General features: G+C 40.4%; 1 protein-coding gene across 3 annotated transcripts; it reads left to right on the plus strand.

Annotated features, from left to right (window-relative positions):
• The first annotated feature begins 22,910 nt into the window (after positions 1 to 22,910).
• LOC132590562 (ubiquitin-protein ligase E3A) lies at positions 22,911 to 60,117 on the plus strand. Of its 3 annotated transcripts, XM_060263499.1 has the most exons (13): positions 22,918 to 22,972; positions 26,922 to 27,085; positions 30,202 to 30,316; positions 35,405 to 35,449; positions 41,579 to 41,889; positions 42,835 to 44,087; positions 52,234 to 52,378; positions 53,891 to 54,096; positions 55,336 to 55,500; positions 56,365 to 56,520; positions 56,618 to 56,691; positions 58,023 to 58,166; positions 58,413 to 60,117. In XM_060263499.1, the coding sequence occupies exons 3-13, from the start codon at positions 30,297 to 30,299 to the stop codon at positions 58,531 to 58,533; spliced, it is 2,640 nt and encodes an 879-aa protein (XP_060119482.1). In that variant the 5' UTR covers positions 22,918 to 22,972; positions 26,922 to 27,085; positions 30,202 to 30,296; the 3' UTR covers positions 58,534 to 60,117. The 3 variants fall into 3 exon arrangements, with proteins under 3 accessions (XP_060119483.1, XP_060119482.1, XP_060119484.1); XM_060263500.1 differs by lacking the exon at positions 26,922 to 27,085 and having other exon boundaries at positions 22,911 to 22,972; XM_060263501.1 differs by lacking the exons at positions 22,918 to 22,972; positions 26,922 to 27,085 and adding an exon at positions 30,733 to 30,850.
• The last annotated feature ends 831 nt before the right edge of the window (positions 60,118 to 60,948 follow it).

Below are 60,948 nucleotides of genomic sequence, written 5' to 3' on the forward strand. Positions count from 1 at the left end.
TTTTCCAACTGTTTTGAAGTCTACCAATGCACTAAGTTATAAAAAGTGTACAGGGCAGTTTCCCCCCCTTTCAAAATATCTATCTAATTTATATGCATATATTACTTAACTGGTACCACAACTGGGTGAAAATATGGGCACTTGGCTTTTTCTGATGACCAGCCTTTGATGACAGAAACACAGGAAAATTTTCAAGATGTTGGAAGACAGTTTGCTCTAGGAAATCTGGAGAGGAAAATACTGAAAATCCTTAAAATATACATTCTATCTCTGTGTGTGATTGAGTCAGCAGAAGTACCTCCTCCTAAAGAAGAATATGTCCCTATGATGTTGAAAAGGTGTAAGTGGCAAGACAGCTTGTGCTGAAGTTTGACTGTCTCCAATACCCATGAGTTCTAGCTTTCCTTGCATGGTTTATCTTTCACGTATGCTTCTGGCTTTGTCGACCTATAGCACAGATTATCACATTATTGACTGCTGAGGTACCAAGCCAGGTGGCCTGACCCCACTCACAGCTGCCTGCTAGGGGTGTGCATTCTATTCAGCCGAACCGAATCGACCGCCAAATCACCCCTGATTCGGCTGTATACGGAATCCCATACAGCCGAATCCAATTGGGGCCAATTATGCGGGAGCCAAGTATGGCTCCCCATATACTTCCATATAGATATTCGGAAGTATATGGAATTCAATGCAAAAGGCGGGAAAGGGGCTTCTGCAGCCTCAGGGGAGCTGCTTGCCTCCTTTCCCGCCTTTGGTAGCCTTTTCCCGCCTCTCCCATAGCCTCCCTGGGATCAGGGAGGGGGGAGGGGGAAAAGGAGCCCCAGCAGCCAATCCAAAGCATGCATTTGCAAAATGCATTGCAAATGCATGCTTTGCAGGGCTGTTGTGTAGCTGATCCCCCAGCAACATTGCACAGCAGCCAAGAAGGTCAGAGCGCCTGCTCCAGCTGCAACGCCACTGAGGATGTTCTCCACAGCTGAGAACGAAACGTCTGGAAGGAAAACTTTCTCCAGTAGAACACGGCACTTGAGCCCGAAAGATTCTACAAACCCTAAGTCTTGGGGGTCTTGTTTTTCTTTTAGTTCGTAAAAGGACTTTTTAAGACTCAGAGTCCCTTTACTTATCCAGATTTGGGTGGTGGGTAGCTTATTTGGGGTTAGGGTTAGGGGGTTCTGCTGGGGGAGGGGGCCTGGGGTGGGGGGGTTTTTGCCAATTTGCCCATATCTTACTTTAGTGAGAGGACTTTTAAAAGTGCAGTGTCCTTTTACTTTTCCTGATTTGGGTGGCTTGGATTTCTTGGAGTTAGGGTGAAGGGGTTTTTTTTGGGGGGGGAGGGGTTGGGAAAGTTCCTGTATTGTTAAAAGTTAAGTTTTTTACTGTTTTAAAAGGATTCTGTGTTTGATTTGTTGCTGCTGTGTTGTGCTGCTGTTGTTCCTTTTCTCTTCTGGTTCTGGCTCTTTGGGGGGGGGGTGCTGTTTGACCTAATTTTCATTGTTTAAAAGGCCACTTTTTTAACAGTTGAGTTTGTGTTGGCCTTCTGTTTGGATCTATTCTCTATTGCTGCAGGTTTTGCATTCTCTTGTCCTGTTGTCCCCCTTTTCCTGGTTCTGGTTTTAGGGGGGGAGGTGTTGTTGACTGATTTGGCCTGAGGTTTCTTATTGGTGAAAAGGCCACTTTTTTAACAGTTGAGTTTCTTGGCCTTCTCCTGTTGTTCCTTTTCCTGGTTCTGGTTTTTTTTTTGGGGGGGGGGGAAGTTGGCACCTGGGTGAGAGACCCAGAACCAGCAGGCTTGTTGTGCTTGGCCAGCTCCCCCCGTGTTGTTTGGGGCAGGGCTGGAGAGCTGGCATCTGTAGATTATGTGTTCTGTGCAGGGAAGCTGGCACCTGGGTGAGAGACCCAGAACCAGCAGGCTTGTTGTGCTTGGCCAGCTCTCCCCGTGTTGTTTGGAGCAGGGCTGGAGAGCAGGCATCTGTAGATTGTATGTTCTGTGGCAGGGAAGCTGGCACCTTGGTGAGAGACTCAGAACCAGCAGGCTTGTTGTGCTCGGCCAGCTCTCCCCGTGTTGTTCGGGGCAGGGCTGGAGAGCTGGCATCTGTATATTGTGCGTTCTGTGGCAGGGACGCTGGCACCTGGGTGAGAGACCCAGAACCAGCAGGCTTGTTGTGCTTGGCCAGCTCTCCCCGTGTTGTTTGGGGCAGGGCTGGAGATCTGGCATCTGTAGATTGTGTGTTCTGTGGCAGGGAAGCTGGCACCTGGGTGAGAGACCCAGAACCAGCAGGCTTGTTGTGCTTGGCCAGCTCTCCCCATGTTGTTTGGGGCAGGGCTGGAGAGCTGGCACCTGTAGATTGTGTGTTCTGTGGCAGGGAAGCTGGCACCTGGGTGAAAGACCCAGAGCCAGCATGCTTGTTGTGCTTGGCCAGCTCTCCCCGCGTTCCCCGCGTTCTCCCCGGAGCGACGTCCCTCTTCACTGTGCAGCGGATTTCACACCAACTGCTCCACAGAGCCGCGAAGAGCCACGGCTTTTGCATCGCAAATGTAAACTGGTTTTTGGCAGTTTACATTTGCGACGCAAAAGCCGCGGCACTTCACAGCTCTTCCTGGTTCTGCGGAGCAGCTGGTGCGAAATCCGCGCAGACGCTGCACGGTGAAGAGGGACGTCGCTCCGGGGTAAGTCCTGTGCGAAAACGCCCATTGTCACTTGGAAAGACCCACACTACCTTTGAGGCTCAGTATTGATAGCACAGCACATCAATACTGAGATTTGTTTGCTATTCAACAAAGGTAAAAAGTCTTTGTTCACTTATTTACATCCTTTTTTCTAATTCCATACTGGAAACCTTACCAAACAGTATTTTTAAAAAATGTTTTATATATTCTGGCTTACATTGAGAACACTTTGCTTAAGCTTCAAATGATGGATTCAAGCTATTTTTCTTCAAACTGGTGTTAAGTGTTAACATTATTGAAAATTATTTAATGTATTTGACCATATGTATAGAGAAAGGAGAAAATAGAGTGATGTCTCATGGAGAGAGGTGGGCGAGCTGGGAAATATGGGATTAAATTTCTGAAACTCTATTTTCAATTACTTCAGAAGGACCAATAATGGCCTGATCCTATGAGTCATTACAGCTGCATACATTTCAAATGTCCTTATTCACCAGGGACAGTCCCTATTTTATGTTTCCTATATGTGATAAATCACTGTCCCTTATTTGTTTCCAATTTTTCCTTTGGGCAATGCCCTTTTAAAATACTGGGTTGGATCCAGCCAGCTTTTTGTTTTTTTTGTTTTTTACTCTTCCTCTCCCAGAATCCCAACATGTCTTTTGTAAATGTATGTCCCATGATATACAGCACACAGACTTTTTGGGTAAACAAAAGGGGCCCCTCTTTCTGCCATTATTAGCAGAAATGCTGGTTGGATCAATCCATTGTTAGTACAAGCTGCCTTAGGAATTGTTATTTTTGGTATTCAGTATTAATCACAAATATTTGAGCTGGAAATGCAGCTTCTAAAATATAACTTTTTGAACATACCTGTATTATATGACAGGACAGTTATGACCCGCTAATATAATCTGAAGCCAATAACACACACCTTCTTGTCTTTTAAATCAAGAGAGGCTAGGCTACTGCAGAGCAAATCATTTTAACATACAACAGACAGAGGAGACTGGGGACAGGAGGGTTCGGGCAGTGATCCTTAGTATGAGAATCTGGATACTACAAGCATATTTCTACCTCTGAAATGTTTGAAGATATGGCACAACAACAAATATGATCATGTTTTAAGGAATTAATGCCAGCATCATACCACACCCAGTAGCCTTGTGCCATCTGTGCTTCACAAGGCACAGCAGAGGCTAAGACTAGAATGGAGGGACAGCTACCACTTTGCTTGTCTCAGCAACATCCTATATAGGCCTTTATGGCAAAATGGATCTCATACAGATGTTTTCCTGCTATTTGGGTGCAAAACTGTCATGATATTTCCCCAAGCTTCCCAATAACATGGTCTCTTCATTGTTAGTGCTTTCTCCAGCCATCTTTGATCCAGTTTGAGAAATGATGTGGAAATGATGAAGAAAGATCACAGGAAAAAAATGATGTTTTGAGGAAGCTGGAAGAAAAAACAATGCAGCTCAGCACCCAAATTTATTCCTTGCATTTGTACCCTAATAGAACCCAAAGCAGTCTTACCTTGTTCTCCTGACCTCCATTTTATCCTCACAGACTAGACTGAAAGGTAGACTAGGCTAAAAGTATATTGGAAAACTTCAGTATAAAAATATCCCAAAATCACACAACTCTCTCTAGCCTTGTAATAAAACACCATTGGATAAAGACTTGAAAACTTCACTATTAAAAAAAAAAATCTATTGGCAGCATATATCTGCAAAATTAGTTGGCTACTTTCTCGTACACTAAGAATTCCTTAAATGTGTGTTTGGGGCAAGATTGCAATTAGTATTGTAAATTATTTTAAAGTAGCCTTTCTGTGATATGTCAGCTACACACTGCGGCAGTTAGCAGCAATACATGCCACCCCGGTGTCCTGTTCCTTTTCTCCATTTATTGGCTGCGATAAATAACAGTTCTGCTAAGGCCTTGTAAAAGTTTAGTTACTGCAAGTCATCCTCCAGGTCACCTGAGGACACAAGCCTATGGATTTTCCTCTGGCTCATTTTCAAAGGTCACTTCACACAGGGCATTCCTTTCGCTATACTTTCTCACTGGCCCTGAAAGCCATATTTAGCCTGACAGAATGTAACAAGGTAATGATTGCCAAGTAATCTAAGGCTGCACACTCTCCTAGGAGCAAGACCCATGGAACTCAATGGGACCAGCTTCCAAATACACATGGTTAGGATCGATCTGCTAGCCAGCTAAAGGGAAAACAGATGATAAACTGGGGAGAGATCAATCTCTTCCCTACCTATGCTATAAATTAACATTAAGAATTCCTTGAACGGACAAAGGGGATCAAACTCACAGCAACCCCAGACATGTGGATGATCCAGCAGACCAGGAGTACACATATTCACATCCAAATTCTTCCTTCTAGTAGCTCAGGAGGGTGTTTCCCCATTTTATCTTCGCAATAATCTTATGAGGTAAAGTAAGCTGGGAGACAGTAACTTCCACTCCATGCATTTCATGCAAATGTGCAGCAGTTAGCTGCACTGCCATTTCCAGTGGACTAATCAAGTTAGTGAAAGGTCTCTGAACCTACACAGATTTCATAGACCAGGATTTTCCCATTTTCTCCTCTCACTGCAGTCCTCTGAGCACCCCAAAATACTGTCCTTTGGAATGAGCAGACCTCAGGAAGAGCACAGGGGACAAAGTGGGAGGGGAAATCAGCAGAAGATGCCATTTTCTTTTCCACAAGTGGAAATCCCACTTCTTTAGAGGAACTAGAGGAACAAGGGAGGGACGGTGGCTCAGTGGTAGAGCATCTGCTTGGGAAGCAGAAGGTCCTAGGTTCAATCCCTGGCATCTCCAAAAAAGGGTCCAGGCAAATAGGTGTGAAAAATCTCAGCTTGAGACCCTGGAGAGCCGCTGCCAGTCTGTGAAGACAACTGTGAGAAAATGGCCCCTCTTTCCCCAATATCATGGTCACAAACATGGTTGCCAGGGCGCCTGGAGAAGTGAGCTTGCACCCGTCTGGCCAGAGAGTGCGAGTAAAAGCCATCCAGGAACGATATGGGACTCATGTGTACCAACAGCATAAGTGTATAAGTGTTCTAAACAGGAACAGAGTGCTTGCCAACATGCACGGACGTTTCCCCGCTACTACGTGGAGTCCGCCATGGTGGGGAAGAAACTACGCCGCCACGGAGCTGTCCAGGCGACCGGTGTTGAAGCGTTAAGCATAGAAGCCACTGTGTTTCGCTAACACCACTTGTAGCCATCTTCCTGCCTGGTTGGGCTTCATTCCTTCTTAGTGGGAACCTCACGTATACACCTTGAGTCATTCCTAGCCCGCAAGCAACCCATCCGTTTTATGAATGGATTAATAGCTCGACTGTTGATCCTAATTGCCCAGTAATATCCTGACTGTAACTCTGGCATAGGAGACGATGAGAAAAGAGGAAGGATCTCTCCTGTCACATCCAAGCCTTTTGTCTACACCGGGGATACCTAGGTCCATATCTGATTCCCTATTGTCACATCCCCAGATAATCCCATCTCATCCCAAGCACCCAGCCATCTCCATATTGATATCACCGGAGCCGCCCCAGGCCGTGTCGCAACTTGGAAGTTTCCAGGATGCCCAGGATGAAGGTGAAGTCCATTGGCTAAAGCATACACCCAATCAGGTGTCGCCAAAGACTCACCATTGGTCCAGCCGATGTCCAGCCTTCGTGGTCATCAGCGGAACCTCCCATCTCCCCTCCCAGTCACCTCCCATCCCCTCGGGACTGAGGTGACTCTATATAACCTGTGGACTAGCTACCCACAGTGTGCTCTCTATTCAGCAACCCCCATATCCCGCTGTATAGATACATCCCCAATTCCTGATCAGTTTCGGGTCCTCCCCCATTCCCTCATTCGTCGCCATCGGAGTCTTCCTTGGAGTCTGCGAGAGGTAGTATCACCCTGTATGTTTATCCTTATATGTACCCCTATCGATCTATCTATATTTCTTTAGACCTGTGTGAATGTGTGATTGTTTTTGTATTTTTATCTTGTATGAAAGAACTATTATTCCAAATAAATTACAATTGATTTTATTAAATTAGAGTCCAGTTAATTGAGCATTCACTCTCTGAATGATTGAGCCTGGTATACATTGGTAAAAAGATTCCTATTAAAGCCGGGTGTCCATTAAACTAATTCCCCAACCTCGTTTTGAGGGCATTTTGGCTTACACAATACTGACTTTGATGGACCAAGGGTCCGATTCGGTATAAGGCAGCTTCATATGTTCATATGTTCAACTGCATGGCTGGATACATGCCAATCATTTGCAGCAAAAAAGGAAAGCAGTCTTGTAAGGATAAAATGAATAATCCAGTTGTAACCTGCTATGGGTTCCCAGTGGTAAGAAAAGTAGGGTATAAATAAAATAAAAGCATTTTTTAAAAGGGGCGTCCCTTATCAAGAGGTTAATGTGAGCAACTTCCTCTGTTATTTCTGTGCTTCAGCATGTTCTCTTACATTAAACAACACAATGCTATTCATTTTAGAAGTTTTGTTTCCTTTTTCAGCTCCTTATAACAGCAGAAACAATAGCAATATCCTCCCATTGTGTATACCAGGAAAATTCCTACATGCTCTTATAAGTAATACATATGGCTGTTGGTGGTCAACTGACCTTGCTTACGGACAACCTATACTCCAAAATAGTTTTTACCAACAACAATGGACTACCTAAGAGGCACCAACCCAGGGTACACCAGCCCTGCAACAGACCTAGATGCCAATGTTGTCCCCATATTGACTCAGACTATTCTATGATCTAATATTTACAGTATGTCACAGAAGTGAGTATACCCCCTCACATTTTGTAAATATTTAAGTATATCTTTTCATGTGACAACACTGAAGAAATGACACTTGGCTACAATGTAAAGTAGTGAGTTTACGGCTTGTATAACAGTGTAAATGTGCTGTCCCCTCAAAATTACATAACACACAGCCATTAATGTCTAAACCACTGGCAACAAAAGTGAGTACACCCCTAAGTGTTAATGTCCAAATGGGGCCCAAAGTGTCAATATTTTCTGTGGCCATCATTATTTTCCAGCACTGCCTTAACCCTCTTGGGCATAGAGTTCACCAGATTGCCACTGGAGTCCTCTTCCACTCCTCCATGATGACATCGCATAGCTGGTGGATGTGAGAGACCTTGGGCACCTCCACCTTCCGTTTCAGGATGCCCCACAGATGCTCAATAGCGTTTAGGTCTGGAGACATGCTTGGCCAGTCCATCAACTTTACCCTCAGCTTCTTTAGCAAGGCAGTGGTCATTTTGGAGGTGTATTTGGGGTTGTTACAATATTGGAATACTGCCCTGCGGCCCAGTCTTTGAAAGGAGGGGATCATGCTCTGCTTCAGTATGTCACAGTACATGTTGGCATTCATGGTTCCCTCTATGAACTGTAGCTCCCCAGTGCCGGCACACTCATGCAGCCCCAGACCATGACATTCCCACCACCACGCTTGGCTGTAGGCAAGACACACTTGTCTTTGTACTCTTCACCTGGTTGCCACCACACACGCTTGACACCATCTGAACCAAATACGTTTATCTTGATCTCATCGGACCACAGGACATGGTTCCAGAAATCCATGTCTTTAGTCTGCTTGTCTGCAGCAAACCGTTTGCAGGCTTTCTTGTGCATCATCTTTAGAAGAGGCTTCCTTCTGGGATGACAGCCCTGCAAACCAATTTGATGCAGCGTGTGGCGTATAGTCTGAGCACTGACAGGCTGATCCCTCACCCCTTTAACCTCTGTAGCAATGCTGGCAGCACTCATGCGTCTATTTCCCAAAGCCAACCTCTGGATATGACACTGAGCACAGGCACTAAACTTCTTTGGTCCACTATGGCGAGGCCTGTTCTGAGTGGAACCTGTCCTGTTAAACTGCTGTATGGTTTTGGCCACCGTGCTGCAGCTCAGTTTCAGGGTCTTGGCAATCTTCTTATAGCCCAGGCTATCTTTATGTAGAGCAACAATTCGTTTTTTCAGATCCTCAGAGAGTTCATTGCCATGAGGTGCCATGTGGAACTTCCAGTGACCAGTACGAGGGAGTGCTCCCCCTTCACACCTGATATTTTGTACCACTAACGAGTCACTTGACACCAGGGAGGGAAAACAGCTACTTGGGCCCCATTTGGACATTATCACTTAGGGGTGTACTCACTTTTGTTGCCAGCAGTTTGGACATTAATGGCTGTGTGTTGCGTAATTTTGAGGGGACAGCACATTTACACTGTTATACAAGCTGTAGACTCACTACTTTACATTGTAACCAAGTGTCATTTCTTCAGTGTTGTCACATGAAAAGATATACTTAAATATTTACAAAATGTGAGGGGGTGTACTCACTTCTATGACATACTGTATTTGTCTTATTTATAGTCCTCTTTTCACATGGAGACACAACAGATTACATAATAGACAACCAACATGCAAAGTAATAAGACTAGAACTGCAGAAGTCTGAAAGCAAAGCATAGGTATTACCATCTTTGACTCATCTGCGTGCTCATTCTCCTGTTAGATTTATACCACAGGCCCTACTGCTCTCTGTACTGAAGAAACAGGTTGGTCCCTATGGACATATACCTAACACTAAAAATGGCAATACTCAGAACCAGCAGAAGGACATTTCAGTCTACTGGAACACACTCATTTCTGACCAAACAATCACAACTCTCCAATAAAAGAATGTCAGAATCCAGGATGAAGCAGCCAGATTTGGATTTATTGGAAAGTTTCATACTGCTTCCCCCCTACCCTGCTGAATTGCCACTTGGGATTTTTATCTTGCTGTAACTGTGACTCTCCAGTCATTTTAGGGGTGAGCTAGGTTATTATAGCCAGTGAGGGGTCTCTGTATTTTTTTTCCTGGTTGGTTTGAATTTTTCATAATTACATTTCACAATGCCTCAACCTTGTTCTTTTTTTTCAAGCCACTTATCCACATAAAACAAATACAAAATTAGTCACTTATTTTGCCTATAGAAGTGGCATCTAGTCCATGATAAAGCCAGAATGAAATCTTGTTATTCTTTAAAGTAAAAGACCCCTGCTTCCTTTTGCTGCAAGAGACTACTCCTCTGGAATTATAACAGATGGTTAGACTTCTCAGAAAGACTGGCTGGGCTCTCCATATTGGCCCCTCTGCAAACAGCTATTTCAGAGTAATGCCTTCTGAGGTGTCCTCCTGAATGTTTTCCTAGAAGATCTTCCTTCTTTCTTCACCTCACCCCTTGCAAAATTCAATGCACTTTACAAAGTATGATGCAATCCCCTATTAAGGACTGAAATAGCATCTGCTGTCACCTTCCCCCCTTCCTCCTGGACATGTACTCTGAACGTATATATATAATACACTAGTCAACATCTACACTCACATATTACCGTAACAGTGAACAGCTAAAAATTCATAGAGATACACTGATGATTCATAGAATCATAGAATTGGAAGGGACCTCAAGGGTCATCTAGTCCAACCCCCTGCACAATGCAGGAAACTCATAAATACCTCCCCCTAAATTCACAGGATCCTCAGTGTTGTGAGATGGCCATCTAGCCTCTGTTTAAAAACCTTTAGCCTTTGTTTAAAAACCTCCAAGGATTGTGGTTAAGTCACCTGAATGTGGCTGCCAGCATTCACTTGGGAAACAGCGAAATGAGGTACATAGCCAGGTTGGAATACTCAATTCACCTAAAACTGCCAGCATTGACTAGTGAATATTAATTCGGGTGGGTGGAAAGTGCCGTCAAGTCACAGCTGACTTATGGCGACCCCGTAGGGTTTTCAAGTCAAAAAACTTTCAGGGGTTGTTTGCCATTGCCTTCCTCTGCTATTTCTTGGAGATCACCCGTCTCGCCCCTGCTTAGGTGCTTCCGAGCTCTAAGAAGATCGGGCTACCCGGGTCAGGGGAACAATTTGGGGGACCTTCACTGTAAAAATACGCATGAGACAGAAGGAGCGTGTCCAGCATCTTCATTGCTCCTTCCAAGCCCCTCACTTCTCTGTGCTACTCTATACTACCCATAAATCGCATTGCTCTCTCCGCGTTTCCCTGCTCGCCGCCTCTCTGCTTATCGCCCCATCAACACACAAGGAGCTGTCCGCGCGCTCCCACCTCCAGACGCCTCAAGCAAGAAGCGGCGAGGCGGAGCCGACACCTCCTCCGCCACAGCTCTTCTGGCAGTGCGCCTCTAACCCCGCCCACTCCCTCCTGGCCACACTCTATGATCCGTTCCTTCGTAGAGCGGCCGAGCACGCCAGGAGAGCGCGCGCTGCTCTCTCCCGCTCGCCTCGTTCGCGCGGTGCATGCCGGGCCATCCCTCCCTCTTCACAGGTCCTCCGAGGCTGCGCCGCGCCGACATCCGTGTCTCAAGTCTTTTTTTCCCCCTTTTACCGCCCCCCCCCCCAAGATGGTGGCGTTGGGCTCTGGGTGATCCAAGAGGAAAAGGCGGAGGCACGGCGCGGCCCTGCTCAGCCATCGCCACCATCTCGACAGCCACGCGCACGCCTAGAGCGCCGACGGCCTTCTACTTCCCAGGCCTGGCCTGGCCTTGGCCTAGCCGAAGGGCCGTCCCTCGCCTCACACAGCCCTCGGCTGCCCGCACCGGCACCACGGCCTAAGCCAGGCGGCGACCGGAAGAGAATCCGCGCGGCCACCGTCCCTTCTCCTCACAGGCCCAGGGTTGCCCCGGCCTCGCTGGGCCCAGGGCGGGAAGCGAGCGTCAGCAGGAGCTCGAGCGCCAGGCAAGTAAGAGGCCGGGCTGGCCTTGCGCACACGCCGCCCTCTCCACTGACGGGGGTAGGGTGGGGTGGGGTGGAGTGGAGCGGGGGGGTGATATGTCCGACCTACACAGCTTTATTTTGACTCTCCACCCCTAGTTCTCCACCCATTTCAATATCTCGCGCTGTTATCGGGGTGGCCGCCTGGTCCTCTGTCGAGGAATCCGGGTTTGGGTGAGGAAAAAGGCTGCTTCTCGCCCCCCACCCCACTGTTTGCAGTTAGTTGTGCTGTGGCAAGCGCTGTAGAAGGGAAACTGCAGCTTCTTCCGAAGACTGGCCTTTATCTCTAACACGATTTTGAATAGCACCTGTCAGGTGAAAAGAAAGAACATTGGAAGTAGTAGTACAGGAGGTTGTGTACTTTTGAGTGTGTGTTTGCCTGAGAATGGAAGGGCTGCCCTCACTGGATGAGGCCAAAGGTCTTCCTCGTCCCTCATTCAACGCTGAAAAAACTATCTTTTTAAATTTAAAGCTGGAGATTAATTTGGCGTGCCTGTTTTTGTTTGTTTTTGCCAATCTCCTTTGTTCCTTTTGCTCAAGGAGATTTCTTACTGGCCTTACTGGTTGGAACAACCGCTGTTGGGTAGGGACCACTTGCCCACAGGCTTGTGCGTGGCATCCATAGAGTTTTGTTTTGTTTTCGTTTGCACAATACTATATTGTGAGAATCATGATTACCAAGAGAAGTCAGACATTTTAAATTTGTGAAGTCTTCTCTATAGAGTGGTTCCCAGCTGTTGTGGGTTTGACTAGGCACAGTGAAACCCATATTTTTAGACCCTAGTTCAGTAAAATAATTTTAGAATGCTTATCTGTTTAGTGACTCCACATAACTTTGTACAGGCCTCTTGTTATCTTAGGGTTACTGCTAAATCCTAAGTATATATTTGGGTAAAGCACTGTTAATATAGTTGTATAAACATATAGTAGTGAACATAGCTTATTCTTCATGGTGTTCTTTTTTTAAAAAACAAAAACCAATTTCAGACATATTGTATGAATTTAAATTTAAAGCCTTGGAAAATATGTGACTAGAATTTGGTGACAAACAGTCTACCTTGTACAAGCACTCTCTTTCCTGGTCATCAGCCAGACCTGGAAAGCCTGCTGCTTGGGCATTAAAGTAATGGTCCTTTGTTGCTCAAAAGCAGTCTTCTTCCTAAGAGCACTCAATGTCCTACTGCCTCTTGAGTATAGAAGAAGAAGAATTGCAGATTTATACCCCCGCCCTTCTCTCTGAATCAGAGACTCAGAGCGGCTTACAATCTCCGATATCTTCTCCCCCCACAACAGACACCCTGTGAGGTGGGTGGGGCTGAGAGGGCTCTCACAGCAGCTGCCCTTTCAAGAACAACCTCTGCCAAAGCTATGGCTAATCCAAGGCCATTCCAGCAGGTGCAAGTGGAGGAGTGGGGAATCAAACCCGGTTCTCCCAGATAAGAGGCCACGCACTTAACTATTACACCAAACTGGCTTTAGAGGTTCCATTATGGCCTTGTGTCAGTTTAGAGGCTTGTCTTTCCCTTTGAATATCTAAGCTATTTATTCTGGCAGTGAATCACATTAACTGTACATTATATTAAAAAATACATTGTTGTATCAGTCTGAACCTATTCCTGTTGAACTTTATTGGGTGACTCCAATTTCTTATATGATGGGAGAGAGAGAGAGAAATCCCTGGAATGTATCCTAGCATTACGCTGAAGTTTGAAGCCTTCCTCATACTTCAGTGGCTCATCTTCCAATGGAAGAGCTATTTTGGCTAGATAAATGCTCCTTAGGTTGGAAGAACTTCCTGCAGATTAAAGCAGGATACAAGCCATTATGTGTAGTTGTTTTGTAGATGTCATTCATAATTCAATATGTTTCTGTCCTCTACTTCCCTCCCTCCTCTCCCCCCAGTCTTTTGTATAAACTAAAAAACTCAGAGTAGTTTAGTTTTTTTCATAGGTAGAGTGCTCCAGACCTTTGAACCCTTTGTTGTACTCTGTACCTTTTCCAGGTTTATGATGTCCCTTTTGAGATTGGGCAATAAAAGTTGTACAGCCACACCATTCATTTTGATATAAGGCATTAAAGAGCTGGCAGCTGTATTCCAAGTTCCTTTCCTAATAACTCCTGGTGCAGAATTCACCTCTCATTTCTGCCGTACATTGAGTTGATTTTGGTGTGTCATGGAGCTAACTACTGCAATTCCAGGATCTCTTTCCTGGTTAAGGACTGCTAACTCTCATATACCTCAGCATATAATATCAGTATTTCTTGTCCAGTGTACAGCACTACATTTGCTAAGTATGAGTTTCACAATACACTTGGTTTTCACCATCCTTAATAACTTGGTGTCATTGATTCCAAATCATTTGTGATCAAGTTAAAAAAATCCTTATAAAGCTCTTGGTTACTTTGATCAACTGCAAAAACTCAGTTTATTCCTATCCTCTGTTTCCTGTTTAACCAGTTACCAGTCCATAGGATCCATAATCCTTTGGTGAAGGACTTCCAAAAGGTGATCTCATAAAGATTGTATACTTGACTTGACTTCCAAAAGCTTTTTGGAAGTCAAGTATATGGTCTTTTCGAGATCACCTTTGCCTACATCTGTGGTAACCTTCAAAGAGCTCCAAAGGGCTTGTCTTCCCTTACAAAACCCTCTCCAAGATTGAACTGTTCTGCATGCTTAATACTCTCTGTAATGTTGTTTCCCACTAGGTTTACTCAGAATGGACATTAAGCTAACTGGGTTTATAATTTGTTGGCTTCACTTCTGGATTCCCTTCTTCTTTTTTAAAGTATTGTGTTAGCTAGTTTCCAAGTCCTCTCTCTTGTCACCTTTAACACCCTTTTCATTTAATTTGTCTGGTGATCCAACTAATTTCATGCTTCTGTGATGTATTTTTAAAAATTGTATTATTTGTCTGAATGTTTTCACAATATGCTTCTCAAATTATTTTGTTACTTGATTTGTTCATTCCATCTCCGTTTCTCCTGAATTCTTCCCATTTGATACTCAGACATGCAGCCAGTCTTGTAATTTATAAGACTGTCCAAATAATATACTTTCTTTTTTAACTACAAAAATTATTTTCTGTTTCAAGTTTTCATTTTTCCTGTATTTTAGATGGAAAAACCTGTTGCATGCTAAATTACCATAGAGTGCAACTATTTGTAGCTCTCTTTTTTTAAAGGTTGGGTGTATTGTAGTTTTTTGTGTTAAAACTTATGGGAATTGTACATCTCTGTGTTCATAGGTGGACTTTCAAAATAAAAATGTTACTACCACAATCCATCTTCTGCTAAACAAGATGGTGAGAATCATCTCTCCCCTCAGTTCCATCCCATTATATCTTCAGAGGTTTTCTGCTACAGGTGGATTGTAGGTAAAGTTTTCAGCAGCCATATTAGCAGAATGTTGATAATATATTGGGCATCAGAGGCATCTGCGTATACTCCGGACTCCAAACAGTACAGAGCAGAGTTGATCATTCCTTGCCTTACCAACCATACCTATTCCCTTCCCTCAGCCATTTCCAAACTAACCATTTCCAAACTAAGTTGGCTTCTGGGTCATTCCAAATGACTCCAGACCACTAAGTATGCACTTGCCACCATGGGATGACTTTGAGAGGCAAGAGGTTGCAGGCTCTCTCATTCTAGTATTGGGTATATTATAGTTTTGGTTGTAGAAAACAAAAAACGTTCATAAGTTCAAGTTTCATAAATATGCCAGATAGTGCATTTTATATTTTAACTAATTATAAATTATGCTTTTTATGTTGCTAAAACTGTAAAATTTAATTCAGGTTTGATCAGAAAGTATTGCATATATTTCAAGTTTTTCCAAAGTTTCCATCCACCCCTCCCCCAGCTTCAAAAATTCTGGAAATTGCACCTCTGTAATCCTGTGTACATTTAAAGACACTCCCAGCCAGTTTAATGGAACCCAAATGTACATCTCAATGTGGATGTGCACCCAAGATACCCACCCAATCTAAGTATTGTGAAGGAGGAATAGAAAACAGTCCATGTTTTTAGTTAACTTTGAGCAAGCAAGGTGTGACAGTCATGCTGTTGTTTGGTTTTATTGCTTAGGAAAGAAGCATTATTAATATATGGTGTCAAGTATTCTTCCATGGTAACTTGACAATTTCTTACTTTTTTGGGAAAAGTTTGAAGATTTCATAGTAGGTTGAAAGCAGGAGTTTGATACTTCTGGGTCCTGCAGTTGGTGATGCAGCTCAAGTGATGTCAGTGTTCAGAGTCCCAGATTCACATCTTCATAAGTAGAGGAATTTTTACCAGGGAAACAGCATGAAATACTTGACACAATCATTCAGTAGAGTAAGTGAGCTCTTTAAAAAATCATTGCTGAGCTCTTTTGATGTAGGCTTTGCTAATGCAGAAGTTATATCATTTTTATGGATTTTACATTTTGAAAGTCTCATGCACACCTGACATATACAGTTCTTTAACAACTCTGTAAGGTAGTATTCTGGCTGCTTCATCACTTTCTTATTTTATTTTTATATCTAAGAATTCAGATCATGACTGTTGAATGTCCATTATGCTATAAACAAATTAATAATCACAGAAAAATCTTCAGTTTTTCCTGACCAGAACTGCATATTCAGAAAAGGAAAGTTGTTTCCAGTATCTTGCAAGTGCCAGATCTGCTTCCATGGTTGCATTTAGGAGAATCACCTGAATTTTTCTTAACACCACTGACATGTAATGAAGGAGTAATACCTCCAGCTTTAGTGGAAGATCTCTTTTATGTCCAATTTGTATTATTTTCACAATTTTACCTCAAAACTCCATTGCGTGTAGACACCACCACCACCACATACAAATGAAATTAGCACTGTGGATTTTTGCAGTACCAATATTGATCTGTACCTGATTTGTAAATCTTAACTAGTGTATGTGGGGTTAGGTGCCACCACTGTATCATTTTCATTATGTTCTCTTTAAATAACGGACACACTGAGAAATTGGAGCCATATGAAAACATATATTCTCTTCTGTAGTGCCTTCCCTAGAATTTTTAGGCAAGCTTTCAGTAGAGAGTCATCCCTTTTTAGAAGGACCTTTATTAGTTTATTTAAAATATCTATTAACTGCCTTTCTACATTATAGAACTCAAAGCCGCTTACCATGTGAATAAAACAATGATCTAAAATACATAGAAGTCAACAATTTAAAATCACAATTAGGATTGTTGATTATTATTTTTTAACAAAGCCTCAATTAGTCAAACACAGTTCTAAATAAAACCATTTGCAATTGCCTCCTAAAGACTTAAAGTGAGGGGACCGAGCACATCTCCTTGGGGAGGTTGTTCCATAATTGTGGGGCTGCCATCAAAAAAGGCCATTTTGTGTACCAACCAGATGAACTTTGGTCAGTGAGACAGTTAGGAGAGCTTTTCCCTGTGATATTAATTCCTGGGAGAAGAAAATCCAGATATCCTGGTCTCAAACTATATAGGGCTTTAAATGACAAAACTAACACCTTTAATTGGGTTTGGCATTTGATCAGAAACAACAATAATCACTGTAGTATCAGGGTTATGTCTGTAGTAATAATCACTGTAGTATCAGGGTTAGTCTTGACTAGCAGTCTAGCCACAGCATTTGCACAAGCTGCAGCTTCTAAGTGCTCTTTAGAGGTAGTCCAAAGTAGAGCACATTGCAGAAGTCCAATCTAGAAGTAAGGCATGAATCACTGTTGCTAGATCCGACTGACCAGGGAACAGGCACAGCTGAAGCTTAGTTGGCATGTTGTGGCGGCAGATTTTATTTTAACTGATAGGGAGCTTGCATTTTTGTCTGGCGTTATTCTTTATTGTCACTTTGTTTTTCAGTTGTGTTTTTCAAACCATTTTGATTGAAGGATGGAATAGAAATGTAAAGAATAAACAAACTGTCTTCAAAGTCCAATTATAAAGAGACTATAGATAAATCCTTTTAATGAAGATTTCTCGTGATTGTTGTATGTGATTCTTCCCTAAAGAATGTTCTTGGATCACCAGTTTTTTGTTTGTTTTCTTCCTTGGTGAGCCAAGTTATCATTGTCATTGCATAGATATTGTATTTGGCAATCTAGTATTCTCTTGAAATTTTCTTTATTCCTCCTTATAAGCCCTTCAGTTTTGTAATGCACTCTGTCTCCCACTGTTTTAAAAATATTTCTTATTCATCAGTTGGGTCTCGGGGGGGGGGGATATATTTTCAATAAAAAATCGTAGGACTGTTCACATCTGGCTAGTAAACAACAGTTCTCCATTGTTGAATACTTCACCAACCTATGTTAAACTTTTCTCCTGTACCAGCAATCACTTCTTTACCTCCCAGTAACTGATCAACATACTGAGTAGCTGTGACTCATTATCTTTGCAAAATGCTGTAAAATGTTTTAAATCTTGGTTGTTGATGGTGCTCCATCCATAATTACTCTTTTGAGAGCCAGTAGCTTCTCTGACTAATCAGCTACTTATTTTATAAGGTATAGGAGCAGTTTGATCAGAACGTTTACACAGTTAAAAATTGGCAAGTAGGGCTGGAAACAGATGAGAGCTGTATACAGGATAGTAAAGATGTTTGGAAGAAGGCTCAGCTGATAATGGAGGATAGCAGTAGGGATCTAAAGGCCTGGAAGAAAATTCAAAGTCTGAGAGCGGGGAACATTCCCCCCCCCTCCTTTCCTCAGGCCCTTTTTTGGGTAGTGCTGAAAAAAACACCTAATTTGAAATATTTTCTCTTTTCAAATGGTTCAGTGCTTTCAAAAACAGAGTGGGCATACTGTAGAGATATACAGCTCTTAAATCTAAGATGTATTTCTGAACCTAGGAAGGGGAGCATGAAAGTTTTCACTGCTTTTCAATTGTTGCGTACTTTTTGTTTTCCTTTTAGCCTGACATGATTGGTGTAGTGATTGATTTTATTTACTTCTCCTTCAAACCACTGTGACACACAGGGCTTTTTTTTTTAGCAGGAACTCCTTTGCATATTAGGCCACACACTCCTGATGTAGCCAATCCTCCAAGAGCTTACAGGACTCTTAGTACAGGGCCTACTGTAAGCTCCAGGAGGATTGGCTACCTCAGGGGGTTGTGACCTAATATACAAAGGAGTTCCTGTTACAAAAAAAGGCCTGGTGACACATATATTTGCAGGTTGGGTAACAAGTGGATTTTTGCTTTGCTGGAGGAGGGGGAAAGATCAGAAGTTCCTGCTACAAAAAAAGCCCTGGTGACACATATATCTGCAGATTGGGTAACAAGTGGATTTTTGCTTTGCTGGAGGAGGGGGAAAGATCAGAAGGAGGTAGGACAAAAACTGCACAAAAGCCTCAGAGAAAGCTCTGAAAGTTCCTTTGAGAACTGAACTTTCTCTAACCAGACAGCAAAAATTGAGGTACATATGCTGAGATAGCATAGGGTGCATTAGCTTGCAGTTTTCTCTCAATTATTGGGTATGTTTGCAGTATTGCTACTAGAAAACGAAGGCATTTTTTACTTTTAAGTAAATAAAGACAAGAAATGCAAAGAAGGGTATTTTGATAGTGGAAATTTTATTTATTTAATGTATTAATTTAAAATACCTATTTCCCGTGTTTCTATAATGCCTGTGGTGGTTTACAAAATAAAAACAAACACATACACAATTAAAAATATAGTTTACATCAAAATAAAGATGCAGTGTTGTCTCTGTCATCTGCTAGAGACATTCATTAGTTATATCTGCTAAAGATGCTTCAAAATAATTCTTCTGTGCACCTTTTACAGAAAGAGAGCTTTTAAATGTGGCAGTTGGTGTCCAAATTAAATTAAACTGGCCTTCCTTGCTGAAGTATTTCTTCTTTCGACAGCCCGCCTAAAGCTTGACAACATCTTTTGATTTATTGGTTCCAACTGGAAACACTATTAATGCCAGTCAATCTTGTCTCCTGCTCTGCTATAAGGTGGCTTTAACAGTTTTACTGTTAAGTTTTACTGCTTTTAATTGTTTGATTTTGTTGTCATCTTCCCTGAGCCCGTTCACGGGGTAGATCAGACTATAATCTGGTAAATAATAAATATCATATTTAACAGACGGTCCCAAAGTGAGTCTGTGGCAACTGAAAATGAGTGTTCATGGGCTGTAGCTGAATGGACCTCCCAAATAGGAGGGCTATCAGAAGTGAGGTACCTGGCAACCTGAAGAAAAAACGATCCAGTAGAATCTGTATAGAGTGAGTGGAAAGTTTGCATATGGGAAGAAGAGAAGAAAACCGCAAGTAGTCAGGTCGATTCCCAGTTTGAAATGAGTGCAAGAAATGACTTAAAGGGGAAAGTGATGCTAAGCAGCAAAAATATGAGGCATTCCAAATTGCCTGAATACATGCCAGGAGGAAGAGCCAGTGAAGAGGAAGTTGCACTAGGCAGGACACGGGATACTCAGAATGCTGGTTGGTACATATCATGTATGCGTGCAGAAAGAGCAGATCTTGAAAAATATTTGCAAGGAACAAGAAATAGAATTTCACAATATCTTTTGAACTGAAATGGATAAATTTAATTGCAAGGATGAGATACCAGGCAGTTAGAATCATTGTGAGAATTGAAAAGTAAGAAATGGCTTTCTTTAGTCAGCTTGTCACTGCAAACCTGACTGATAATACCTAGAGTATTTCCATGCTCTCCAGCCTGCTAGTTCCTGTTTTCCCCATTTCTGGTAGCCACTTGCCTCACTTCTGCTGGTGTGGGCACAGAAAGCAAGGCTTTTTCAGTGGCAGTGCTTCTTTAGCATACCCTTCCTCTGCATTTGAGGTCAACTGGCATCTACTTTACTGTTCTTCAGGAATCATACTACAGTGTTTCTCTTTACTCAGACTTAAAGGAACAGCTCTATCTTTTAAAGCTATTTTATGGTCTTCTTCTTACCTGAGGACTGTTTTATTGGTTTAATTCTAGTCTGCTTAATGTTTTTATGCCTCTGGCAGGCAGTCAGCTTGCTTTTGTGGTTTGTTTTAAAATTGATGATTTTATGATTATGATTTCATCTTGAGCAGGTGTTGATGGCATATATATTTCTAAATAATAATCCAGTTCTTTTGTAAACATTAGCATAGCTTTTACTATTTCAGTTCTCTGTAATTTGCCTGTTGGTGAGTTGCTTTGCTTCAGATTGTTCACATTGATTTTAATCTTTTAATTTTCCAAATACTTTGGATGAATGTTGGTAATGTACAGCTTTTAAAATATTTAAACAAGGAGACTCATAGTGACAGTTAATATTTTATCATGGAATGTTGGTGGGGGGTGGAAATCTAGCTTTTTGAACAGAACATAAATGTTAGATCATGTTCACTGTTGGTTTAGTATATTTGGTCAATTCATATGATCTACCAAACTTGGATATGGGAATATGCTTTACGCTTGTACACATTCTTCCCTCATGTGTTCCAGTTCCCTTATTCATTTTAGCATTTCTTTTAACCATGGTTTACTATGGTGTCTGAATTAGGCAAGTTTGGAGGTGTTGATAATTTGCTTGATATTGTCATTATGCCAGACCATGGTTACAGAGTGCTTAGAAATGGAGGAGGAAGTCCACTTGTGAAAGAGGAGGAGGGAGCCCATGGAACATGACAAATGAACTGGGTCAGTGATATGATGCCATATAATGTACTTTTGATGCTTAAAGAGGTTAATCTTAATTTATTGGCTATGTATATCTGTCTATTATTAGGTAGATCAAATGATCACTGGTTCCCTTTCCACTACTATACAGGAAAGCTAGGATCACCCAAGTTCTGACATTTTCCTTTTCTGCTGGTGGCACAGGGTGCCATATTATTTTAGATGGGTGTGAGATGTGTGTTTTCTAACTCCTCCATCATTTTCTCCCGTTCACTATCCAGTCTAGACCAGGAGGTTCTAGCATATGTGTGGAAGAAGTAGCTAGACATGAAGTTGTGAGACTGCTTGAACACAAGTCTGAGGTCTTAAAAGAGAGTGTTCTATTTACTAGAACACAGCTTTAGACTATAGAGCAGATGTGTTGAACTCATTTGTTACAAGACCCAGTAACAAATGAGTTCAACACATACATCTGATGTAAATGTCACTTTGTTGGGCCAGGCCACCCATACTATAAAATGTAATACGAGGTACCAGACATATAAACTTTGTAAAGGTAGTTTCAGATGTTGAATGGCAATGGCAGATGAACGATAATAGCAGGCTTGATTAGATTAGGTGTGATATGCAGAGGGGTAGTAGTTGTGGAGATACCAGTGTTGGTAATGAGACACAAAACCTAGGTCTCAGTCCCATCCAGGAGGACTCAGTCCAGGAAGATACAAAGAATAAATGGACTTGCATTAGAAAACGCAACATTAAGTCACTGACCTAAGAGTAGCAGTGCTCTTACAAAGGAATTTCAAAGGGAGATTAGAAAAAGATACTGCTGAATTGCAATTTATAATGAAACTCAAGACAGTGTTTTCTCCTGGACTGAACTGAGAACTAGCTATGTGTACTATTATCATTTGGCATCTGAAATCACTCCACTCTCCAAGATATAAGGACTAATCCAAGTGTTCTAATTTCTAATCAGGGTTTTTCTGAAAGAAAATAAGAGAAATCACTTTCAAAAAATTTTCAGAATAAGCCAAAATAATTTTCTCGGTGTACACCGTACATGTTAGAAAAATCCATCCTTCCACCCACACACCCTGCTTCCTCCCTCTAAAAAGAAGTGTGTTTGCACACAAAAGCTTATACCTAGAATAAAATGCCGTTGGTCCAATATTGTTCTCCCCCTCCTTTCCCCCTTCATCCCCAAAAGAAGAGAAACAGCCCTGGAGAATTAAGCAGAATGTGTGGTGTGTGTGTTGGAGAGAGGCAGGGGCAGGCTTGTCTTTGTATTTCTCCCACATGAGGCAGCCATGGAGCTCTGTGTGTGTGTGTGTGTGTGTGAGAGAGAGAGAGAGAGAGAGAGAGAGAGAGAGAGAGGGTGGAGAGAGACACAAACCGAAGAGCCATTAAGATAGCTGGGGGGAAAGCAAAGTACTGGGGACTGGATTTGAGCCTTGTGGCAGCCAGATGCATCCCACAGACTGCATGTTTGACACTCCTGCTCTAAAGCATAAGGACATAGGGAAAAGTATATAACAGCACAATGAGGCTGGACTGAACTTTACAATTATTGGGTTATCATAGTATCAACGGTTGTGATGAACACAAGACTGCTGAAACATTAAAAATACAGGCTAGTCACAGCATAGATAGCTTTCAAACATAGTATTTTAGAATTGCAGTGCATGTGGTTGTATTGATAAAGTAAGTTTGTAGAGTAGGTTTACCTTAAATGGCATTATCTTGTCTGACATTTTAAGCCACTATTTTAATATATACATATGTTGCATCCTAGGTCTGTAACCTGTTGAAGAGCTCTTGCAAGACCAGTCTGCTGAAGTGCTGCTAAAACATGGTATGTGAAAAGTCCTGTCTTAGATGTTTTGTTTCTTGTTGTCTTAAACTTGATGGAGACTCCTGAAACAAATTACATTTACATGACTATACGGTGTTTCTGTATATTCATGCAGTGGGTTATTGTATAATGTATATTTATTAATTCTAATTGCTAGAAATCAACAGTCTGACTAAATGAGTAATGTATTCTGTAAGTTGTTTGTGCATAGACTACAAATTGAGTCAGCCTTTCTGTTCTCTTAATTGCCACATGCCTTTGCAGTATGGATAAACTGTGTACCTTCCCTAAGTCTAGCATTTTATTTTTCTGTGATAGCCTATCTGAGTATTCTTTTCTTATGCAACATTTTTATCTGTTGATTAAGTATCATGTGAAAATATCTGATCCCAAACAAATGTCTTAATTCATAATATTTTGTTGTTTGTTTATAGTAACTTCAACTTCAGTCGGGCATAAGTGGAAAAAAGACACAAATTGCACCACATTTTATACTGCCGTTCAGCGTTATATTACACTTCACAACAGAATGAGTTCTGAAATTCAGACTCACTGATTGTTATAGTAAGATTTTTTAAAAAAAACTCATAGTAGTACAGCAGCATTTAATATGACACTTCCAGCTCTTCTAAATTGCTACTGGGTTACTCTGTAGTATTGGAATGCTTCAGACATGACATAAACTGGTTTAGCATTATGTAAATGAGCCTGGTGAATCCTTGACTTTGTGTATTCCTTTTCCTTTGTACACAGTTTGATTATTAAAACCTCTGACTTTCTCTGTATGATTTTTTTTTGGTTTGTTGATGCATCTGAGCCAAAAGGCATGACTATCCCAAATTCTGGTGCAGTCTTTGTTTGGGATGTTATCCGTTGGGAAAAGAATTGGCCATAGTTTGTGGTTTGAGTGGAGCAAGAGCTAGTGATGTGAATTTTCCAGAAATGTTTGAATCGAAAATATTTCCAATGCCCTAAATAGTGTGATCTGATTTTTAATGGGTTTTTTTTGTATTTAGCAAACAAAAATGTAAAAGTACGCCACTATAACTTTATGTTCAAATAGCAACAAATACTTGAAAAGGAGCACAGCAAAAATTTTCTAGAAAGACAGAGGTTCAGAATCCTTTCTCCCAGATTAGAGAAAAGATATGCTGAGACCCTTCCCCTGCACTGAAAAGTTTCCTAGGATTCAAAATTCCACCTCTCGGCTGGGAGGTGTCATTCTGTGCCTACTCCTGGGAAGGGTAACTTTACAGCAGTGGTGCCTTGGCTCAGTTGCATGGATAGAATTCAAAGAGGAATCACTTCTCCATGGATCCAAGGGATTGCGATCACTCTAGCAACTGCAGAGTTCTGGCCAAGTGCAGTGGGAGATCCAGTCATCTCACAGAAGAAGCCTTCTTTTCAATGAGAAGTACAGATTATTCCTTTCCACAGAGCCAAGAGGGCAGATTGTGAGTACCAAGGCTCTGGGCTGCAGGGTATAAGAAGAAGAATACTGCAGATTTATACCCTGCCTTTCTCTCTGAATCAGAGACTCAGAGCAGCTTACAATCTCCTATATCTTCTCCCCCCACAACAGACACCCTGTGAGGTGGGTGGGACTGAGAGGGCTCTCACAGCAGCTGCCCTCGATAGCTATGGCTGACCCAAGGCCATTTCAGCAGGTGCAAGTGGAGGAGTGGGGAATCAAACCCGGTTCTCCCAGATAAGAGTCCGCGCACTTAACCACTACACCAAACTGGGTCTCCACCCCCCTTGTGGGCTGTGTGAGGCCTGTGGGCTGTATTCCCAAGCCCTGTGGTGTCATACAAAAGGACTTGGTTCAACATCATGATGGGAAGTATGAGTCTTGTTGGGAAAAACAAGTTAACTTTAAAAAAAATACCTCAGGAAGTCATAATAATACATCTGTCTCTCATGCAGTTCGTACTTTGAACCAAGCAATGCTTTGCAGTGAAATGGTAGTTGAGCTTGCAAGTGGGGAGGGGATCACATGAATTAGAGGATCCCCAGGCTTGTTCGTGTAAAAATAAACTGCATGGATATCTAGTTGCTGGATCCTGATAACTTTAGTGTGCAGAGAGAAGCAAAAATGAAATGCAGTTTCTACAGGGGACTGTGAAGTAGCTTTGTACAGCTGCTCTGAACCAGAGGCCTATGTGCTGTGCTCTGTATATTAAACTTCTACAGCTACTGATGGTTCTTTCCAACCATTGAATTGAATGGGCAGCCTTTGCCAGATGAACACATTCAAATGTTGCTTACCAGGCCTATAGCAAATGACTGGATAGTGGGCATGTGTTTAAAATAACTTTGGGGTCTGAAGAATGGTGGTAGAATTATACTTATAATGAAAGTTGAAGGTAGTAAGAACTTACCCATAAACTTTTGTAACAGCTGTGCTGCTTTCATGCATACAGTCTTTAGTCTCTAGAAGACTAATAAGGTTTTATCCTCAAGTGGAAGCTGATGACTGCTCAGCAGCTCTTGCACTCACAACATCTCTGGGCCAACCCACCTGTTTTATTGTCCAGAAAGTTACTCTTCAGTCTCAGTCAGACAGATGAAGAGATCTAGTTCATGTCCCTTTTGATGAGAAGTCTGAATTCTTTTGTATGTCTAAAAGTTTATGCTGTTCAAATCAGGGATTTTACCCCACTATAAGAGTAATTATATAATTATCCAATGTTATATAATTAGCCAATACCGGCATTAACCGCTCAATGTCTGTAGGTCTAGGTAAAAAACACGAGTTTAGCTCTCTTAAAAAACCTCTTTACTGGCAGGGAAAAGTGAGATAAGATTAAGCTTGGTTTTTAGCTAAGGATCACAGCGTTTAAGAGGTATATGTCTGAAGTTTTAAAGATGTACTGCAATGGTACCCTCTCCATCCTTTGTGTTCAGCACAAAAGTTCTTAAAACTGCCACATAACCAGTTGTGATTCATGAAATTCTATGACACACAAGGCATTTTTCTAGATTGCTCAGTAGTCTGTTTCTTTTCTTGAGTAATCATTTGTTTAGAATCTGTTAAAAACTGCCAGTATACCAGTAATGAAGCCTTCAGGAGTGTGAATGACTACAGAGCACAGAAAATGCTTCTATAATTCTGTCAGCTCTATCAAAACCCTGGACGTTTGACCTTTCAATTTTGAGTGAGCTATCTTCTGGCAATCATGAGGTCAGCAAAAATATAAAATTAAAGGCATGGTCAGGTTTTGCAATAAGCATAAAAGTTTGAGGTTGACTAGAACTTTTGGTTACCAAGCCTCAGATAATGTTGCACTGGGCAGAAGTCATCCTCTCAGATATTTTTGAGTCCCTGCTGTTCTGCAGCTGCTCTTTGGATCTCAGTATTCTAGAAACCCCAGTATCCTTTTCTCAGTTCATGTCAATATTTAAAACAAATTGTACATTAAAATACCTTTGCAGTGAAATAATGTCCAAATGATGTATTTGCCTTAAATTTAACCATTTTTCATAAATTTGTTGTGGTAGAAAAGCTTCTGTTTTCTCATATACACTTGCAGATCTTTGGCTGTTTTCCAGCATAGTAAAAAGGCAATTGTTGCATAGTACTGTTCCCATTGGCAGTTGCTTATATTGTAGTATGTAAAAGCAGTTGAAGCTTTTATTTGAAAATAAAGAGAAAACATAAGTTTACTGCGTGTCATGTGCAGGAACATTATGTGAATTTCTCGTGTTCTCTAGCAGAGACTGCCAGATTTTCTGCCAAATTTCCCCCCACTTTAATAGTTTAGCATTTAAGCTGAAAAGTGTCAGCCATTATCATTTATCTCAGTGTCATCAGGAGTTCTGAAAGTCTGAGATGAGAACATAGAGACTTTTTTTTCTGAATGAGGGTTTAGAATGTTATGCTTTAAATATAGGTAAAAATAAGATCAGGCTGTAGAAGTAGGTGAGACATTAACTGGTTCCGTTTCAGCAATGGAAATCTTCAGCTGGAGAGCAAAAAGTCCATGGGTGGCCTCGGGGTGCTGTGGGTACGAGTGTTGCTGAATAATCGCTGGCTGGCAGCAACATGACAGAGTAGAAGATCAGCTCTACATCTTATACCAGTGAAGCCAGATCACAAGAAACAGTTGACAGGTAAAATTTTGAAATAGAAGTTTCCGGTGTAAATAGGGTAACTGAAGAGAAGAGCTCAAGCTTGTGAACTGCATTATTTTCATACTGTGCATTTCATTAGTTTATTTTGAGGGAAAGCTAGAAAGTGACTCTCGACCCTTGACTTAGCAAACTTCATCAAGAGATCCTGATAAAGTGTAGGGTGGCTGTGGCAAAGGTTTCCACCAACTATATTCTAAAGAAAGCTGCAGCCATTCATAGCTCTGACAAATATAGTACTCTTGTTTACAAGCATTTGAATGTAGCAGTTATTCTTTATTTTTAGGTATACCATTTAAAATGTCTTACAGGCATGACTAAAAAAGTAGTGTAAGGCAGTCCTAAAAACATTTGGTTTTGTGGTGTAATAGGTGTTTCCTGAAATTTAAATGTTACATACAAACAAATCAGAAATTATATGAGGGAATTATTTTTACTAGAATAGTACTTATAAAAATATATAAAAGAACAATATAGTTCTTTAGCTTATTGCTTAAGCTAAGAAGGAAAAGGCAGTTAAAACTGGTGACACAAAAATTTTACATTTCTCCAATAAGTGTGCATGATATTCCATAGACATGATTCTCTGCTCAGTTATTTCAGCAGTATTTGAATTTGTTTGATGGAGGTCACTGGGACACCTTGCTTTCACTATCACTCTTCATAGCACCATTTGCAATACTTGTTCTATATATGATAGGTGATTACAATCTCCAGTCTACTATCTGAGAGAAGATATAGAAGCAAGAATTTTAGCACTGGCTTTTGTTTGACTTGTACAGCCAATCTGATGAATTCATAACCTGGTTTTTTAAAAAAAAAATTGGGATTAATAAATGTATTTGTATATTTTGAAACACACACACCCCATTTATAAATCAATAAAGTCCACATGTGTTCTTTCACATAGTTGCTAGGACTAGTTATATGAAACTGCCAAGCTTGCCTGGCATTGTATTGGCAGTGGTATCTGTTCATCATTGATTTTATGAAAAATGATTCTTTAGAAATGGAAATTGTTCTGCAGGAAAATCCTACCCCATGTCTTTGGACAGAGTCCATATAGTCATTCATGCTGTTCTAATTAGGAAAAGAGGAAGTTGGTGTTCTACCTACCAGCTTGTTCAGAATGCCTACAAAACTGGTCTGGTAAGGGCGTGAAGGCCTCCTCCAGTGATTCGTGGAGGCCTGTCTCACATGTAAGAACTACAGCTTCAGATTAATATGTCACTTGTAATGTACTGCAAATTTCCTTTTGAAATTAAGTATAATAGCATCTGAGGCTGAACTGTATTGTGGAATGTTGAAGAATTTCTAATTGTAGAATTGTTGCTTGCGTTTGCATAACATTCCCTGTTTAAAAAAATGACTTGTACCATTTGACTTGAGGGAGGGACGATGGCTCAGTGGTAGAGCATCTGCTTGGGAAGCAGAAGGTCCCAGGTTCAATCCCCGGCATCTCCAAAAAAGGGTCCAGGCAAATAGGTGCGAAAAACCTCAGCTTGAGACTCTGGAGAGCCGCTGCCAATCTGAGAAGACAATACTGACTTTGATGGACCAAGTGTGTGATTCAGTATAAGGCAGCTTCATATGTTCATCCCCAGCTGATGGCTCAGTGAGTACTGCCACACACCAAACGATAGTCTTCTGCTATCCTGTCTCTGGCTATCAAAAGCTAACAAAAAAAGTTGTGTATGGCTTCTAGAACATGCTCAGACTTTGAGTTGGCAAGTCTCCAGGGCAGTTTTGTTTTGCAAGTAAAGGCAGGTACCAAGAAAACTAGATATATAAATAATGAGTTTCAGTATACACTGTTGAGATCAGTCTTTGGACTCTCTTTAATAAGTAGGAGTAGAGGTTGTTCTGGCTACATAGAGACCAAGACTGTCGATTGCTTTATTCAAATTGGATGAATCATGATGGACAAGAGGGAACATTTGTTAGTATAATGTACTCATTATGACTTGTCCCCATCAGAAGGCAAGTTTCAGCATTTTAACTATAAAGATTTGCCCTTATAATCTAGGTCTGAAAGTCTGAAGACATACCAGATAGTTTAGTAGTGGGATTGATAGAACTGCAATCCAAGTATCCAGGTGCACTAATAAATCAAAAGCTGCAAGATGCAAAGGACAGATGTAGTTGAATCCTCTCAGTAGAGAGAGTTCTAGTACCTGATACCTCCCACAAACCTAAGCATGAGGATAGTCTCAATTCAGCTTGGATACAATAATCTTAAAAGGTAAAGGTAGTCCCCTGTGCAAGCACCAGTCGTTTCCGACTCTGGGGTGACGTTGCTTTCACAAAGTTTTCACAGAAGACTTTTTACGGGGTGTATTGCCATTGCCTTCCCCAGTCATCTACACTTTCCCCCCAGCAAGGAGGGTACTCATTTTACCGACCTCGGAAGGATGGAAGGAGGAGTCAACCTGAGCTGGCTACCTGAAACCAGCTTCCACTGGGATCGAACTCAGGTCGTGAGCAGAGAGTTCAGACTGCAGTACTGCAGCTTTACCACGCTGTGCCACAGAGCTCTTGTTATAATCCCAGATTTCCTCTTTAGGAAAAACTGTCCAGTTTCCAACAGATGCCAAATGTTACTAATATGAACTTAAGTGTAGTCTAAATAATTGTAAAAGACCAAAAAAAATTAATGCAGGATTTTATTAAATGTGGTTGCATAGCTCAATAATCTTACCCAATCTCTAATTGTGGCTAGACACTGGGAAAATTCAGAGACTGAGTGACCAGGGGAAAGATTAAAAAAGGGTATAGAGGCAGAGCTGGATACTGTCATCTTGAAATCCAATGTTTCCATATCTTTTTATGATAGTATCTCTTTATGATACTTCAGATACTCCAAAGTTGAATTTCACTGAAAGTTCCTCTGTCAGGCAGTGTCTTTCACTGTGGTGTTTCTGGATCAGTCTCTTAAATTCAATTAATATAAGCCAGAACGTAAGTAGAATTCTGACATGTTGTTTTATTCTTGGGTTCCACAGTGCATCAGTTAATGTTGTCATTAACATTATTCATTAAACCATTGCTTGAAATATGAACCTAAAGATATCTAACCAAGCCTGCATTTATTTGTTTAGCCCCATTAAGCTTATGCTTGGCTCAGCACAAGAGGACTGGCAAGAACCTATTTTTGATCAACAACACAAAACTGTGATCACCCCAATGTCACCGAATGGCCACAGCTTGTAAAAGGTAAATGTCAAAATATTGTGAGCTTTTATTAAACACTATCTGAAATGCGAAGTGTGCTTTTTATGGTAACATCTTAATATAGGTGCAAGTAATCTTTAGGAGCACACTGTTAAGACAAGTAAGTTGGATGTCATCATCCTTTCTGTATGATTTGAATATATATTTAATATTCTTTAAATGTTATAATCCCAGAATTCCTATTTAGGAAAAATTGTCCAGTTTCCAACAGATGCCAAATGTTACTATTATGAACTTTAATGTAGTCTAAATAACTTTAAAAGACAGAAAAAAAATAATGCAGGATTTTATTAAATGTGGTTGCATAGCTCATTGAAGCATTATTTTATTCTTTTTTAAAGGAAACTTTAGTATTGCTAAGTGCAGCAGACTTGCATACCTTTGCTTTTCTCTCCTAGGGAGTTACAGTGGAGGTAAAAGGAGTGGCTTGCAGAATGGAGAAGTTGCTCCGAGGGTTGTTGGAAGTGAGCCACCATTTGAAATTGCTAGCTCATGCTGCAGTGTTCAGATTAGTGGGTGTGTGTTGTGATCCCATTTTCTGCAGTTTAATTCAGGGCTGAAAACTGTAAGAGCCCTTGTGTTGAGATGATGATAAATATACATAACTTCTGATTGTTAGGGCTTTCTGATATGGAATACTAAACATCTTGTAGTTATGGAATGTCTTTTAGACTGTTTAAGAATGAGGAATGATGAAACATGTAGCATTCAAAAAACTTCTTGTCAGATTGTCAAATATGTTGTACGCTGCAGTTGACTAGAGTAATGTAGAATAAGTTTTGTAAAAGAGTTTCTTGAATAAACTTTCTGCAACAATAATAAAGGAATAAGTTGCTATCAGACATCAGGTCCATTTTATGCACAGTGGTTGAAGGCTACTTTCATTCTACAGTTCAGGGATTAGCAGCTGATATTTGAAGAACCAGCAAATAGATGAAGTGGCAAATTCCTGACTCAGCTGGAAACTTTCCCCCTTCTAATTGCACCCCCTCACACTGCAATATCCCACACCATTCCCAAGGGGCCTCCAATCTTCATCAGTGGGTGTTTAAGGTGGCTGTAGTGGGAAGGTGAAAAATGCTTCCTTTGAACTAATTTTTTATTTTTATTTTTTGCAGTATTACAGGAATTTTATAAGTGCATGCCATTGAAATAAATGACATACAGGTATAAAATGCCATGTAAAGGAGTTGTAAATTATAACTATATCTTAAGTTAGCTACCAGCTGTTACTTAAGGTGATATGACCAGGCAAATTGTATTGGTTAATTTAAAATTGTACCCCTTGTCATGCCCTTGGAGAGGTTTTTTTCTGAGCGCATATTGCCATATATTCAGTAATCTGACATGCAGCTGAATATCTGGCTGAAAATGCTTACATGGGCCCTTGTCAAACTGCATTCAGTTGATGTAGTTTGAGTAATTTACAGTACAGTCCCATGTAGAGTTGCTCTAGTCTAAACTCATTGACCTGGCTTAGACTGGAGTAACTCAGCACCGTTGAAGAAGCAAAATGAGAGGCTCTCTACATAGCTGAAGACTGAGCATGTTAGTTTTAGCAAAAGGGGTAATGAAGTTAATGCCCTATAGTGGATCTGGGGATTGATGCATGAGATTCACTCATGAAGCTCTCAGGTGAACGTGTTAATCTATTCCTGTTCTTGCATTTTTCTCAGTGGCACTTGATTCAGGGTAGCTGCTGCAACTTTATGATTTATTTATTTCATGCATGTAAATATAGCAAGTTAAAACATGTGCAGGAATGCCTAGAACAAACATGAAGGTTGTATGCACCTGTGTTTGGCAAAATGACTTTTGCAGCCTTGCCATTCACTCTCCCAATATTTTATTGCTAACTTTAAAATCAAGGATATTGGGGCTTTTGTAGGCTTAGACTAAATTTTCCTTGCATAGTATTTCTCATTTAGCTTTAACCCCTCAATGCCTTATGGCAGGTAACAAAAGTACCACCACCACAGTCTCTGAAATTAAAATACAATTCAAATTTCCCTATCCTTTTCATTTTTCATCTAAGGAAAGCACAATGGTGTATGTGCCTCCTTAGCTAGTCATTCCCATTTTTATTCTCATACCAGCTCTCCAAGATTAGATTACACTGAAAGAGTTTCTAGTCCATTGTCCCCCAAAAACTTTTATAAGGAGGAATTTGAACCTGGGGTAACCAGATACTTTCACCACTCTGGCTTCTCTGGGTCACAAGGGCTTGCCCAGACAGGTTTAAGCGATACTTCCAGTGAGTGCTTAGGTTTGGACTTCGGGCCTGCAGTGAGAAGTAGCTCAACTTCTGTGAACAAAATTCAGAAATAGTTTTAAGGAAGGCATGCCTGTTAATCAGACTATATATAATGAATCAAACCATTCTCACTGTTATACTTTTATAGCTGAGGTGTATAAGGCTACCTTTTTAGTTAATTACTAGCATTTGAAGAAACTGCTAATTCTTTTTCAGGTAGACCTGATTTTAGTCTTAGAACACATTCTAGCCTTTGTCTTCTAGAGTCTGAAGATCAAGTAACCCTGAAGGTAGCCAGGAACATCCTTTTTAAAGAATAAGAACTGTTTCGAGTTTATTGTTCAGTGACATCATGCCCCATGAGATTTAGAGCCTACTGACATTTCCAGTGTTTCAGAAGCAGAAAGGGTCAATAATCGGGATGTGCTTGCTGGAGGTTGTCTAGTGTTGCAGCAAGTATATCATGACTGTTGAATCTGCGCAGATGAGATCGTAGGAACAGGTGACTGTCTGTGTGAACTGAAGTTTAAATTTTGACAATGGAAGAATATGGCTGTGCAGAAATGAATAGAAATATCAGAACAAACCCAAATATGTCTTTGTCACAAAGCCATCATATATTATCTGTCCTCCATGTTCAATATAAAACTGAGTTCCTGCTCAAACACTTTGGGCAGAACATGACTTCATGCTTAAAATGCAAAGGCAGCCCTTGGTTTGTCACTATAAGGAGCAAGCCTGGAGAATTGTTTCAGTGAAACAATTTACTGAAACTAGACCAATGGTTTGCTCCAAAAGTCAAAATAATTCTTTGACTGCCAAGTGCAAAGAGGGGAAAACTGGAAACAGAATGTCCTCCAGAATCATTCACATAGTAGCATACCATACTTTACTGATATAGATGATCTATGCCAGCATGACTGTAAGATTAGTCTTTATAAACACTGACATTCTGTATTATATGCTTCACCATAGAGTGTAGCAGGTGTAAAATCTGTTTGCATCAGGAAGATTTCAAGTGGTCACTTCTTTCATGTGTAGTTCATGAGGACTCAGAACTTTAAGAATGGCTATGCAACTAGCAGCCTGGTTCACAATTCATATTATAAATATTTTTATGTAGCTTCTGTTAAGCATGGCACCAAGCTGTAAACTGTAGAATCTTCCTTCAGGTAATGCTTCTTGCCCAAAGGGTGGGTAGTTCTGTTCTTTACCTGTCATGCATAACTGGGGCACTGGGCAGTGTTTTCGGTGAAAAACTGAAGTAATCCAAGGGGAGCAACTCTGAACAAAATCTACTGAGAAGCAAGTCTCATTTTAGTCGGTGGGCCTTACTCCTAGCATGAGTAAGTTGCAGCCTGAGTGGGTCAGGTCTACAACACTAGCCTACTTGATTTATTACTGGTCAAACCCCTCTTTGGTGCCATTATAGAAAAAGGTGTGTGAATAAAAAAACCCCACTAAGAGACACCATAAATTTTAGACAACAAGACAGTGTATTGTAAAGGTCAGTGGAGAGCCAGTTTGGTGTAGTGGTTAAGTGTGCGGACTCTTATCTGGGAGAACCAGGTTTGATTCCCCACTCCTCCACTTGTACCTGCTGGAATGGCCTTGGGTCAGCCATAGCTCTGGCAGAGGTTGTCCTTGAAAGGGCAGCTGTTGTGAGAGCCCTCTCCAGCCCCACCCACCTCACAGGGTGTCTGTTGTGGGGGAGGAAGGTAAAGGAGATTGTGAGCCGCTCTGAGACTCTTCGGAGTGGAGGGCGGGATATAAATCCAATATCTTCTTCATCTTCTTCTTCTGACAAAGCTTGCACATAGAACTTCAAATAGAAAAGAGCATGTAGCAAAAAAACATTAACAGAAGACAGTTCAAAAGCAGTCTTTCCAATCACAAAAGAGTGACAATATATATTTAGAACTAAAAGAAGCCCTTCCAAAGATATCAAGATTTTTCATCCGTCTTTCTTCAGTTTGGAGGCTTATTTATCACTGGAACCCAATCTTTACAATACATTCACAGGAGAACCAACCAATCTTTACAATACATTCACAGAACCAACACGGTTCAGAACATGTCTGTAAGATTTCCAGGATCTCCTTTAAAGAAAAAGGAGCAAAGATACCCAGGCAACAGTTTTTGTCATTTCTACCCAAAATCATACCTCTTTTCCTAAACATTTCAACACTGTGTCAGCTTGAAATGCTTTCAGCACATCATAGTTTGTAGTTATTGAACATACACAAGCATCTAGTGTTCATTCCATTGTCACAATTTGTTTGCTGATGTAAACTAAAACACTAGATTTTAGGAATGCTGGAGGCTAGGCTTGTGTAGTCCAGTATCTCCTCTTCTGGCTGCAGTAGTCCCCCCCCCCCCAAGACTACTAATTTTTGTAGAAAATTCTGAGAATTCTGAAATATGACCTAACTTTTCACTAGAAACCATTTTAACCAGATTTACTGGGTTCAAAAAGGCCAAATATGAGTAGCTGTGAGAATTAAGGATCACCCAAGTGCTTTTCAATGAAATCAGTGACAGCAATTTCTAAGTATTAAACCAGATATGGAGATAATTGGTCTTCCAGTGTTTTTACAACCATACAGGGCCTTGGCTTGGATTGAGGTGGGGGGGGGGGATCTAGCCTCATTAGTCTTCTGCCACTTTGTTAATTCATCTTAAAAAGATCTTAATTGTGGCTCTCCTATCTTGTCTGTTTTGGCTCTAGTACTGAGGTGCTAATAATGTGTTAATACACAATTTTGTCACTTAGCTGAATGCCACACTGCCAACCAGTTTTTATTTAAACCTTTCAGATCACCAGGAGAACCTCACTCTGAAACCATTGAAGCTAGCCGAATGTGAGTATAACTAGCAATTCAAAGATTGAGTGTGGCATACTGTATGCTGAAGCCAGATGCAACATCAGCATTGCATTAATGTGATTTTAACAGCCACCTTTAAGTTGTACTTGAGAGAAATCATTTAGCAGCCATTTCCTCAAGGGTAGTAGTTTGCCCCAAAATGTACTTTTAAAAGTCCAATTTGATACAAGATTGTGAGTTTTTTCCCCAACAGATGGTATCAAAGCAGTGTCTTTAAAATTTCTATCCTCATATAAGTATTCTGGTACCATACTAACTGCAGTCCAGGTAAAATTTCTACTGTTTGGAGCTTCCATAGCCCAAAAGGCTAATCTGCTTTAAAACTGCAGCTGGCTCGCTTTGTAGAGCAACTACATAAAGTAAAATTGTTGACTCACCAAGGGTGTGCGTTATTTACAGACATTATAGGTTGTTCTGGTGGATTGCAGCCATAGTCATCTATCACTTCATCATGCACAACTAAAACTAAGCTATGTCCAGTGACTAGCAATATGGAAAATACTGTAACATGTCATCAGTGGAAGAGTTGTAAATAACACATTTGCTTCATTATGCTTGTGGCTTCTATTTTCATTGTTGCAATCTGAAATTTTGTGGCTAAAAGTTAGCTAATTTTTGACGCTCCACATGAATTAAAATAACTCCCATCATACATATTAGGCTTGAATAATTCCTAACTGATTCCTTGCCAGAATTGTAGCTACATTAACTGCAAACATCATTGGATTAAAAATTAACACTACTAAGGACTACTTTTTAAAAGAACTCTTTGGTTGGATCCAGGCTAAATTTGTAATTTCCATCGATTCCCCTTCCTGCTGCAGGAAACCCTCCACTCTCATTGTTCTTCTGGGTCTCCTATCCCAAGAGGACCACTTTGTGGAAAGGGGGGGTAGCAGAAAAGTTGTCTCCATATTTGGAAAACAGACTAGATCCAGTCCCTTCTTGGTAGGATGGCAATGGTTGTCAATGTATGGTGTTTATCTGAAAGCTAGAAGAAAGAAGACAGAGAAGAATGTTAGTCAAAAGTTTTGATATTGTTAATGTTATCTTTTATTTTGGAAATGGGAGTGTAGTTAGTACCAAGATTTTACAGTTGGTGACATGACATGTGACAATAGAATCCCTTACCCTTGTCTAACATCAATTTATTAGTCAGGGACAGACATTTATGTGAGTAATTAGATACAGTTTAACACTTAAAGGTTGTCACCATTTTACAGCATGGTTAACACCAAATAACACTCTCACCATGGAATGTTCACCTTGCATGTGAACTTCTATAATATGTCAGCCATCTGCATGGAATAGTTTTATTGGATAAGAGAAACTTGCATTCGGTGTTGTTATTCCTAGCATAATATTCTGATATGCCCTGAGAAATCCAGTTTCAGTAGCAATAATGATCAACAGAAGGGCTGAAATGCATTTATGCAGAAGTGTATGTGTTGTGTGTGTTTTAAGAGACTGTATGAACACTTTCATAAGAACATAACATAAGAGAAGCCATGTTGGATCAGGCCAATGGCCCATCCAGTCCAACACTCTGTGTCACACAGTGGCCAAAATATATATATATATATATACACACACACTGTGGCTAATAGCCACTGATGGACCTCTGCTCCATCCATATTTTTATCTAACCCCCTCTTGAAGCTGGCTATGCTTGTAGCCGCCGCCACCTCCTGTGGCAGTGAATTCCTCATGTTAATCACCCTTTGGGTGAAGAAGTACTTCTTTTTATCCGTTTTAACCCAACTGCTCAGCAATTTCATCAAATGCCCATGAGTTCTTGTATTGTGAGAAAGGGAGAAAAGTACTTCTTTCTCTGTTTTCTCCATCCCATGCATAATCTTGAAAACATCTATCATGTCACCCCGCAGTTGACGTTTCTCCAAGCTAAAGAGCCCCAAGCGTTTTAACCTTTCTTCATAGGGAAAGTGTTCCAACCCTTTAATCATTCTAGTTGCTCTTTTCTGGACTTTTCCCAATGCTATAATATCCTTTTTGAGGTGCGGTGACCAGAATTGTACACAGTATTCCAAATGAGACAGCACCATCGATTTATACAAGGGCATTATGATACTGGCTGATTTGTTTTCAGTTCCCTTCCTAATAATTCCCAGCATGACGTTGGCCTTTTTTATTGCAATCGCACACTGTCTTGACATTTTCAGTGAGTTATCTACCACAACCCCAAGATCTCTGTCTTGGTCAGTCTCTGCCAGTTCACACCCCATCAACTTGTATTTGTAGCTGGGATTTTTGGCCTCAATGTGCATTACTTTGCACTTGGCCACATTGAACCTCATCTGCCACGTTGACGCCCACTCACCCAGCCTCAACAGATCCCTTTGGAGTGCCTCACAATCCTCTCTGGTTCTCACCACCCTGAACAATTTAGTGTCATCTGCAAACTTAGCCACTTCGCTGCTTACTCCCAACTCCAAATCATTTATGAACAAGTTAAAGAGCATGGGACCCAGTACTGAGCCCTGCGGCACCCCACTGCTTACCATCCTCCACTGCGAAGACTGCCCATTTATACTCACTCGCTGCTTCCTATTAATTAGCCAGTTTTTAATCTTCAAGAGGACCTGTCCTTTTACTCCATGACTCTCGAGCTTACTAAGGAGCCTCTGATGAGGAACTTTTATCAAAAGCTTTCTGGAAGTCAAGGTAAACAACATCTATTGGGTCTTCTTGTCCACATGTTTGTTCACCCCCTCAAAGAAATGTAACTGGTTAGTGAGGCAAGATCTTCCCTTACAGAAACCATGCTGAGTCTTCCTCAATAACTTGTGTTCATCAGTGTGCCTACTCATTCTGTCCTTGATAATGGTTTCTACCAACTTTCCCGGTATTGAAGTCAGACTGACTGGCCTGTAGTTTCCCGGATCTCCTCTGGAACCCTTTTTAAAGATGGGGGTGACATTTGCTACCTTCCAGTTCTCAGGAACGGAGGCAGATTTCAATGAAAGATTACATATTTTTGTCAGGAGATCCACAAGTTCAGCTTTGCGTTCTTTCAGAACTCTTGGATGTATGCCATCCGACCCTGCTGACTTATTAGTTTTTAATTCGTCTATCAGTTGTAGGACTTCCTCTCTTGTCACCTCAATCTGACTCAGGTCTTTCAACACCCCTTCCAAAATTAGTGGTTCTGGAGCAGGCAAACACTTCTCATCTTCCACAGTGAAGACGGAGGCAAAAAATGCATTCAGCTTCTCAGCCATTTCCCTATCCTCCTTCAGTAATACTTTTATCCCTTGGTTATCCAAGGACCCCATTGCCTCCCTGGCTGGTTTCCTGCTTCTAATATACTTGAAGATATTTTTATTGTTGGCCTTTATGTTTTTTGCAATATGCTCCTCATAGTCCCTTTTTGCCTGCCCGATCACAGTCCTGCATTTGATTTGCCACAGCCAGTGTTCCGTTTTATTAATCTCACTTGGACTAGCTTTCCACTGCTTAAAGGAGTCCTTCTTACCTTTTACAGCTTCCACTACTTTGTTTGTTAACCATGCAGGCCTTTTCTTATACCCGTTTGTGCCTTTCCTAACTTGTGGTATATATTTTATCTGAGCTTCTAGGATTGTAGTTTTAAATAGCCTCCAAGCTTCCCCAAGGGTTTTGACTGTTATTTACCTTTCCTTTCAGTTTCCTCCTCACATGCCTCCTCATCTCAGAGAATTTACCCCTTTTAAAGTTAAACATGGTTGTGCCGGTCTTTTGAGGCAACTCTCTATTTATACAAATGGTGAAATCAATAACATTATGGTCACTGCTCCCAAGCGGTACAATCACTTTTACATCTCTCACCAAGTCTTGGGCATTATTTAGGACCAAATCCAGGATCGCCCCACCCCTGGTAGGTTCTGAGACCATTTGCTCCGTAGTCATTGAGAGCATCTAGAAACTCAATCTCTTTCTCTCGACCAGAACACATATTGACCCAATCAATCTGCGGGTAGTTAAAATCACCTATTACAACACAGTTTTTATGTTTAGCCGCTATCTTTAAGCCTTCCATCATATTATAATTGTCCTCTATCTTTTGATTTGGAGGGCGATAACAAACTCCCATAGTTAAATTTCCTTTTGGGCCCTCTATTTCAACTCAAAACATTTCTAGAAGGGAATCTAATTCTCTGACCTCAGTCTTACTGGACTGTATACTCTCTCTGACATACAGAGCCACCCCACCTCCAACCCTTCCCTCCCCACCCTTCCGATATAAATTATATCCAGGAATCACCGTGTCCCACTGATTCTCCTCATTCCACCAAGTTTCTGAAATTCCCACAATGTCTATGTTTTCTCCCAACACTAAACATTCCAACTCACCAATTTTACTTCGAACACTTCTAGCATTTGTATACAAACATGTATAATTTCCCAGGCAAGCTAGGCCTGCAACCTTCCTCCTGCTGCCTCGAGACTTTGGCAGACACTCCATACTTTTTGTCACCATCTCAGTGGACAACTCTGATCCATTACTCGGTAGAATAGTAACAGCTAACCCTTCATCTCATTGAGATGAGTCCTCCCGGACTAGAGACATTTCATCTCCTGTTGGCTTTCCCCCAAGATTTAGTTTAAAAACTGCTCTGCCACTTTTTTGACTTTAAGCGCCAAGACACCCCTGCCCAGGGATTGTTCCTTGGCGCGAAAGGATACCCGTTCACCAACTGAAGAAGAGGTCCCTTCTGAGGGTGCATTCCCTTTATCCTCAGCACGTTGCCCTGTTCTCTCTCGACCCTCATGCTCCCTGGCAGCAACGGGGCTGCCACGTTCAGAGTGGGGCTCGTCTAATACGTCCCCGAGAGTCTGAGTGCCTAACTGACTCTGCTTCTCCAGGTCAGTCACCTCGGCCTCAAGGGTACGAGCTCCTTTCATCGAGCACACACCCAAGTCTTCTGTCCTGTGGGGAGATAGTCATACATGTGACACTCGGTGCAAAACACTGGAAAGCCCCCACTCCCCTGCTGGCATTCTACCTTCATGATACCTTTTTTAAAATATACAGTCCCTTTTAAATCCTGTTTGTTTATGTGGCTCTCCTTCTGGAGAGTCAACTTACCTTATTGGGAGCACAAGGAATCTGGGTTCCTGGTCCTTACAGCCCCCAGGCTAAGAGCCACAGGCCAAGAGCCTGGCAAGGCACAGGTTAATAATGCAAAGAGGGTGGGGAACACAGCCACTCCTAATCAATCAGCAACAATCACATTCAATCAATCACCTTCAGCCCACGCAAACCAAACAGGCAGCAGTTCCCCAGCAACCACAAACTCAGAATTTTCAGCAATCACACAGTCACACAAACTCAGAAATTCTTAGCAACTTCCTCAACTGCTTAGCCAAACCTCACCCTTATATCACTTATTCTCTGCTCTCTCTCAGAGCTTCTCTGCGCTCTCTCAGCAGGAATAAACTGAGGCTGAAAGACAGCAGTTTAAAAAAAAATCAATGTCTTCCTCTGTATCCAAGTTGAACATGATAGCCACTCCAGTGGTGGTCTGTAAAGCTTAATTATTTGACGTCTTTTCTAATGCATAAATTAAAAACTTTGTAAAACACAGCTTAGCTGCTTAAGTTATACAGTATGGCAACACAAAATTGTGTTCCCCATGCAGCTGAAGCAAGTAGATACTGAACCTTTTCATCATATATACCCATGTCAGTGTATTTATAGTTTGTCTCAATAAAATATATGTAGTAGGAACATGGGAGCTTAATGTACCCAGAATTTTACAGTATCTTGTAAGTCAGTCAAATATCTACAGATACTGACCAATTCTCTGTTCCTAGTTAAGCATATCTAATTTTTATTGTTCAGTGTACAGCTAAGGCCTTGGATTTGTAGCTGTTTTTATAGAAAAACTGGCAGTCAGATTTACCTTCCACATACTAAATTGTAAAACAAATCATTTTATTCAGTTGCAGCTTGCATTTCAGGATCTCTTTATGCAAAGAATCTTTTGAATTGAGAAAAATTACTTCAGTGCCTTACTAATCTATGCTTTGCTGGTCATTTGAATGAGCTTGGTATATGAAAGCCATACTAATCCTTGTGCTTACTTGTTTGAATGTTTGGTACAGGAAGCGAGCAGCTGCAAAGCATCTAATAGAACGCTACTACCATCAGTTAACTGAGGGCTGTGGAAATGAAGCCTGCACGAATGAATTTTGTGCTTCCTGTCCAACTTTTCTCCGTATGGATAACAATGCAGCAGCCATTAAAGCCCTCGAGCTTTATAAGATTAATGCAAAACTCTGTGATCCTCATCCCTCCAAGAAAGGGACAAGCTCGGCTTACCTAGAAAACAATTCCAAGGGTGCCCATAACAACTCCTGCACTGACAGAAAAATGAACAAGAAGGAAATGCAAGGCCCAAGAGATGACTTTAAAGGTAAGGTGTTTGGGGGTTTCAAAAAAATACTTTAGAACCTTCAATCTGTATTTATGTTATAACAGAAGAACTGTTGCAGTAGTTATTCTGCCCTTTTGCACACCTATTATGGTGGAGATAGACATCAGATATATCTTGATTCTTTTTCACAGCACAACAAAACTAATCTTGCTGCCATTATGGTGGCTTATATGTGATAGTAAAAAAAATGTCAAGGCCTTATCTAGCATGTTAAAATCAGGTACTGTCACCTTGATAACTGGGCACCAGAATTTGGCAAAATGGCCAGCTGGGTTCCTAGCTAGCTTCTGGCATATTTAGGATTAAAGAGTTCTTTCTCTTGAAGCATATTGTTGTGGTAAATCTCTGAAATGTTGATTGCATTCTTGTAATGACAATGCACTTCTCCTGCAGCAAGGAAAAAAATTGCCTGCCTTGACAAAGCAGAGTCCTCTGTCACAAATATGTGTGAGTGTGCTCTTATTTTCTGACAGGAGAGTCAGATGATTCTTGCTGTAGCCTCTGTACTTCTCTGTGCTCTCAAGATGGAGAAATGTAGCTCAATGCAGTGGCTGCAGTGAAAGAGTTGTGGATATTGGAGGGCCAAGATTTTATCAGGTGCCCAGTCAGGAACAAGTGTAGTCCATTGCAGCTGCTACTTGTGCCATCTGTTTTCCCTCCTATTAATTACATCTGCAGTTTCTTTGGATCCTTGGCAGAGAGACTGTCACAACCCAGATTGGCAGGAGCAGTAACATATCACTATGATTGTCTAGTTGAGGAATAGCGGCTTTATGCTATTGTACAAGTACATTTTGGTATCTGATAATGAAATGCAAAAGTTGTATGACTGTTGAGGTTAGGAAAGGATAATTCCCTTAGTGTCTTCTAAGTGGATGTATCTGAGTTCAAAAAGCTTTTCTGGTTTTGTTTTTAACTTTCTAGATGTGACTTTCTTAACAGAAGAAAAGGTATATGAAATTCTTGAGCTATGTGGAGAAAAAGAGGACTATTCCCCTTTAATTCGTGTCATTGGGAGAGTGTTTTCTAGTGCTGAGGCACTGGTACAGAGTTTTCGAAAAGCCAAGCAGCATACTAAGGAAGAACTGAAGTCTCTTCAAGGAAAGGATGAAGATAAAGATGAAGATGAGAAGGAAAAAGCTGCTTGTTCTTCTGCCATGGAGGAAGATTTGGTTGCACCATCATCATCGTCATCAAGAGTAGGTGATAACGCACAGGGGGATAACAATCTACAAAAACTAGGCCCAGATGAAGTGTCTGTAGACATTGATGCAGTCAGACGGGTCTACAATAGATTACTTTCTAATGAAAAAATAGAAACTGCCTTTTTAAATGCACTTGTGTACTTATCACCCAATGTGGAATGTGACTTGACTTACCATAATGTGTACTCTCGAGATCCTAACTATCTCAACTTGTTTATTATTGTTATGGAAAATGGTAATCTTCATAGTCCTGAGTACCTGGAAATGGCACTGCCATTGTTTTGCAAAGCAATGAGTAAGTTACCCCTCGCAGCTCAAGCAAAACTGATCAGATTGTGGGCAAAGTATAGCGCAGACCAGATTCGACGAATGATGGAAACATTTCAGCAGCTTATAACCTACAAAGTCATAAGCAACGAATTCAACAGTCGTAACTTAGTGAATGATGATGATGCCATTGTTGCTGCTTCAAAGTGCTTAAAAATGGTTTACTATGCAAATGTAGTAGGAGGGGATGTGGATACAGATCATAATGAAGAGGAGGATGAAGAACCTATCCCAGAATCCAGCGAGCTAACCCTTCAAGAACTGCTGGGTGAGGAGAGACGAAATAAAAAAGGGCCTCGAGTAGACCCACTGGAAACTGAACTTGGAGTAAAAACGATAGATTGCCGAAAACCACTTATCCCCTTTGAAGAATTTATTAATGAACCACTGAATGATGTTCTAGAAATGGACAAAGATTACACTTTCTTTAAGGTAGAAACGGAAAACAAATTCTCCTTTATGACATGTCCCTTTATATTGAATGCTGTTACCAAGAACCTGGGGTTGTATTATGACAACAGGATCCGCATGTACAGTGAACGACGCATTACTGTACTCTACAGTTTAGTTCAAGGACAGCAGTTAAATCCATATTTGCGGCTAAAAGTGAGACGTGATCATATCATAGATGATGCACTTGTCCGGGTAAGTAGCTCAACCATGTCAAAACAAAATAGCTAGAAGCCAATGTGTTACTTTATTATCACTAGTAACTTCTGGATTTATTCAGGATGAAATGTTGTCATGAACAGTTATTGTAAATAGTAATAGAGGGTTCTTGCTGCTGTGGAAGACTCTTACTATAACATGTATAGTATCAGTCCCACAAATTGACATGCATTTGTATAATGATTCTTTGAAAATACCATCCTCACTTATGCTAAAATCAGAGGAATTCATTAAGATTCTTAACCTCTGCAAAAATAGTCCATAATTTGTTTAATCTGGAACACATCTTGACTTTGGTCCTGTATTAGCCTTTCAAAAAGCTGTTTGAGGTTTTCGAAATTCACTCAGGGAAGAAGAATCTTCGGAAAGAAGTATCACAGAGAAAACAGTTGTCTGTTCTGTATGCACCCACTTAGCCTTGCAGCTGTGAAATGAAAGTTGTGAACAATACTGAACTTGTGATGTCTGCCTTACTAATGCTTGGTGACTTGTTTTTAAGAAACTTTCCAGCAGTGTCATGTTATGTCCATATGTTATGTCCTGTTATGGACAGTGATCCTTTTCTTTAGCATATTTGAGTAATAGTGTCATGGTGTTTTCTTCCTTCCATGAAATATGTGGTGTTCCTTCCTATAGGATCTAATGTTTATGGAAAGGAAATATAAAGTAAGTCTTAGTCCTTATGGTTCAGAGTTCTAGTTTGCAAGTGACAAACAACCTGTAGTTTGTGAAAGCATCTGATTCAGATGTTGCAAAAACTGTGGCTTTTGAAGATTTACTGATTTTTAATCTCATGAGGGATGGTGGAAAGAGTACATGAGCCTGAGATCGCTAATCTCTTCTTCCCACAAACAGACTAAAGAGTGGGAAGGTCACACTGCAGAAATGCTCCAGTGGATCCAAGCCATTTCTTCTCATTTTTTCAAACCTACAAATTAATATTCTCCTGCATTCTGCAGAGTCCCCTAAGCACATAAGCTTGGCTGCTATAATATTTTCCCCCTCGTGCTTCTTTCTGACTGCTTTTAGAGATTGTCCTCTGCTGTTGCACCCATTTCTTTAGTCACTAGCTCTTCTGTTTGCACAAGGCCCATGTTTTTGAAGGAGCCCTTATGCAAACCAGAAGTTCTGGCAGCCAAAAAGTGAGTGCTGCAGCACAGGACAGCCTCCACAGCAGCTACAAAATACAAGAGGAATAGTGTTCTAGAATCTGAGCCATAGTAATTCCTGCTTTTTCTATGGGCAGCCCTGTTTTACTGCCCTCTGATAAGTGCAGGATCATCAAATGGGTTAAGAGTGACAAGCTTGGGGTGTGTGAGGAATTGAGAGCACATTTCACGTCTCCTGGAGCACATTCTGTTTTTCCTCTAGTTGCGATGTCCATTCTCTGTCCCTCACCCTCAATTATGTAGAAACCCTTCGTTTGGCTGCAGGTGACCCCATTGTGCTGCATTTGTGATCATACTGGAGGAGAGCAAGCTTACTGAAGAAACAATGCTTACAGTTTGCATTAATATTGTATAGTACAACAAGAGTACAAAATATAAATCTTTAACTTTTCCAGTTAAGCAGTTGCTTTATTTCTCTGGTGCTAGGAGAGCACTCTTTATTTTACCCCTCATATAAATAGTCTGATCCTTATTTCTGTTTAAGCAGCCCTGTGGCGCAGAGTGGTAAAGCAGCAGTGCTGTGATCTGAACTCTCTGCTCACAACCTGAGTTCGATTCCGGCGGAAGCTGGATTCAGGTAGCTGGCCCAAGATTGACTCAGCCTTCCATCCTTCTGAGGTTGGTAAAATGAGTACCCAGCTTGCTGGGGGGAAAGTGTAAAAGACTGGGGAAGGCAATGGCAAACCACCCCGTAAAAAAGTCTGCCGTGAAAACGTTGTGAAAGCAACGTCACCCCAGAGTCGGAAACGACTGGTGCTTGCACAGGGGACCTTTCCTTTTCCTATTTCTGTTCAAAAATTTGGTTTTGTATATAGTTAAGGAAGTTGTACAACCCATTTGCTTTACAATTTCATCAGAACAAAATCTTTCTCTGAATCTAACAGTAGGATTAGATTGGTAACATATATTGGATGTGTCTGTTCACTTAAAGAATATAGATTATATAGTCTCCAGGAATATTTTGCCTAACTAGTTGGTTAGCATATAACTGTGCTCCACGAAATACCCTTTTATGCTCCTTGCTTCAGTAATAACTACTGCTTTTTAAGGGAAATTCAATCACATATTCATATATAATTGATCATATCATATTCTTGGTCTTTGATTTTAATGACTTTGTTCCACATGGCTGAAATTTATGAAGTGCCTTACCACAGTGTGAAAATAAAACTTTGACCCAGTTCTAATGTTGCCTATAAAGTTTTATGTTCTTTGGGAACTACAAAGTTTTCTTTTTTTTAAGTATGTGTTATGAATTTAGAACAAATGTGTTGACCCCAAAGCAGCATTAATCGTGACCCATGTAACCATTCCAGTGCCTTTTTCCTCTAAGACATCCAGAAACTGGCAGTTGCAACAAGCCATCCTGTTTGACTTCTGCAAGAGCAAAACGAATGTACTCTTGATTATACTAGTAGTGTTATGTCCAGATCTTAATCTAGATATCTGTTTGTCGAGTGTGAGCGGATCTGTGGATATCTAAATCTGCAGATTGGGCCCACACTAAGAGAAAACAGATTTTTCTGCAAACGTGGGGGAACCTCCCAAGTTTGCAGAAAAGTCTGCAAATTGTAAAAAAAAAAAAAATGCATGGGAGTTTAAATCCCCCCCAAACATGAGTGTTTCTTGCACCCACATGCAGAGTCAACACAAGTATCCTTCTGTGACAGTGAAGGAAGCTGAGGGGCTATGGGGCAACAAGCACTGGAGTGATGTTGTGGGGGGGAGGCAGACTGGCAGCCATGGACGAAGGAGTGCTTGCTGGAGAGGAGCCACAGTGGCAGTAGCTCAGCAGCCTTTGTATGGAAGGCAGGCTTGCTGGCAAGGAGTCCAGCAGCTGCAGTTCAGCTGTCCTTGGGAGGGAGGCGGGCTTGCTGGAGAGCAGGTTGGCAGTGTTAGCTCAGTAATCTTTAGGGGAGGCAGGCTCACTGGTGAAGAGACTGGCAGCCATGGCGGCAGTAGCTCAGCGATTTTGGGGAGAGAAGAGGGCACACCAGTGAAGAGGCCAGCAGCTGCAGTGGGGCCAGTGGCAGGCCACCTGGCTTCATTGGATCTTCAGGTGGGGGGAGGCTTACTTGCTGGTGAAGGGGGCAGCTTGACTTTGGCAATGCAGCCTGGGAGTTGGGAACTGGGCACAGTGAGAAAGTGGGGGGAAGGGAATCCCTCCCCACAAGTTTCACAGACCCACATTGGTCTATATACTATTAGTTACCTGAGGCCCCCATCTGGATAGCTAGAACTCTCTCAGCCCCACTTACCTCACAAGGAGCCTGTTGTGGGGAGAGGAAAGGAAGGCAATTGCAAGCTCCTTTGAGACTCCTTAGGGCAGAGAAAAGCAGGATATAAAAACCAACTATTCTTCTATAGTGTAGGAGCATGGCTCACTTGCTTTGAATTGTCTGCTGGCTCAATACTGAAGTATTATTGAGGTCTGTTTGAATCCAAGGCCCTGTTTTTATTGTTGTGTAAAAATATACTTAAATATTCTGCTCTAAATTTAAAAAGACAATTGCATATATAACACTTCCGCATTCACCAATGCAAATATTTCAGGGTTCACTGTCAGACAAACAGTGCTGTCTTAAGCATCCTCCTAAGCCTATTAACTTCAGTGATGCTAGAAGGGTGTAATTCTGCTTAATATTGCACACCGCAAGTGATCTAATATTTGGAGTTTCATGATGAGTGATTTGAAAGGTTATTTGTATTATGTGTGTTGGCAATAAAATTTATGACTGCCAGAGTGTCATTATCTCTAGCACAGTTTTGTCAAATGCACAGAAGCTGTTTTACTGGGGTAGTGGGGAATAGTGTTTCAGTCTTGAAATGTGGTCAGAGCGTTGTAGCCAGCCAGGGTTACAGTGATTCCATAGATATTTCTTATCAGGGAAAGTACTTTTCCTCCCTCCTTGCATATCCTATACCAATGATAGCTTCTGACCTGCCACAAGAAGGGTATATTATAGTACGGTTATCTTACCAATCAGCTGATCAGTCAAATTGACCCCCTATCTCACTGTATTAAGTTATTGTCAAATATTTCTTGAAGCCAAAATTTATTTATTAGATATTTTTTATAAGTTGCCACTCAACCAAAGGGTCTCATGGTGATTTTAACTACATTAAAACATTAAAATTGTGCTGAGTATGTGGTTGCTTATTATTTACAATTATTTGTAGGCAAGGTCAGAAGTGAAGGCTGATTGCCGTAGCTTTGCAGCTATTAAAGCATCAAACTTTTAAAAAACAGTTGCTGTTTCTATTTGTTTCTAGTTTAATATTTTCAAAAACTTAAACTAGGCTGAACTGCTATTCCAGATCAAAGCAAAGAGGAGAGCAACTGTCATTCACATTTATAGAAACCTTACCTCAAAGTTATTGTAACTTTTAAAAAGAAATTCATGAATTAATTTGGTTTTAATTAACATGGTCATCAAACCTGCTGTTGTTCATATTTTGATTCTAATAAATTTAATGTTTTAAAAAATACCTTACCAATATTTAACCAATGAAATGACCAACTTTATCTTATGGCTTTTACAACCCTTATCTAACCTAATTGTGGTGTTATAAAGGTATGATGGTTTGCTTACAGACCTGTATCACAAATGTTCCCTTCTCACTCACTGGAACTGATCAAATGCATTGTTGGCAACTGCTACAATTCTAGGTACTGTGATGGATCCAGAAGCATTGTAAAGATGCAGAGCTCAGTAACTGGGAGAGTCTACACTCGTACATGATAGTTGCCCTGTTAATTATCTTCAGATTTTGCCATAGTTTAGCATCAGTCATATTATCCACATCCAATTCCCTACCCTGGTAAAGAGTACATATGCAGGGAGTTTCAAGGAACTAGGCTAAATGAAAACCCAGACATTTGTGAGGTTGATGTCCCCAGTTTGCAGAATATAATGAAAATTATGCCTCTTGAAAGTGAGGAAGACAGGACTGAATTCTGTACGTCTGTAGGTGAGCAGCCATATCACAAGCCTTTAATTCATTGTAAGAACAAGCAGATGCGGACATGTAGCTGTGCATGCTCTCAAGCTCCAACACTCAGCACCTTAGAATCATCAGTATCCAAGTTTATAGCAAAATCTAATAGGATTAATTATCTCTTCGGTATATAAGCAGTGGGAGTCAGCAGACCACACAAGAATGACTTTTATGCCATACCAGCGTTAAAAGCCATCTGGCATCCAGGTAGAGTGCTGCAATTTTACCACTTGGGTGCTATTTGTGGGTGAATCCATCAAAATCCTGGAAGGCACTTGTTCCATGTGTGTGTTACAGCACACATTCCTAATTATAGCCCCTTCTGCCAAAGGGAGACATATCTGAAAGCCTGTACATGCATTATTAAGACAATGGCAGGTCATTCTAATTGTATATAAAGCTGCACAAGTTTGTATATAAAGCTGCACAAGTTTGTATATAAAGCTGCATAAGTTCAGCTCAACCCAGCACACATTGGCAGCTAGTATACCAGCAACATCCCTGGCCTGTCTAGGCATTCAGTAATTGGATTAAGTAGAAACTGAATGCCTTCTATATGCCATGGCTGCTGTATAGATCTGTGCCTATCCCCAAGGTCTCTATTAAGGCTGTTACACATGATTATCCCCTAAAGTGCAAATCAAAGTTCTCTAGCTTAGTTGGGTGTTGGCTTTTGAGTTAAATGGGGTGGGAGAGTGTTCACAGGGCTGAGATACCGGGAGCCATCGCCAGGAGCTGCTATTAAAGGAAGTTTTGCAGAAACTGAAGATGGGTCATCCTAGAAGTATACCTGCAAACTTGGAAAGCAGCTGCTTGAGGAAGAAGCTGCTTAGTCCCCACTTTCTGAGTTGTCTGTCCAGACAAAACAGCTGTATAACCCTCACTGCCTTTTATTTATCCACCTTCTCTCCACCCCCAAACCTGAGCCTGGCTGCCTAGAAGGAGCAGTTTTTCACTCATTCACAAGATCCTTCAAGCCAGTAGGCAGCACTAAGGCACCCTGCACCACCATTATCCATGTCAGTCCCAGCCAGTGTCATCTGCCTCCTCCTCTCCTAGCTACCTCTCGGGATGAGCTTGCCTGTCCTCTAGCTATGAACCTCTTTAAGGGCTCTGCTGTTCTTTCTAACAGCTCTAATGTTTTTATGACACTTACTGTGACTGTTTTTCAATGAACAAAGTTTGAGAAGAGATGTGAAGGCCCAGGAAAAGACTGGAAAAATTCGGGGGGGGAAAGTGTCCATAAGAACATAAGAGAAGCCATGTTGGATCAGGCTAACGGTCCATCAAGTCCAACACTCGGTGTCACACAGTGGCAAAAAATTTTATATACACACATACACTGTGGCTAATAGCCACTGATGGACCTGTGCTCCATATTTTTATCTAAACCCCTCTTGAAGGTGGCTATACTTGTGGCCGCCACCACCTCCTGTGGCAGTGAATTCCACATGTTAATCACCCTTTGGGTGAAGAAGTACTTCCTTTTATCCGTTTTAACCTTTCTGCTCAGCAATTTAATCGAATGCCCACGAGTTCTTGTATTGTGAGAAAGGGAGAAAAGTACTTCTTTCTCTACTTTCTCCATCCCATGCATTATCTTGTAAACCTCTATCATGTCACCCCGCAGTCGACGTTTCTCCAAGCTAAAGAGTCCCAAGCGTTTCAACCTTTCTTCATAGGGAAAGTGCTCCAGCCCTTTAATCATTCTAGTTGCCCTTCTCTGGACTTTCTCCAATGCTATAATATCCTTTTTGAGGTGCGGCGACCAGAACTGCACACAGTACTCCAAATGAGACCGCACCATCGATTTATACAGGGGCATTATGATACTGGCTGATAATCATAGTCATAATCATATATATTATAATCATAATCATATATATTATGATCCTAAAGTAACAGAATGAGTTTTAATCTGTAAAAAAAACATGGGTTTTTTTTTGTTTTTTTCCTGAAACCTTTTTTGTTTTTTCCCGAAAAATTGGAAAAAAGAAAATAAATTGATTATGGAACGTTTTATTTTAACATGATGAATAAAATGTTTTTATGACAAGGTGTTCAAATATTTTCCAAATCATTTCTAAAAAATACGTATGGTATCAGATTATTTCAATTTCTGTGCAGAGGACAAGCACATCCTAGGTCATGCCCATTCATTGAAACTTAGTCCTACACTCCCTTCTATACACTTCCCCCTCTTCAGTTCTTTCTATGGGAATTAGTTTTTTATTTTTATTTAATATTGTGGAGAGGAAATATGAATAATTGTTACTTCTGGATTTCAAAAAAATTGTTTTGTGGAGGGTTTTTTGTCTGTTCCACATAAACTAGTAACTAGATTGTTGCTCCATTTGTTACAATTACAAATAAATATTATTTTAAAAGTAAATTCTGTTTGTAATAATTGTTTGGATACACTATATTTTTAATATGCTAGTTGTTATAATTTCATGCCAAATAAAATTGTCCATAGTCATATTTTATGTTCCTAAAGTAACAGAATGACTTTTAATCTGGAAAAGAAAAAATAATTGTTAATGCAGCATTTTTTTTTTCAATTTTTCCAAAAATTTGCATTTTCTCCAGAAAAACATGGGGGGAAACTGGGGGTTTTTTCCGAGCTTCAGAATTTCCAGAAATTTTACATCTCTTAAGTTTGAGTCCAGTGGCAACCAACGAAGTTTTATTCAAAGTTTAATTCAACATATAAGCTTTCATGCGCAGGCAAGCTTCTTTAGATACAGTCATTCAGATACAATTGTTTTCCAGTGAATTAGTTCATCAGACTTTTTGGCTTTCTCATTGTGCTGTTAAAGTATATCTTGGAAGTTAAAACAGTGGCTGTTTCATCCTTGCTTGTGTATTGTGTTAAAAGATAAATTATCTCTTTGGTATATCCAGTGCATATAGAGTGGATGTACTAAAAGTTTATTTTGTTTCTGATCCAATAGTTAGAAATGATTGCCATGGAAAATCCGGCAGACTTAAAAAAGCAATTATATGTGGAATTTGAAGGAGAACAAGGGGTTGATGAAGGAGGAGTTTCCAAAGAGTTTTTTCAGCTAGTCGTAGAGGAAATCTTCAACCCTGATATTGGTATGTAATTGACTTTTTACAGGATAATGCAGATGGCGGTTGCTCTCCATATTGAATCGGCCATTTTTCTCCCTGGGTTTACTGCAATGCCCTTACCTCCTTACTTTACTTACTACCTTACTTCCAGACCATGTGGCTAATGTTTGATCTACCCATACTCCAAAGTGAAATGGTAGAATGGACTGGGCCACTTTAGAGTGTAGGTGGAGAGATGCTATTTTCACATTGCTTTATGTAAGCATACATACCAACATACCTTAAGGACACCCTTCTCCCATATTAACCTGTCCATTCACTCCGGTGTTCTTCGGAGGCCCTGCTTCGGTTGCCCCTCCATCTGAGGCTAGACAGGTAGCAATCCGAAAAAGGGCTTTCCTGGTCGTGGCATCAAAACTTTGGAACTCCATCCTCAGGGAGAGTCATCTCTCTCCATCTGTCAGTATCTTCTGCTAGCGAGTGGAGGCTTTTTGTTTCATTTTGCATACCTTCAATAACTGTTACTGGCCCTCCTCCCTGATTCTAGTATTGGATGTTTATCTGTTTTTTCTTGAATCGTTTAACAAATTTAAATGTTTTTAATGTTTTTATGTGTGCCATCTTGGGGACCTTGATTGGATGGAAAGGAGAAATAAAAATGTTTTAAATAAATTAACATTACAAAAATAAGTCCAAGAAAAAGTAGATCAGGAAAAAAAGTTCTAGCAATCTACTCTTTTTTTGTGCTAATTTTCTTTTTTTTGAAGAAGAAGAAGAATTTATAATTTTATTGAACAAGAAAAGAAAAATAAACAAGTAGGCAAATGAACATTACAGAGTTACAAGCATACTAACAAAACAGGGGAAGGGGAAAAAAACCCGCAATCTACTCTTTTTTGTGCTAATTTTCTACTTGCTGGGAGTTTTTCTGCATACATAAAACATGTTCTCACTTTCTCCCCCCTCACCAGTTTGAACTCAGAAGAATGCAGTCGATTCAGTCTCCTTTTGTTGCATGTGTAGACCAGCCTTAATATCTATCCAGCAAGGTTCAGAGACTATTCATATCAAAGTTTCTTCTTCCATTATGCCTTTACGGTTGCTTATTTTGCTCTCAAGTCATTGACACAGCCTTGTGACAATTCAGCAAAAATCACATTTGAAGCCTTTCCGTGGCTGCACCCACTGTACGGTGCAGGTGGAGATCATGTATGCACATTTACTACATCACATTCCTTGTGGGTAGAAAACTAGCTCTGGCCTTAGCTGTCTACATGAAATATTACTTTTCCTTGTGCTATACCTATATGCAGTCTCCTTCCTGTGTGCTTACTGAACATCCCCATAAGAATTGTATTAAGTGTTAAGTTTCTGGCTATATTGATAGTCACTAAGAAACATATGAAAGCCTTTTTCTTTTTGAAAGTCTTAATTCTTAACCTTGCAGATGCAGGAGAAATCACTGTTTATATGCTTTCAAAATTAGAAAAATGTCTTGCTGTCTTCTGGTTTTACATACGTTAAAAATTTTTATAGGTATGTTCACTTACGACGAGTCAACAAAATTGTTTTGGTTTAACCCATCCTCTTTTGAAACTGAGGGACAGTTTACATTGATTGGAATTGTCCTGGGTCTGGCGATTTACAATAACTGTATTCTGGACGTTCATTTTCCAATGGTGGTCTACAGAAAGCTAATGGGCAAAAAAGGAACTTTCCGTGATCTCGCAGACTCTCACCCTGTAAGTTCAACATATTCCTGTTTTCCTACAATTTGGAAGTCTTTACTTGGTTTTATTGTATGTTGGCTGATACAGAATAATACTTAATATTAATAGAACATTTTGGGTGCTACTACCATAATCATGCCAACAGCCTTCTGAGGTAATCAGTATCAATATACCTAATTTTCAATGTGGTCCCATCTGCAGATTATTAAATCCGCAGATTGGTGGTCTCATGTAGAGAGATCAGGGATACCCCAACAAGCTAGGTAACTCCTAGGTTTGCTGAAAAGTTAAATAAAGGTGGAAAGGAAAGGAAAGCACCAGTCATTTCCGACTCTGGGGTGACATTGCTTTCACAATGTTTTCACGGCAGACTTTTTACCGGGTGGTTTGCCATTGCCTTCTCCAGTCAACTACACTTTTCCCCCAGCAAGCTGGATACTCATTTTACCAACCTCGGAAGGATGGAGGGAGGGTTAAATCCCCCAAACAGCAGCATTGTCTGCACTTGCACATACAGAGACTGTAGTATTGCAAAATATTCAGAGTAAAAACTTTATTTTAAAAGGATAATGTACTTGTAAAAAAACAAAGTACCACTGGATATTCTGTGTTGTTGTCTCCCACCCATTGAAGAAACTTTCATTTCTTCAAAAATGTCCTTAGGTTTCATTTAAGAGATTTTGCATATATTGGACACTGGATGCCAAGAAGCTTTTTTTCCCACTGCAGACGTACAAAAGGAAGCTTATCATGCTACTTAAAATAGTCAGAGGAACACTTAGTAATGAGTTGAGAGACTTGAAAGGCCCCCTTTCTTGAGAGAGTCTGCCAAACTTTAAGGTGTCTTTTTGGCCACTTGGGACTAAGCCAAACATTACACAGCAAACCCAAGTAATGCTGTCGTGATACCCCTTTGCAGGTAGAAAAGCCACATAGAGATTTCAATTGAAAAAATAGCCTGATGGACAAGACTGAAGTATCCACTGATCAAATTTGCAGCTTCCCATAATTGCTTTTCACCTTTTAAAAACATTTTTAAGACATCAGGCAGCTTATGTATGTCTACTATATAACATTTAGTTTGTATCTTAGTATCAACACTCACTGCAATAGATATAGTAGGTTCTAGTCCACAAAAGGAATAAAGTCTTGTTTGTTTTAAGTTGCATCTGGGTTATTTTCTTGTACACTGTGTCACGGGTATTGTGTCTCAGGTTTTAAGCTGTGTGAAGTATGCCTCTTTCATTTTAGGTTCTCTATCAGAGTTTAAGAGACTTATTGCAGTATGAGGGGAGTGTGGAAGATGATATGATGATAACCTTCCAGATATCTCATACGGATCTCTTTGGTAATCCAATGATGCATGATTTAAAGGAAAATGGAGATAAAATCCCTATTACAAATGAAAACAGAAAGGTAATTTGAAAGGGCATGCCTTCAATTGTGAAGTGGTTGCTGGAGCATTACCCCAGAATAGCTGTTACACCAGAGCCAGACCAATTCTGTGATTCTAATATATCATGCAAATTAAATAGGTTTGCATGATCTGCATAATTCTGCAGCATGGTTGCATACCCTGTTCTTTTGCAGGACCTGGTGAGGCACAAATAAGCTTTTCACAGCACTGATATCTCTCCTGAAACCCTGAAAATCCTATTTAGTCCAATCTCTGCCTGTGGGACTTTTACAATGCTGTACTCACTCACCTCTAGTATATCTTCAAAGCCCTAAGGCTGGAAACTTGATTTACATTGATCACAGCGAAGTTTCTGAGGAGTATTTGGGAGGGGGGGGGGGGTTCTTGTCAAGGTTTATGTGTGCAAATTTAGTATATTAACTAATGGAGAGATTAAAAGCCACAAGGTGCTGCTATTCCTCTAGGCTTTGGGGCTTGTCTAGATCTCTTGTACCATTGAAATAAGGAATGCCAGTGCAGCTATATTGCAGAGTTCCTTTGAAATATTATTAATCTAGAGTTCTCTTGAAATACTTAAAAGTCTGATAGAAATAGCTGTTTCAAAACATTTGGCACAGTAACAGAAATAATGTGGTTTATGAGTAATCTGATCCATAAGAATTTTTAAAAATGCTTTGAGGTTGATTCAAAATTACCACCATCCTTAATTATTTAAATGTAAGTTAATAAATTTTCTATAATTATCTCTGTGCTATGAAGACAATGTTGAGACTAGAAAAGTCAACAGTTGGGGGAGATTATGTAACCCTTTGCTTTGAGACCACCCAGGACAATTGGCATTGTTTTTGCTTCTCATTGAACAGGAATTTGTTAATTTGTATTCTGACTACATTCTCAACAAATCAGTGGAGAAACAGTTCAAGGCCTTTCGAAGAGGGTTTCACATGGTAACCAACGAGTCTCCCCTAAAATATTTATTTAGACCAGAAGAGATTGAATTGCTTATTTGCGGAAGTAGGGTAAGACATTTTATATGTGCATACAAATGACCAATTGTCTATTGCTGCTTGATCCTAAAGCAAGGAGTGGTGGTGATACACTGTCTTATATTTCCAGAATCTAGACTTTCAAGCCCTAGAAGAAACTACAGAGTATGATGGTGGCTATACCAGAGACTCCCTTATAATTAGGTACGGGTTTTAGCTTTGCATCAGTGAAATGTAGAAACAGTGTGTCTGAAACATGTCATGTGAATCCCCAAATATGATGCCCATATATACTGTTGTGAGTGTCAGAGGGGGGAAGATTTAGGTATTTGCAGTGTGACTCTTTTATATTATAGTTAAAACACAAAATTTTGCCCTTTCCTTTATTATTACACTTCTTTGTCCAAAGGTTTTGAGCAAAGGCAATACAGATTCAAATACAACACAGTAAATGTTAAAATACAGCATAGAGAATGTAAACTCCTCTCTGGAACAACATAAAGAAACCACACATAACAAAACCAACATAAAGAAACCACACTCCCAAAGAACAACAGAAGATGTCATTTCCAAATTAGTGTTTGCCAGCAAAAAAGAGATCAAAGATTCAACAGGCAGGATAAGTATAACCCAGAGTTCTCTAAGCAGCATTCATCGGATCACAGAATAAGATGAGGTGATTGTGGTCTCAGTTGTTCCAAATATACAACCAGTGGTCAGAATATGGGCAGAAAATTTGGTGTGTTAATTAGGTAGCCAGCATGACTATTTGCGAAGACCGGGGTTTGCTCAAAACAGGGGGGCTAACAGACTCCCAGTTCCAAAATGCCTTCAATAATTGCTTGTTGTACTAGACTGAAGATAAGGGACTTTGGTGTGGCTGAGAGGAACATCTGATAGCTTAGAAAGGAACAGCTGGCCCGCTGTTTTCACTGCCCTCTTCAGTCATAGCTCTAAACCCCACAGAAAATACTACTAGAATGGGTTCAAAGGGAGAGACCAGGTCACCTGCCACTTCCCATGCATTTACTGCAAGTGGAGCAACTGCTAGTGCTAACCTGTATAGCCTGTTGTTAGTGTGAGGGACCATGTTCAAGTGAGATGTGTTTGCTCCAGAGATCTCTTCTGGCATTCGTATACAGACTCTGCAGGTAGGTCCCTGCTCTAGACCTTGTATTTGATGTGGGTAATTTCAGGCATATCAGTTGATTGCACTTCTGAAATCCCACCCCTTCTAAATGCCTGACACATAATCTCTCTGAAATGCAATTACTAATAATCTGACCAAAGTTCTGTTTAGGCTGCAGTTTGCTTCTAGAAGGAGCTTTGCTAAGAATATACATGCAGAAACTTCTGGATTGAGTCAGCTATGTGTCTTCCTGTGTAGGATACCCAAGATTCGTTACAATTTAAGGGAGTAAAAAGAGTGCAGCTTTATCCAAGTTATCTCTAGGAAATACAGGGTATTTATGCAAGTAAATGTTTACTTTTCTTCTGCCCAGCATTTTTATGTTGCTTACTTTCCACCTCTATAGGGAATTTTGGGAAATAGTCCATTCATTTACAGATGAGCAAAAAAGACTATTCCTCCAGTTTACAACAGGCACAGATAGAGCGCCAGTAGGAGGACTTGGAAAACTAAAAATGATTATAGCCAAAAATGGCCCTGACACAGAAAGGTAAGACTTTAGATGTTCTAAATCTTTTCTTTTCTTTTCTTTTCTTTTTGAGGATCTTTCTAATGCCTTTGCCATTAACAATGCTGCTTTGATAAAGAGGTGTGTTAAAAAGTAAAATTAAGTCATAGTTCAAATCTTGCCTACAGAATAACAGTGGGATATTTTTTTCCAAGGCAAATGATGTTTGGAGCAAATCAGCGTACTCTCCTGGAAGGTAATTCTTTTCTCTTCTCTTCTGTTCCCTAGGTTACCTACATCTCATACATGCTTTAATGTCCTTTTGCTTCCGGAGTACTCCAGCAAAGAAAAACTTAAGGAGAGATTGTTGAAGGCCATCACATATGCCAAAGGATTTGGCATGCTGTAATAAAATAAATAAAATAACAAAAGGGATAAAGAGATTGGTGGTGATGGTGTCCCTGTCCCAAAAATAAACCGAGCCCCCACAAAGGCCATAAGATATAGCAAGCTACAGTAGTCACCCGTGTTTGTGCCTCCCTTCTTCACTTGGGGACATTGGGCTGGAACAGCAGATTTCAGCTGCTTCTATGAACAAATTATTTTCTTTTAGCGTGAAAGTGTTACATATTCTTTCACTTGTATGTACAGAGAGGTTTTCCTGAATATTTATTTTAAAGGGTTAAATCACTTTTGCTTGTGTTTATTACTGCTTGAAGTTGAGCCTTTTTTGAGTATTTACAAGGAAACAAAACTGTATTCTTCTCCCACCCACCCGCCCCAGAAAATATTGCCATCATTTGTAGATTGTGTAATCTTTAAGTCTGTGCTACATTTCTGTCCCAGTAATCAAATCAAAATCAGGAACTGTACTTTTTTGAACAGTTTTGCTTTTGAAACTTGAAGCCTTGGAGGAAAAAAATTGTGTGATGCAATGACTGCTGTTCTAGCCCCCAAAGAAATTTGTGGAAAAATAAATCTTTAGAATCAATAAAGATGGAAGGGAGAACTTGGAATGTTAAGCTGCAGCCTTGAGAACTTTACTTTAGTCACAGCACAACAATTAAAAAAAACTCATTTCACTATATATGTTGTCTTTCACATGTCTTGTCTTGTAGCTCACTGTATTTTTAATTAGCAAGGTTTCTAGCTTATATGAAAAGCGTAAACATGGTTAGGTTGGGATTTTTTTATTTTTTAAAAAACAATGTTTACTGGGGAAAGTGCATTTTCAGCCAAACTGCATTAGAATAGAGTGAAACATATTGTGGAAGAAAATGGATAGCAAGTTGGTCTATTAAAAAAGAGCATGTGGAAGTGCACTTAAAATGGAATTTTAATTGCCTGTTATGTTGACATTTTAACTAGACAATCCAGTCTTCCTTGCAAGTTACTTTTAATGATTTGTTGTTCCTTGATCAAGGCATATGATCAGTGCTGCAGCAAAGGGATGCTCCCCACCCTCCTCCCTCTAGCAATAGGGGGTAAATAATGTTTTAAGGACACATTTGCATTGTAATACTTTAACATATTCATTGTTTTGTGTAGAAGGCAAATTCTGAGATCACTTGTCTATTACATGAACATACCATAGGTTTGGAATGTAAATCTGCACATCTTATCAAAGGATCCCTTTACCTTTCTACAGATAGTCCCTGCATGCTGGTGATGGCTGCTGTTGCAATATAAAAATTAAAGGGACTCTGCATTTTACCCAAGGAAGTGTAATTGGCATACCTCTTCTAACTGCAAGTGACAGCTGTTGTGCAGAACTGAGCTTGTGCCTTGGTGATTGCTATGCCTGACTACTACTACTACGCAGCAAATCAACCTGATTTGTGCAAAATTGGTATTTAAAAGGTGAAGTTTTAAAATCATTGGCAGGAGAAAATATGTCTTTCAGGATTATTTTATTAAATTCTTTTTAGTAATAGAAACAGGCAACTGTTATGTAACTATAATGCTAAATAAAACAGTGATGTTTTCCACCATGGTCCAGTGAAAAAGAAGAAAAGTGATTTTCTTAGTTTGATAAGTTACCATTGGCTATCATTAGAATTATTTGTCTAGGAACATTGATTTAAATTAAACTGTATGTTGAGCCTTGGTATAAAGCAGCTCTGAACAGCCAGTTCACCTAAAACATTCAAGAGTAAGTATTACCTGTTTTACTGGTGAAGAGAGAGAGGGATTTTCTGCAATTTGATGTACTGCTCAAAATTGGTCACAATTTGCAAATGCCATTGAAAGAAATGAAAGTAAATTGTTGAAATTTCTTTTGGTAAAGTTGCTAGTTAATATCTCTAAGTATGCATTCCAAATTTGTAAATACTTTAGAGGAGGTACTAGATGTATTTCTTTCTTCTGTGTCCTTTTTTTTTTGTTCATTCATTTGGAGACCTTGCTATAGAAGACCTTTTTCCATACTTAAGAAAATGTTTTCTCTGGCAGCTTGTAGAACATCTTTGAAGCAAAGCCTGGTTAAGAAACTGCTTGTTAACCTTTCAAACTTTGGAAAAGGCCGTTATGTGCTGGCAATTCTATGCTATGATCTAATACATTCTTAAGGCAGCTATGATTGCCCTCTAGCAAAGAAAAGAAGACCTGCTTCCTTTTCGCCTTTGTGGTATAGTATTGCTGGAGCAGTTTCAAGGCATTTGAATGGTGATATTACTCTTTTTAGGATTTGCCTTTTTATAGAAAGTAAACATGAAATTCTGAAATCATGGCATTTTCATTGTAACTACCTTAGGAGATCTCCCCCCCCCCCCCCCCAAATTGTCCAGTTTTCCTGAGATAGGGCTCACATTTTTAGCATTTTGCT

Source organism: Heteronotia binoei, unplaced genomic scaffold (genome assembly GCF_032191835.1).
Source record: "Heteronotia binoei isolate CCM8104 ecotype False Entrance Well unplaced genomic scaffold, APGP_CSIRO_Hbin_v1 ptg000294l, whole genome shotgun sequence".
Lineage (NCBI taxonomy): Eukaryota > Metazoa > Chordata > Lepidosauria > Squamata > Gekkonidae > Heteronotia > Heteronotia binoei.

Coding starts and splice junctions, on each gene's coding strand:
- LOC132590562 (XM_060263500.1), top strand. CDS start 30,297: ATGGCCACAGCTTGTAAAAG. Junction 30,317..35,404: donor ATGGCCACAGCTTGTAAAAG/GTAAATGTCAAA, acceptor TAAACCTTTCAG/ATCACCAGGAGAACCTCACT. Junction 54,097..55,335: donor ATCTCGCAGACTCTCACCCT/GTAAGTTCAACA, acceptor CTTTCATTTTAG/GTTCTCTATCAGAGTTTAAG.